Source organism: Anomaloglossus baeobatrachus, chromosome 6 (assembly GCF_048569485.1).
Source record: "Anomaloglossus baeobatrachus isolate aAnoBae1 chromosome 6, aAnoBae1.hap1, whole genome shotgun sequence".
Classification (NCBI taxonomy): Eukaryota; Metazoa; Chordata; class Amphibia; order Anura; family Aromobatidae; genus Anomaloglossus; species Anomaloglossus baeobatrachus.
In genome coordinates, this window is record NC_134358.1 from 493,178,774 (window position 1) to 493,250,862 (window position 72,089).

At 46.2% G+C, this 72,089-nt stretch overlaps 1 protein-coding gene across 1 annotated transcript; it reads right to left on the reverse strand.

Moving 5' to 3' along the window:
- Positions 1-32,877: 32,877 nt before the first annotated feature.
- EXOG (exo/endonuclease G) lies at positions 32,878-52,478 on the reverse strand. Its single transcript, XM_075316735.1, has 6 exons — positions 52,332-52,478; positions 48,804-48,953; positions 46,078-46,217; positions 45,432-45,508; positions 37,364-37,478; positions 32,878-34,918 (listed from the first exon to the last, which is right to left on the reverse strand). Exons 1-6 carry the CDS (start codon positions 52,459-52,461, stop codon positions 34,460-34,462), a joined length of 1,071 nt encoding a protein of 356 aa, XP_075172850.1. The 5' UTR covers positions 52,462-52,478; the 3' UTR covers positions 32,878-34,459.
- Positions 52,479-72,089: the final 19,611 nt, after the last annotated feature.

Consider the following 72,089-nt stretch of genomic DNA (forward strand, 5'->3'; position numbering starts at 1 on the left):
GCGGATCACGTGACTAACCATGTGATGATGTTTGTAGTATGTGACGTGGTCCTACTCCATTTCCATGAATACAATCTGCATAACGTTAACCTTAACATATTTCTGTATATGTTGAATTAGGGCTATACACGCCCATAAAACGTGCAACAGGCGGCTTAGAGACACCTATGGAGTCTATTTGGATGACTTGGGGGCGTGCCCTAAAACCTCATATCATAGCGATGTCCCGAATGAAGCAACGACGCGGCGGATCATGTGTTTGATCATGTGATGTTGTTTGCATCGCGTGGTGTGGTCCAAGCCTCGTTTTCGTGAATACAACCCGGAAGTGCGATGCACATGCCGGGCAATGGAGACTGAATGATATAGAGATGCCAGGACATGTGGAATCCAGGTGTAATAATCCTTCCAAAAAGGCGGTGAGTGTTTAACATCTTATGTGATTGCGATCGCACCTGATCGGAAGCTGGTTGGATTGGCTGTGCGGGCCCCGACCATATTTTAGAGGTCATAACTGGTGGGGCTAGCGGTTTGCAGCATTTGGTGTATGGACCTTGCAGGCCCCACACCATTATCGGCTCTTTTATATCTAACCCATGCTTGGTCCCCTGAGGAGTCACTACTTGTGACGAAATGCGTCGGGAGGCATGTGGGGCTTCTTCGTACAAGGACATAGGTTCAGATGTGGACCGTCCTTGTAAGGATGGGAGTCAAGGGGGTTCAGGGTGAGTTGTACCAAACCTGGAATCCAAGCCCCTTCTTGGCCCCGCCAACAAGAGATGCTGTATAAAGTACTGGAAGACCTTCTAACCGGGTGAGATCCTTCCATTATAATTGCTTTATTTGTGTGTTGAATACAGCTTAAAGGGGACTAAGTGTCCTTAAATCTGAGGTATCCTTAGTTAATTGCTAGACAAATACATCCCCTATTTGTATCTGTCGTGTTGTAGCTTTGACTCTGGTTTATTGGTAGTGGGACCACTGTCCATACTAATTACTGAGCTACATTGCCACTGACAGTGTAGATCTATTTTGCCTTCAACACACTGTTTGGCTATCCCTCTTTGTGCCTTGCCTAAGGGACCTATTTATGGTTCAGGGCAATGTGTGATTGGTTACCTGCAGGGTTAATCCTACTGGTATTTTAATATTGCCTAAATTTTAACGAATGGTATTAAAGGTTAAGTTTTAAATATATTTCTTCACTGGTGCTATTTACTAAAAATATCAGCCAGCAGCTGGCCGGAATTGCCGCATTCATTAGATGCGGCAGTCCCGGGATTCTACCCGGCTGATTCCGAATTGCCCTGGTGCGGTGGCAATCGGGGTAATAAGGAGTTAATGGCAGCCCATAGCTGCCACTAAGTCCTAGGTTAATCATGACAGGCGTCTATGAGACACCGCCATGATTAATCTGTAGTGAAAGTAAAAAAACACAAATGAAAAATCCTTTATTTGAAATAAAAGACAAAAAAACACCCTCTTTCCCCACTTTATTAACCCCCAAATACCCCTCCAGGTCCAACGTAATCCAAACGAGGTTCCACGATGCTTTCAGCTCTGCTACATCGGAAGCTGACAGCAGCAGCAGTAGAACACGGCCACTCACTGTGAACTCCACGCAGAAACTGAAGTGAATCGCGCTGTCAATGGGGACATCACTGAGGTAGTGCGGGTGTGTGTGGTGATGATTGGGGCGCTAGTGCCTGGGTGTGTGCGGTGATGATGTTGATGGCGGTGATGATAATATTGCATGCCACAATTTTCAGTTTAATCTTTCTTAAAAAAGTTTAAAATAAGCCATAAATTTCGTTCAACTTCACAATTGTGTCCCACTTGTTGTTCATTCTTCACCATAACATTAAAATTTTTATCCTTATGTTTGAAGCCTGAAATGTGGGAAAAGGCTGAAAAATTCAAGGGGGGCAGAATGCTTTTGGAAGGCACTGTATATAGTGTGCTATATTATATTTCTTTACTTCCGCTGTTATCATAGTTAAAATATACAATATGTAATAAAAAAAATTATGTAAAAAATATAAACTATTATTTTAATGAACATGTGGGTATTTTTTTAGGTCATATATAAATAAAAAAACAAAACATATTTGGTATCACTACATTTGTAAAGTCAGATCTATAAAACTCTAATATATAAAGCTGAATGTGTGTGTGTGTGTGTGTGTGTGTGTGTGTGTGTGTGTCCGGGATTGGCATCTGCACCGTCGCAGCTACAGATACAAAATTTTGCACACTCACACGTCTGGACCCCGAGAGCGTCATAGGCTGTGTTGTGAGGCGAAATTTTAACCCCGCGCGTTCCAATTTACCAATCAATTTTGCCCCTATCTACATAATGGGGAAAAAGTGAAACGAAAAATGTATCCGCACCGTCGCATTTACAATCACAAAATTTTGCACAGACACCTCATGTGACCCAGGGAACGTCGTAGACTATGTTTTGACAGGAAAATTTAACCCTGCGCTTTACAGTTACTCTCCAAAATACATGCCTTCATTAAAGTAAATGGAGTCTGGAACTACAGGTTATTAGTAGGAGGTGTAAGTGGTTGCTATAGGAACAAAAGACATTCATAGTATACGAAGCTTATATGTGAGGTAATGAGATGTCAGTGGGGAGACGGCTAGAGAGAGACAGAGAGAGACAGACAGAGAGAGAGACAGACAGGGAAAAAGACAGACAGAGACAAACGGTAAAAGAGACAGAGACAGACGGTGAAAAAGACAGACAGAGATAGACAGGGAAAGAGACAGACAGAGACAGATGGGGAAAGAGACAGACGGGGAAAGAGACAGACCTGGAAAGAGACAGACGGAGCACATTACTTGGCCAATTTAGTTAAATCTGTGTGGAATATCTGGGGTGTTGAAATATATGTTGTGAAATGCTTCTATTAGCTTAGTTTTTGCCTTTTCATAATTACATTTATATCTATTTGTTTTGTGTTTTTTGTGTGCAGAATACATTTTTGTTAATACATTCTATTTTGTTAACAGCAGTTATTAACCTGGGCGAAGCCAGGTTGTACAGCAGTATAAAATAAATTGACCCAATTGGTAAATAGCGTAAGGAGAAAAAAAAATCAAAACACCAAAATTGCGACTTTTTTGGGCAAAGAAAGAAGAGGCGATCAAATCATCAAATATATCCCAAAATAGTATTAATAAAAGTGTCAGCTGAGGGTGCAAAAAATAAACCCTCACACAGCAACATTGACCAAAAATTGTACTAACCTGGAGAATCATACTGCCAGATCAGTTTTACCGTATATTGAACATGGTAAAAAAAAAAAAGAAAAAAAGTACAGAATCACGCTTTTTTGCTATTTTACCACACTTGGAATTTTTTTCCTGCTTTCCAGTACATCACATGATAAAATGAATGGTGTATTTCAAAAGGACAAGCCGTCCAGGAATAAACAAGCCCTCTTATGTTATGTGGATGAAACAATAAAAAAGTTACTGTATTTTTCGGATTATAAGACTCACTTTTTCTCACAAAAATTTGGTAGGAAAATGAGGGGTGTGTCATATAAGCCGAAATTAGCTTACCGGGGTGATGGAGAATGGTCACAGGAGGCAGGGGCAATGCTGCGGGCAGTGCGCTGTGCTCATTGCAGTCAGTGAAGCAGGAGCCATTCTGAAAATGTCGGAGGTGCCGGCTTCAAATAATGGCGCCTGGAGTCAGCATGTGCGCAGATGGAGCTCTCGGCTCAAGATCTCATCTGCGCACGTGCCGCCTGTGGCCTATTGATCTCCCAGCAGCAGACTTAGGGAAAATGGCGCCCCGAGGAAGAGAGCTCGGCTCATCATTGAGTCGATAACTGAATCTGCGCACTTACCGACTACGGGCGCCATATCTTTGAAGCCCGCACCACCAACAATTTCTGGATATTCCTGCCTCATAGCGACTGCAGCAAGCATCCGGGACACCTGCCACACCGCCCGCAGCATCCCTACTCTACCACTGCCCTGCCTCCTGTGCCCCCAATCAATCACTGCTGCTATCCCCCCCCCCCAGTAGGACAGCACCAGATTAAAAGACGGACCCCATATTTTGTATAACCTTATTTTCCCTTTAAATTTGGGGTGCGTCTTACAATCCGATTTATCTTATAAAATGAAAAGTACGGTATGTTTCTAGGAAAAGGGGAGGAAAAAAGGAAAGCACAAATGTGGAAAATTGCCCTATCAGGAAGGGGTTAAACATTTCTTTCGAGGGTTTATGGTTCCGTAGATCATGCGGTGTTACACCAGCTCAAAGTCGTCTTCATTCTGAGGTTCATCATAGCCTTCCCGGAGGTTGTGTGCTATCAGTTTATGAGATTGGAAAACCCTTTTAAGACTTGACGAGATTGATTTTTCTGCTGAAAATATTAAAATTCCTAGATTGTAATATTTATGTTTCCCTCCAAGAATAGGAAGCAGAGTTATAAATAGGATAGGAAGGCAAATTTATAGATAGGATTTACTTCCAGTGTGACAGACGTCTATACTTAGACGACCCCCAAGTAACGATTATGGATCATTTTTTCAGAAAATGTCCCTACAACTTGCTGAATGTGAAAAAGAAAAAAGGTTTCCATGGTTACCGGGAATAGTCACAATAGGGACCTTCTTGTGAGCCATTAAGTTTCCCGGGAGATGTGCGTGTGACGTGTTGGCGAGAGGTGGACTTGCTAAGATACACGCATCAATGTAAATCATTACAGATGAGGTAAACACTCGTTTACTTCCAAAATAGATGAATTTCTGAGCTATATCTTTGTGCTGCATTGGTTTTGTATCCCTAGAAAGACCCTTACGTAAGGTAATGCTCTAGGTCAGTCATGGCGAACCTTTTACAGTGCCCAAACTGTAGTTCTAAACCCATTTTTTTTTCCGAAGTGCCAACCAATCCTATTATGTAAATAATTGATTTTAACCTTACCTTTGCAGTCTTCTCTTCTCTCCAGCAGGGGGCATCACGCTCATTCGTGCTTACCACACATTGAAGCTGAGCCCTTTCCAGACACAGCAGTTGGATTGATCTTTCTGGAAATAAATTGCAGCATATTAGACAGAGATTTTAGCCTGGAATGCAATCAGATGTCACCCTGTAATCCACATCTACATTTCAAAGTCTGAACATCTTGAAATCCCATAAAGACGTACGAGTTGCTCCCCTCCCCTTTCATTGTGTAGTCATGTCCCCCTTCCTGGCCACTTCCTGGTAAACATGTCCCCCATCCTGATATATATTTCCTACATTCTGGTATATTTGTCCACATCATGGCCCCATCCTGGTAAATGTACCCCATCCTGGTAAATGTACCCCATCATTGTAAAGGTATCCCATCCTGGCATGTTCCCCCATGCTGTTAAATGACCCCATCCTGGTAAATGTACCTCATCCAGGCATGTTCCCTTATCCTGGTAAATGTACCCCATCCTGATAAATGTCACCCTTCCTGCTAAATGTTCCCCATCCTGGCATTTTTCCTCATCCTGGCATGTTTCTCCCCCATCCTTTCATGTTTCCCCCCATTCTGGTAAATGTATCCCCCATACTGGTAAATGTACCCCTTCCTGGCATGTTTCCCTTCCTGCTAAATGTACCCCATCCTGGCATGATTTCCCCCATCCTTATAGTCATAGTCATGTTTACCCCCATCCTTGCAGCCATGTTTCCCCCATCTTTGCAGCCATGTTTCCCCCATCTTTGCAGCCATGTTTCCCGCATCTTTGCAGCCATGTTTCCCCCATCTTTGCAGCCATGTTTCCCCCATCTTTGCAGCCATGTTTCCCCCATCTTTGCAGCCATGTTTCCCGCATCTTTGCAGCCATGTTTCCCCCATCTTTGCAGCCATGTTTCCCCCATCTTTGCAGCCATGTTTCCCCCATCTTTGCACGTTTCTCTCCATCTTTGCACGTTTCTCTCCATCTTTGCAGCCATGTTTTCCCCGTGCTCTCCATGTTTTCCCCGTGCTCTATTTGCCCCGTGCTCTGTTTGTATATGCCCCATGCTCCCATGTTCCCCCCGTGCTCCCATGTTTGCCTCGTACTGGCTCTGTCCCCCGTGCTCCCCATGTTTCCCCCGTGCTGGCTGTCCCCATGCTCCCATGTTTCCCCCGTGCTGGCTCTGTCCCCGTGCGCTCCATGTTTCCCCGTGCTGTCTCTGTCCCCCGTGCTCCCATGTTTCCCCCGTGCGCTCCATGTTTCCCCCGTGCTCCCCATGTGTCCCCCATGTAGGCTCTGTCCCCCGTGCTCCATGTGTCCCCCGTGCTCCCCATGTGTCCCCCGTGCGCTCCATGTTTCCCCCGTGCTGGCTCTGTCCCCCGTGCGCTCCATGTTTCCCCCGTGCTGGCTCTGTCCCCGTGCGCTCCATGTTTCCCCCGTGCTCCCATGTTTCCCCCGTGTGCTCCATGTTTCCCCCGTGCTGGCTCTTTCCCCGTGCGCTCCATGTTTCCCCCGTGCTTCCTCTGTCCCCCGTGCTCCCCATGTTTCCCCGTGCGCTCCATGTTTCCCCCGTGCTGGCTCTGTCCCCCGTGCGCTCCATGTTTCCCCCGTGCTGGCTCTGTCCCCGTGCGCTCCATGTTTCCCCCGTGCTCCCATGTTTCCCCCGTGCGCTCCATGTTTCCCCCGTGCTGGCTCTTTCCCCGTGCGCTCCATGTTTCCCCCGTGCTTCCTCTGTCCCCCGTGCTCCCCATGTTTCCCCGTGCGCTCCATGTTTCCCCCGTGCTGGCTCTGTCCCCCGTGCGCTCCATGTTTCCCCCATCTTTGCAGCCATGTTTCCCCCATCTTTGCAGCCATGTTTCCCCCATCTTTGCAGCCATGTTTCCCCCATCTTTGCAGCCATGTTTCCCGCATCTTTGCAGCCATGTTTCCCCCATCTTTGCAGCCATGTTTCCCCCATCTTTGCAGCCATGTTTCCCCCATCTTTGCACGTTTCTCTCCATCTTTGCACGTTTCTCTCCATCTTTGCAGCCATGTTTTCCCCGTGCTCTCCATGTTTTCCCCGTGCTCTATTTGCCCCGTGCAATGTTTGTATATGCCCCATGCTCCCATGTTCCCCCCGTGCTCCCATGTTTGCCTCGTACTGGCTCTGTCCCCCGTGCTCCCCATGTTTCCCCCGTGCTGGCTCTGTCCCCATGCTCCCATGTTTCCCCCATGCTGGCTCTGTCCCCGTGCGCTCCATGTTTCCCCGTGCTGTCTCTGTCCCCCGTGCTCCCATGTTTCCCCCGTGCGCTCCATGTTTCCCCCGTGCTCCCCATGTGTCCCCCATGTAGGCTCTGTCCCCCGTGCTCCATGTGTCCCCCGTGCTCCCCATGTGTCCCCCGTGTGCTCCATGTTTCCCCCGTGCTGGCTCTGTCCCCCGTGCGCTCCATGTTTCCCCCGTGCTGGCTCTGTCCCCGTGCGCTCCATGTTTCCCCCGTGCTCCCATGTTTCCCCCGTGTGCTCCATGTTTCCCCCGTGCTGGCTCTTTCCCCGTGCGCTCCATGTTTCCCCCGTGCTTCCTCTGTCCCCCGTGCTCCCCATGTTTCCCCGTGCGCTCCATGTTTCCCCCGTGCTGGCTCTGTCCCCCGTGCGCTCCATGTTTCCCCCGTGCTGGCTCTGTCCCCGTGCGCTCCATGTTTCCCCCGTGCTCCCATGTTTCCCCCGTGCGCTCCATGTTTCCCCCGTGCTTCCTCTGTCCCCCGTGCTCCCCATGTTTCCCCGTGCGCTCCATGTTTCCCCCGTGCTGGCTCTGTCCCCCGTGCGCTCCATGTTTCCCCCGTGCTGGCTCTGTCCCCCGTGCTCCCCATGTTTCCCCGTGCGCTCCATGTTTCCCCCGTGCTGGCTCTGTCCCCCGTGCGCTCCATGTTTCCCCCGTGCTGGCTCTGTCCCCCGTGCTCCCCATGTGTCCCCCGTGCTCCCCATGTGTTCCCCGTGAGTTCCATGTGTCCCCCGTGCAGGCTCTGTCCCACCCCCACATCTTGACACAGCTGCACAGAGGCTAAAGATAAAAAAAAAAAACTCACCTTCTGGCCCCCACTCCTCCACTGCTGCGTCCTCAGTCACTTCAGTTCCCGCGCGGCCACAAGACACCGGCGCCGCCTACTGACGCTCCTCCGTCTCCTAGGCAACAGGCCTGCAGCCCAGGAGAGGAGGCGTGTCAGAGCGAGGAGAAATGTCTCCTCTGCTAAACACCAGTTTGAGCTGCTTGCTCGACCGCACCAGTAGATCAAACTGGCGCAGTGTGGCGACAGCGCGCGTGCCAGCACAAACGGCTCTGCGTGCCCTGTCTGGCACGCGTGCCATAGGTTCGCCATCACTGCTCTAGGTTTACCTGCAGTCCTATGTAAAACTTCTGATATTACAAGTTATGCCACATGACAAGCTCAGCTATGGTTTATATACAGTAGGTAGTTAAACGTAGGATGAGTGCTTATATCCACATAAATATGAGGTGAGATGAACAGCATATACTGTTTAGCACAAAATAATGGGAAAAATAGTAACACGCATAGCACGCAATCACTTCATGTTTAATGGGTGGATAATCGGTGGATCAGGGGTTATCACTGTTGCTTTGCTTTGCCTGAGGTTCAAATCCCACCAAGGACAACATCTGCAAGGAGTTTGTATGTTCTCTGTGTATTTTTGTGAGTTTCTTCCAGGTTCTTCTGTTTCCTCCCACATTCCAAAGACATACTGATACGGAATTTAGATTGTGAGCCCCAATGGGGACAGTGTTGCTGATGTATGTAAAGCGCAGTGGAATTAATAGCGCTATATAAATTAATAAATATTATATTAATATTATGTTTAGAAAATACATGACGGAGACTCGCTATAAGCTCTACCTGTTTATTTTTGTCTAGCAAGTATAAGACGTTAACACCACATTTTTTTTTAAAGAAATAAATGCACATATGATCTTGACAATTCCTTTGTAAATTAAGTAATCCCCTTTGTAAAGTACAAAAAACTAAAAAAAAATTCACCTATTACAGTATATCGGAGCCGTTCCAGCGATATCGGCACTGGGTCTACCGTGTTTCCCTGAAAATAAGACAATGTCTTAAATAATGTTTTGACGCTTATTTTTGAAATATGGCTTATTTTGCGGGAAACACAGGTTGAGGGTAAGTTTAGACTCAAAAAATGCCCCCCACCCCCACCCCGGAGAATCATACTTACCAGATCCCAGACATCTGCATCACTCCCAAGTCCTCAGCGGCCATTTCTTGCAGGTCCTTGTCTTCTGTCTGCACAGCAGTCCTCCCCTGTTTTCGGCTGACTGGCACTCACACACACATACGGGGATACCGTACTACTTCTGGCAGACAGAGGAACCTGGGACGCTATGAACATGAGGACTTGCAGTGGAGCGCATCAAGGACCTGTGATGAAATGCATTGATGTGTTCCATTGCAGTTCATCATGTTCCACAGCATCTCAGTTCTCCGGTGCAGTATGGGATGTGTGTGTGTGTGTGTGTGTGTGTGTGTGTGTGTGTAGTGTGTGTGTGTAGTGTGTGTGTGTGTGTAGTGTGTGTGTGTGTAGTGTGTGTGTGTGTGTGTGAACTCATGTACATGAGCACTGGTTCCATCACAGGTCCTCGCGTTCCTCAGCATACCGGTCTGGTGAGTATGATCGTGGGGTCTGTCTTCTTTCGTTTGATTGTATCTGCAGTATTCTTTAACTTTCTCAGCTGAATCATAATTGAACCATAGCTAGGGCTTATTTTTGGGGGAAGTGCTTATATTTAATCCTTGCTCCGCAAAGGCAGAAAATTCCTGCTAGGGCTTATTTTTGAGGTAGGGCTTATTTTCGGGGAAACATGGTACTAGGGTTCTCATAGTATTGCTATGCTATGTGAGAGGTGCAGCCAATTAGGATGCTGTGTTCTTCTCTTGGATGAATGTCGGACAGGTGAAAAAAGTGAAATCACAACAAGGTAATAGTAGCTGCTGATTAGCTGTAGGGTTCATGTGGCACGACAGTAGCAGTACAGGAGGTAAATATATGCTCTTTTTTTACAAAAGGGATTACTTCATTTAAAAAGGATATATTAACCGAAAAAGAGTTCTGCAAGTATAACCATTCAATCATTTGTCAAACACTAAAGTGGTAAACAAAATTCATCATATTTTATTACATCACATATTAATCACAGTTATGTATAGTGCTGGTACTCACAAATTTAAAAATAACCCTACCCCATATAAACATACAGAAACAAACTGACGAAGCGAGAGGCAAAACGCGCGTCGAGGTGCTGGGCGTTGTGGTTCGCCATCTGGGTCTGTACTCTGATGCATTTTTGACAACAACCAGCCTTAACAGAAGTTCTTTTTGGTCTATTCTGGCACTAGGTTGATACATATATCCCATGAGTATTACATTAGATGTTATGGATGATTTATTATTTATTGCCTCATGTTTTGAAATATGTATTAACCCTATCATTGATTCTATCCATGCTTATTGATGCTCATTTCATTATATAATTATTGGCTGCATGTTGAGAATTGTGTTCAGGCTGATCACACATATATGTTGAATTGCACTTGCACCTTAATTGCTTAGCTGTAACAGGCTATCAGGTTTTATTATAATTTTTGATACCCAGAAATATATATGGCTGTGTATTAACACTGAATCATAAATTATGGCTGTTCCACACTGCACCAGTTTGTTTCTGTATGTTTTTATGGGGTAGGGTTATTTTTAAATTTGTGAGTACCAGCACTATACATAACTGTGATTAATATGTGATGTAATAAATTATGATGAATTTTGTTTACCACATTAGTGTTTGACAAATTATTGAATGGTTATAATTGCAGAACTCTTTTTCGGTTAATATATGTTAATTATGGTGAGATCTGCTTTGGTCAACCTTAGATAGATATGGATCTCTATCCTCTTTTTTGGTTTAAAATTCATTTAAAAAGGAGTTGCCCAATGAGTAAATTTTTGGCATTTTAGCTGTTTACGAAAAAATATTCAAGAGACAGTTATTTAAATCAATATGCGCTTAAAGTATAAAGTGCAGACTCAGCTTTAATTTGAGGATATACACATCAAAATTGGAGTAAAGGTTTATTTAATTATCTCAAAAGCTCTTTAATTGGCTGCATTGGTTATTCCTTTGTTAATTCATGATCAATTAAGCAGGTAAAAGGTTTGGAGCTGACTCCAGGTTTGGCATTTGCATTTGGAATCTGTTGCTGTGAACCCACAACAGGCGGTCAAAGGAGCTCTCAATGGAAGAGGAACAGACCATTCGGCTGAAAAAAAGAAGAAATCGACTAGAGAGATAGCGGAAATATTAAGAGTGGCCAAATCAACAGTTTGATACATGATGCAAAAAATGAGCGCACTGGTCAGCTTAGAAAAAACAAGAAAGCCAGCACTAAATGTGCACTACAGCACTAAAAATTCCAAACTGTACTTATTAAAATTTGAGATTTTTGCAAAACATTTCTTGAGCTACCCGGCCACGTCACGGCAAATCTCTTTTTGGCGATCCTACTCTAAAATATTTTTATATAAAATGTGCCATACGGCCTCATATATGAAAAAGTAGAACTGTTCTTAGCAGCACTTACTTGGTGTTTTTCGATCCCGTACCCATGACTGAATCATGTCTGTGGGTGGGACAGGCCCAAGCAAATGCTGCTTGCAAAAAATCTCAAATTTTAATAATAAGTACAGTTTGGAATTTTTAGTGCAGTAGTGCACATTTAGTGCTGGCTATCTTCTTTTTTCTTCATTGAATTGGTCGGTGGCTGACCCCCACCTTGCCGTGCACCCCAATTTGGGTTGTATTCCACCTCTCTTGATTTTGGCAATTTGTGGCTGTTCACATTCAGTCATCAAGCCTGTCCACAGGCTATTTACTTCAAGCAGCATTTGTTTCGGCCTGTCCCGCCCACAGCCATGATTCAGTCTTGGGTACGGGATTGAAAAGCACCAGGTAAATGCTGATAAGAACAGTCCTACTTTTTTTTTCATATTTGAGGCCGTATGGCACATTTTAAATGAAAATAATTTAGAGTAGGACTGCCCCAAAGAGATTTGCTGTGACGTGGCGAGGTAGCTCAAGAAATTGCAATTTTTTGCCAAAAATCTAAATTCTAATGATAAATACAGTTTGGAATTTTTAGTGCTGTAGTGCACATTTAGTGCTGGCTATCTTGTTTTTCCTTCACTGATCAGTTGGGAACTCAAAAAGTTTCACAGAAGAAAATAGTGGTGGACAATTGCAGAATTTTTTCCATAGAGAGGAAAAGCCCCATCACAACATCTACTCAAGTGAAGAACACTCTCCAGTAAGTACAGTAGGCGTTTCAGTGTCTAAAGCGGGCTTTACACGCTGCGATCTCGCTAGCGGGATCGCAAGCGATCGTACCCGCCCCCGTCGGTTATGCAACACGAGCAAATCGCTGCCCGTGCCACACAACCTCGCTTAACCGCGTCACATGGACTTACCTGCTGCTCTGTGACGTCGCTCTGGCCGGCGAACCGCCTCATTTCTAAGGGGGTGGTTCGTTCGGCGTCACAGCAACGTCACATGGCAGCCGTCCAATAGAAGCAGAGGGGCGGAGATGAGCGGCCGGAGCATCCCGCCCACCTCCTTCCTTCCTCATTGCTGGTGGACGCAGGTAAGGAGATGTTTGTCGCTCCTGCGGTGTCACACATAGCGATGTGTGGTGCCGCAGGAACGACGAACAACATCGCTAATAAGCAGAAAACGATTTTTTGTTTCAGGACGACCTCTCTGCGGCAAACGATTTTGACTGCTTTTGCGATCGTTCAAGGTCGCTCATAAGTGTCACACACTGCGATATCGTTAATGAAGCCAGATGTGCGTCACAAACACCGTGACCCCGACGATAAATCATTAACGATATCATAGCGTGTAAAGCCCGCTTTAGTCTACCATAAAGAAAAGACTTCATGAGAGGAAATACAGAGGGTTCACCACAAGCTGCAAACCATTAATCAGCATTAAAAATAGAAAAGGCCAGATTAGACTTTGCCAAAAAATATCTAAATTAGCCAGCCCAGTTCTGGAAAAGCTTTGGTTGGATAGGTTAAACTATTTTCAACCTGTACCAGAATGATGGGAAGAAGAATGTATGTGTAAGGTTTGGAACGGTTCATGATCCAAAGCACACCACATCCCCTGTAAAACAAAGTGGAGGCAATGTGATCCCTGGGCATGCACGGCTTCCAATGGCCGTGGGTCATTAGTGTTTATTGAGGATAGGAATGAAGACAGAAGCAGCCGGATGAATCCTGAAGTATACAGGGTGATACTTTTTGCTGAAATTCAACCAAATACAGAAAGTTTGATTGGACAGCACTTCACAGTACAGAAGGACAATGATCCAAAACACACTGCGAAAGCAAAGCAGGAGGTTTTTAAGCCAAAGGAGTGCAATATTCTACAATGTCCGAGTCAATCACCAGATCTCAACCCTATGAAGCTGTATTTTACATGTTTTAGACAAAATGTAAAGCCCCACTCCAGTGTATTTTTTTTTTATTTCACCACTGTGCTGGAGTGGTGCTTTAAATCAAAGTCCCCTACCCCCAGTGTTATACTCAGCCTCCGGCATCTTCAGCTTTTTTCATCGTCGATCCAATTCTGCAGCGCCATCTTGTGACCGCAACTTCTCACTGCCTGGAAGTTACGTCACGCGTTGTCAATGCAAGTCTATGAGAGTCACAATAATGCTGTCATATACTTGCATAGAGTTGTGACCTCCGGCTGAATATATGAAACACTGGAGCAGCCGGCAAGTCACAAAGTGCAGAAGACCAATGGGAACAGCGTGGATAACAGATGAAGACGCTGGAAGGTGAGTATAAGACAGGAGGCATAGATTTAAAGCACCACTCCAGCGGTGAAATAAAAAATATGTTGGAGTGGTGCTTCAAAGGCAGAAAAACCCACAAACAAGCAACAACAGAAGTCAGCTGCAGTAAAGGCCGGCAAAGCATCACAAAGGAGGCAACTTAGCATTTAGTGACATCCAAGGCTTCCAGACTTCAAGCAGTCATTGGCTGCAAAGTATGAAACCTTTACATTTTATTTAGGGTAAAATAAATCTGTCAAATTGCTTTGAGTGCCTGAAATGAGGAGACTTTGTAGAAAAATGGTTAGCATTCCTAAAGGTTTCACAGGATATTTTTGTTCAACCCCTTTCCAACCTTGGACGTACTGGTACATCCTATCTTAACATTACTTAATGACCAGGAACGTACCAGTAGGTCCAAGCAATCGCGGGGTCACAGGCCTCACAGTAAAGAACAGTGCCTGCGCTGTACCTGGCTGTTTAACCCCTAATTGCTGCAATCAATACCGATCGCGGCAGTTAGGAGGTTGGGAGAGGGATCATGCTCCCTCTCCCCTCCAATCAGGACCCCTGTGATGTAATCGGGAGGGCTTGATCGTTGTCATGGTGACCCAAAGTCACAGAGGCTTTCTCAGTGCAGCTCTGACAGCTATGATGTTCTGCAGTGATCGAACACTGCAGAACATTGCAGCTGCGATCAGAGTACTGTGGGGTGATCTTCCATATAGAGGCTAAGTGAAAAAGTAAAAAAAAAAGTTAAAAAACTGAAACTATTTTTTTTAGAAAAATCAGAAAATAAAGAACAAAAAATAAAACAAATATTCCAGTAAATAGTTATAGTTGTGTAAAAAAAATTGAACAAAAAAAGAAAAGTACACATATTTAGTATCCCCATGTCCATAACAACCTGAGTTATGAAACGGTCACACCAGTTAACAGCTTCAGTGACCACTGTAGAAAAAATAAAAAACGTAGCAAAAATTATCTTTTCATCATACAGCTGACAAAAAAGTGTAATAAAACGCGATCAAATAGTCATATATAAATAAAATTGGTACTGCTCTCACAAAAGACAAGCCATGATACAGCTCCATCAGCCAAAAAAATAAAAAAGTTATGGCTCTCAGAATACAGCAATGCAAAAACTGTCTTTTTTCTATAAAATAGTTTTTATGGTGAAAAATGACAAAACATAAAAAAATCCTATATAAATATGGTATCGCTGTAATCGTACTGACCTGAAGAATGAAAAAGTCTTATCTTTTACATCACAGTGAGCAGCATAAAAAAACAAAAAAAAACTATCCCTGAGTTGCTGTTTCTTCTTGATTCACCTCACAAAAAGTGGAATAAAAAGCGATCAAATTATGTGGCCAAAAAAAGGTACCAATAAAAACTCCAACTCATCCCACAAAAAACAATCCCTCACATGACTCTGTCATCAGAGAAATAAAAAAAAAACTATAGCGTTCAAAATCTGGTGATATAAATAACTTATTTTGTAAAAAGCATTTTTAGTATGATAGTAGCCAAGCCTAAAAAAATAAATATATAATATATATAATATATAAATCTGGTATCTCTGTAATTGTACTGACCAGAGGAATAAAGCCTTCTAATCACTTATACCGAATGGTGAACGGCATAAAAAAAAAATAGATAAAGCCAACTGCTATTGATTCGTTCATTCTGCCTCTAAAAGATAGCAGTATGGCGTGTTTCATTTATCCTGAGCTCTATGCGGAGTGCTTGCACCGTGATTAGGTGTAAGGCCATGTTCCCACGCGACGCTCGTACCTGCGGATATATTCGCAGGTACGGCCGCATGTTTCCTGCAGCTGCCCGCCGGCAGCCGCAGCTATTTTTAGCTGCGAGTTTCCAGCGGAATAGCTGCGGGTAACATGCGGAGTTTCACGCGATTTACCTGCGGACGTCCCGGCCTCTATCTCCATAGCGGAGGGCCGGGATCTCCGCAAGTAAATCCGCATGAATAATTGACATGCAGTTAGGTGCGGCTGAGGGATCTCCGCAGGAGATTCCGCAGCCGCACTTTCCGCAGCGTGGACACAGACACTCCCCATGTCCCATAGGGTAACATGGGGAGTGCCTGTACATGCTAGAACCTTCGGATTTATCTGGAAAATCCAGAAAAATACGCAGATTTTCCGCGGCAAACTCCGCAGCAAAAAGCTCCCGTGGGCACATGGCCTAAGGGTGCGTGCCCACAATTGGGAATAGAAGTGTTTTTTCGCTGCATCCAAACTGCTACGTTGTGCAGTACAATCACAGTGAATAGATTTATAGAAATCTCATGCCCACTGTCCTTCCTTGCTCCGCAGTGTAAACTGACATGCGGCGCGGCTTCTTGTCCTGTCAATTAATGCTGCAGAGACGCAAGTGTACCACCCCGGGGCTCGGCCGGCTGCCGAGTCGCTCGGATCCGTGCTCGTCGGTGGGTGACTCGAGCTCTTCATGGACCCGGGGGTCACATCGCTCTGGAAGGGGGTTGGCACTACACATAGGGACTTCGGTGGGGAGGTCCACGGTCAGAGCCGCAGTTGTTTGTAGGGGATTTAAGTTCGTGACGCCACCCACGGGTTGTGGTGAATGGATGTACACCACCGCTGCCATTGACTAGGCGGTGTTGCGCAGCTTGGTGTTGACCCCCTCCGTGGGTAGGGGGATGATGGTTTCGGGGGCGGTGCTGAGGCGAGGGGATGGATGCGTGCTGGGGTGTCGGTGCGGTGCGCGGCCCAAAGGCACTGTTGTACTCACTATGACAAACACGCTGGAGTCTCTGGTAAACCAAACAAGATGGTGAACGGTGCCCGCAGCTGGCTGCAGTTTTCCCCTTATCAGGTTGGTGGTTTCCGCCTTTCTCCTGCACCCCACTTATGTAGAAATCATGACTCCTATGCCTGAGCAACGGTAGTCCGCTCCCCGGTTTGATATGTGTCAGGAGAGCCCTCTTTGCCCACAGATGCTGGCCCCTCAGGTATCTATGGATGGGCGGTGGCGTTACCCTAATGGTTGGGCTGTTGTTTTCAGTCAAGACTCGACTAGACCAGACTAGACTAGACTACTGTTTTTCCCGTCTCGGGGCCTGTCAACTCCTCGGTGGGCGGAGCCTACCACCTGGCTCCGCCCCCTGGTGTGAACATCAAACCCGGAGGGAGGTGACAAGGGTTTCTGTAGTTTGGCTGCTGTTACCTTACTAAGGGGAGGGTGTGTGTGTGTGTGTATGGGACTACCTGTGACAACCTGGCTAGTCTAGGGCGTCACACAAGTGTACACAGCTGGGAAAACAGAGTGGAAGTCCAGAGCACCCCAAACACTGATATTGGGCACAAGCAGCTGCGATCTCCTGCAGAGAACACATGCGTCTTCACAAGGGAAGACACACGTCTTCCAGAACACAGTGTGTGCAGTTCGTGGGCACATAAACTAAATCTCTGAAATACGTGATTCAGACACAATTCATTCCCAATGGAAAATTCAATGTAATGAAGCAGAGGGAGTCACTTTGACCTCACACGTGGCCTGTGGTCCAGCAGTGTCCATCTTTTTATGCTTTTTTTAACCATGCACAAAAGTTCAGTCATCAACAGTTTTATTCACCTTTGAAAAGACAAATACCACTGAACAGAGGACAAACGGAGTCCGGAGTAGCTCTGCTGCCTCATTAGTGAATGTATCGATCGTGGGTTTCACCTGAATCATGTATTTCGGAGATGGAAACCCCGATGTAAGCACTCAGCATAGAGTACAAGATAAGTGTGAACTGATCCAAAATGTTCTGTACCAAAATCGTCACCAAATAGCATTCAACTAAACCCACAAAAACACAAGTCCCCACTCAGGTCCATCATCGGCTAATGGAAATATAGAGGGCTTCCACGTTACTGGTAAACCAAAGGCTCTTGAAAAATGCTATGGCTCCCCTCCCCAAAAATAAAGAAATCCAGCAAAATATGTGCTCCCAAATCCAAATGCCCCCCGCTCTTCTGAACCCCACAATGTGCCTAAACCACAGTAAGCATCCACCTGTTTGACATTATTGTAGATGGATGAGACCTGAAATTTTTTGTATGACCCTGAAAACAAAGAGAAATCAAAAGAGTGGAGGCACAGTGGTTCTCCTCGTCCAAAGAAGTTCAGTGTGTAAAAATCAGCCACTATGGTGATGGTGTCTGTGTTCTGAGATAAGGAGAGCGTGCTGCTAGTGGACTACCTTCAAAAGGGTTCCACCATCAATGCAAGGTATTACATTGAACTTTTGGACCAATTGAAGGCAGCTCTAAAAGCCAAAAGGCGCGGCAAGCTGTCCAAATGAATCTGGTTCCTGCAAGACAACACCTCCCATCACAATGCACAAGCAACCACAGCAAAACTGGCAGAGCTGGGCTTCCAGCTGCTTGACCACCCACCTTATTCACCAAATCTAGCTCCCTCCAACTATCATCTATTTCCGAACCTATAGAAACACTTCAAGGGTACCAACTTTCACACCATTTTTTATGCTATGGCTGCTACGGATGCCTGGTTTGACGCACAACCCAAATCCTTCTTTTTGTTAGGCTTAGGCCCCTTTCACATTGAGTTTCAGTGGCTCCATCGGGGCATCCGTCCGAAATCCCGCCCCTCCCCCCACAAAACGGGTTTCAGACCTATGTGCCGACAGGGCCATTGAGTATAATGGAGCAGACAGAGCAAGCATATGCTCTGTCTTGCACCATTTTAGGATCTATACGCTTTCTGCAGGCGGATGCTCAGATGTAGAAGACTACGTTCGGGTGTCCACCTGCAAAAAGAGTATACACCCGAAAATGGTGCAAGAGAGAGCATACGCTTGCTCTGTCTGCTCCATTATACTCAATGGCCCTGTCGGCACATATGTCCGAAACACGTTTTGTGGGGGGAGGGGCGGGATTTTGGACGAATGCCCCGATGGAGCCACTGAAACGTAATGTGAAAGGGGCCTTACAGAACTTGGAATACCGATGTAAGAACAGTGGAGAGTATGTGGAATAAATGCAAAGTTTCATCATCCTATCTCGTTTCTTTCTGGGTAAAGCCAAAGACCTATCAGCAGACCCTCGTACTATTATACAAACTCTAAGTAACACTGACATACAATTTCTAACTAATACTGCTATAGATTACAAAATATACACTGTGTGCAGAATTATTAGGCAAGTTGTATTTTTGAGGATTTTTTTTATTATTGATCAACAACTATGTTCTCAATCAACCCAAAAGACTCATAAATATCAAAGCTTAATATTTTTGGAAGTTGGAGTGGAATTTGTTTTAGATTTGGCTATCTTAGGAGGATATCTGTTTGTGCAGATAACTATTACTGTGTAGAATTATTAGGCAACTTAATAAAAAACAAATATATTCCCATCTCACTTGTTTATTTTCACAAGGTAAACCAATATAACTGCCCAAAATTTAGAAATAAACATTTCTGACATGCAAAAACATAACCCAAAAATATTAGTGACCAACATAGCCACCTTTTTTGATGATGACACTCAACAGTCTACCATCCATAGATTCTGTCAGTTGATCTGTTTACGATCAACATTACGTGCAGCAGCCACCACAGCCTCCCAGACACTGTTCCGAGAGGTGTACTGTTTTCCCTCCCTGTAGATCTTACATTTTATGAGGGACCACAGGTTCTCTATGGGGTTCAGATCATGTGAACAAGGAGGCCATGTCATTATCTTTTCATCTTTTAGATCTTTCCTGGCCAGCCACGCTGTGGAGTAGTTGGAAGCATGTGATGGAGCATTGTACTGCATGAAAATCATGTTTTTCTTGAACGATACCGACTTCTCCTGTACCACTGCTTGAAGAAGTTGTCTTCCAGAAACTGGCAGTAGGTCTGGGAATTGAACTTCACTCCATCCTCAACTCGAAAAGGTCCCACAAGTTCATCTTTGATGATACCAGCCCATACTTGTACCCCACCTCCACCTTGCTGGCATCTGAGTCGGAGTGGGCTCTCTGCCCTTTACCGATTCAGCCTCTGGCCCCTACATCTGGCCCATCAATAGAGTCACTCTCATTTCATCACTCCAAAAAACCTTTGAAAAATCAGTCTTAAGATATTTCTTGGCCCAGTCTTGATGTTTTTTCTTATGTTTCTTGTTCAAAGGTGGTCGTTTTTCAGCCTTCCTTACATTGGCCATGTCCCTGAGTATGGCACACCTGCTTTTTGATACTCCAGTAACGTTGCAGCTCTGAAATATGGCCAAACCTGTGGCAAATGGCATCTTGGCAGCTTCACGCTTGATTTTCCTCAATTCATGGGCAGTTATTTTGCGCCATTTTTGCCCAACACGCTTCTTGCGACCCTGTTGGCTATTTCCCATGAAATGCTTGATTGTTCGATGATCACGCTTCAAAAATTTGGCAATTTCAATGCTGCTGGATCCCTCTGCAAGACATCTCACAATTTTGGACTTTTCAGAGCCTGTCAAATCTCTCTTCTGACCCATTTTGCCAAAGGAAAGGAAGTTGCCTAATAATTAAGCACACTTTATATAGGGTGTTGATGTCATTACACCACACCCCTCCTCATTACAGAGATGCACATCACCTTATTTACTTAATTGGTAGTTGGCTCTCAGCCTATACAGCTTGGAGTAGGACAACATGTATAAAAAGTATCATGTGATCAAAATACTCATTTGCGTAATAATTCTGCACACAGTGTAGACAGAAACACATGCACTTATTTACTTCACATATGAACACACAGAAGTACATTGCTGCATTTTATGGCAATCCAGTTTTTGCAGGTGAAATACATTTCAAAGAAATGCCCAAACAATACAAAAATATGCCAATTTGCAGCACAAACATGAATTCTTATGTCAAAATGCAGACTAAAAAAAAAAGGTAATGTGTTGTTAAAAAAAAACTGTTGTATAAATCATTTTTTGTGATACATGTGTAAGGTAGGCCCGCTTCTCGAATGCTCCGGTCAGCCCCCCTTCCGGTGGAAGTCAAAGCCATATGCTATGAGAACAAAATGCACGAAAGAAAAACAAATGGGCATTCAACGGTTGTGACAGAACTGTAATAAATCTGCTGAATGAAACAGAATTTACATACAGAAATGTGCCGCCCCCGCAACAGCCGACGGGCTGCTTGGATCCAGGTCCGCAGTGGCTCGAGGGGGTCTCCGGACCCAAGACGGGGTCGCGTGGCCTCTCAAAAATAAAAAGGGGGTTTTGAAGGGGTGGATTGGATAATGTTCGTGACACCACAAAAATAGAATACCACCGCTGCTGCGTTTAGGAGAGAGGGAGAGCGCCCGGGAGCGATGGGATGGCAGCTGGTGATGTTAACCCCTCTGGCAGCAGGGCAAGGTGTCCCGAGGCTCGGTGATGGCAGGTTGGGGACCCGTTGGAAGCAAAGGGGCACAACGTACTCACACAGTCCAGAGATGCTGACGCTGACACCAGGTAAACCAAAGTCTTGAACGCCCTGCAGCTTTTAGTTTGAACACGCTGGGTCCATGCCCTTTTGGCGTTGCTGGTTGGTCTGAAGCCTTGTCCCTTGGCACTGTGTTTACACTTGGTGGATCCCTTTCCCCTAAAACTACTCGGGTCCCGCTCACCTGCGTGGCTAGCAGAGTGAGCTTGCTCTCAGGGTTCACGCTTGGTATTTTCTGGACGGTTTTGGGAAGTCCTATCCCTCTCGTTGTGCTAGTACCCCGATTTTGGAGCGGGTGGAGAGCGGTTCATGAAGATTCCGTCCTCATCGGGTGAATTACTGGGCTGCATAAATCTACTTCCCAGCCTAGAGTCCGCGCACCCCGTCGTGCCCTGGCCCCTGCCTGGTTGTAGCAAAAGGCCGCCAAACTGTCCTCCTTAACAGAGAATAGTAGAGATAGGTGATAATGCCGCGCCACAGATCACTTCTGGAACAGTAAGATTAACGTATCTTTATTGGCATAGGTCTACGCGTTTCAGGAGCACCGCTCCCTTCCTCAGGACCGTGAAGAACCAAGAGACAGAGGTTGTCTCTTGGTTCTTCACGGTCCTGAGGAAGGGAGCGGTGCTCCTGAAACGCGTAGACCTATGCCAATAAAGATACGTTAATCTTACTGTTCCAGAAGTGATCTGTGGCGCGGCATTATCACCTATCTCTACTATTCTCTGTTATCTGCCGTCGGGTGGCTGCTGCCTGGATTAATGATTCACATGCTGTCAAAGGGGTTGTGACTTGCACAACTCCATCTGGTGAGTATTCACTCCCCCTCCTTCACCCCATATTATTGGGGTAATACCCTATTTGCGCTTCTTTTTCCACAGTTCTATACAGAAACTGTCCTCCTTGGCAGTACTGTGCCCCTTGCCACTACCCCCTGCGATCAGGGTTCCAGCTCCTTCCAGGCTAGGCCAACGTCTGTCACCTGGGACAGGTACAGGAGCCCAGCTCCGCAGCGTGACCTTTCCTGTCTCTGCTCACTGACACTCTGACTACAACTGACACTTCTGGCCCTACTTCTACCATCCCTCCATCTGGGCAGCCCTATTCCCCTCAGGCTGCCCAATGGGTGTCTGGTGGGTGTGGTGCAGTGTTCCTCAGGATTTGTGTATACCTGTTCTTAGCAACAACAAAGGGACAGGACCCGTAACCAAGGAGGAGCAGAAGGGCAGATTGCACGGCACCCTTGTGACAACCTGATCGGCCATGGCGTCACAGAAAGCCAAACAAAAAACAACACTAACACTGAATAGAGTAGAACATGGTAACACTGGGCTAAAGGAAAGCATGAAACTAGTATTGATAAATCATGACTCTGCATTGTCCAGGACATGATAATGGACTTTAGTCTGGGACTGATCTAATAAAACATATAAAGATGACTGCATGAAGTAGATAATCACATTTTCCAATCATTTATGATATGGAGTTGTACGTCAGGTCTATAGCACCTGGGGAGATGGCAATCATTACCTCCGCAGTCAGTGTGTAGGCGTACATTGAAATTTTGAACACTCCTTTCATTTCGTAGATTGAAAATAGAATTGCTGATGAAGTAAGTTTTCTGACTAATAAACAGAGATGGACAAATGTAATCAACTGGAATTTAAGTCTACTTTAATTTAAAAAAAAACAAACCAAAATCTGCATTTTGAGGAATACAATTTTTCTTTGTAATTTATTGGTCATCAGCTGTGGTAGCCATCTTGCTAAACTTTAAAGGTCCCCTAAAGGGTTAAAAAAAGCAAGGACCTCCTTGGTCTGCATATGGACAGAAGTTCTGTCCTAGAGTGAACACCGGGCTGGAGATGTGCGCGACAGAGGAGTGAAGAACCGGACATTGGGCAGGGAGCAGTGGGGGTGACAGGAGAGGCAAGGTAAGTATGAGGGGTTTTTTTTCTATCTTAGGTTTATGCTCTGAGGTCTGGAGACTTATAATAGGGAACATTGAATTCATGGAGAATAACTTAATTGCAAATCGAAATTTCCAGTAAAATCAGTGTGATTTGGCAAATTCTCATTTTGCCAGATCTGCTCATCTATACTAATAATGTATCGAGCCATAAAATAAAGAGTATTTAAGATTCTTGCTAGGAAACACCAATGACGTAGTCTGAAAAAGCCTGGATCTCAATCAGATGGAAATTTATGTAGCAAATCCTCAAAAATTGGACCATCCTACAAAGCTGATCTGTTACCAATTTTAAAGAAAGAACCAACTTGATATAGCATTTTGTAAATGAGTTTAGCCCATGCCTCAAAGAAATCAGGCTGTGAAAGAATCCCATGGAGGAGTTAAACTGGAACAAATACTCATTTTTATTTTTTTTTATAGTTCCATATATTTTTTCCATCGTTATTCAATAAAATAATTTTACTTTAAGGCAGGTTTAGTAAAGCCAGAAAGTTCACCTATTAAAGGGGCTGTCCACTACTTCACTACTTGGACAACCCCTTCTCAATCCATATGGTTTCCCCTCATAAAATAACTGATGAGCGGACCTGTGGAAGTTCAGGTTCTGCTGGTCCAGCTGAACTTTTTTTAAAGTTCGGTTTTGGGCCCGGACTTGACTTGAACTTCATTTGAAGTCACTATTTGGGAAGTTCAAGTCTCTGCCCAGATGCAGGTAGCTATAAACAGATCACTTCTGGGGAAGGGTGGGCGAAGTTGGTGCACATTACATCTGATCACGCTGTTGTTACCCCCAGTGTGTGCCATTCAAACACCGCAAGCGGCTCACCTATGGCCGAGCACCGAGCACACCCGAGCACAGTGATGCTCGTGCAAGTGGTTTGCATACATAAAGCACTTGAACTCCAAACCCAAACTTTGTTTTCTTGGAAAAGTTTGAGTTTGTACTGAACACCAAACTTCAGGCTTGCTCATTTCTAATAATAACAAAACATACTCACTTGAGATGCCAGTGCCATTTCCTTAATCCTTCACAACAATCCCACACAATCCCCGAGAGAAGCAGTGACCAAACCACTGGACGATGGCAGTAATGCAAGCGAGTATAAATGTTAATATTTTGCAAGGGGAAAACATGGATTGAGAAGGGGTTGTCTGAGTAGTAAACAACCCCTTTAAATGGTGCATTGGTGTCATATCTGTGTGATTTGGTCAAGTTTGTGTCAGGAGACCCACAGGCAGCCCATGCATTATGGTTTGTACTTGGAAGGTGAACATGGATATATGACACCGACCTGAGTGTGGTGACTTCATACTTATGGCCAGAGGCTGTAGAAAAGCTGAAGTTACTTCTAGCAATATTGGCACATCTATCATTGGGCTGGTCTAAGAGATAAACAAATGGATGTTTTTGAAAACTTCAATAAAAATATTTGATTTAAGAGATGAGCAGATCTATCAACAAAGGTTAGAGTTCAAGTTGAATTTTCTTAAAATCCCCGCTTCACACAAATTCGAATGCTTTGAGATTCAATTTGAGGTTTGCAAAAAATAAAAAACTTGCCCGACACCATCTCCAGCACTGCTGAAGCATCAAAGCGTGCACCAATGTCTTTTTACCCGGTCGCGAGGCCTTCCTCGTCTTGTCCGGCATCTATGACATCTAGCAGATTATCATACCTCGTGCAGTGATGGTCACTACCCGGGTCATCACAGATCAATAGATTCCAGGGGAGCACAGTATGTACAGCAGAAGAGTTGATTTGAATATTTTTGGAAAATTCAGGAAAGCCACTCAAAGTTCAAAGTTCACCATGTCTAGTTAGTTAGCTCTGCTTTAATGAAGTGATTGGACCTTGGCTGCGATACCAAACCAAACTTGAGGAGGCGGTTTTTAAAAACATCAAAGATATATTTCAATTAAAAAAAGAAGTATATGTTCTGTACATATTGAACGGACGGTAGAAGGGTTTCCTCTGATTTCTCTGCAGTTCTATAGTCTGACACTAGTTGAATTTTTTTTTATCATCACCATTGCCCGTGTTTCCACCCGTTTTTTTTTAGTCTGAACTCCTCTTTATACCCTTTAAACCATCCAGTCTCTGCATTATGAACCTGCTCTCTTGACTCTGACCCATGACTTGTCGCTTGTCCTTAATTTCCCACCTGTGCCCCTGACCTTTCGCCTGACTAATCTGAGTACTGTACATCTATGTGTCCTCAATCTCCTACAGCTGTCAACCAAAAGGCTGCTCAGAGGGCTGCCGCCTGCCGGGTTCACACCTTGTGGTGTAAAGATTAGGATCATCACATTTGCTTATGCTTTTGTTGCTGTCAATTTCCCTGTTTAATTCAATGGTGGAAAAAAACAGAAGTGGCAAGCTTTCAACGGTTTAATAAAAATATAGTGAGCCTTAAAAATGAAGGACGAGAACTAGATCCACTCGTAGCGATACATTTGATACATTCACATTGAATTTGATAACAAATCCTGGGTAATTATTGTCCTTATAATAATAATTAATAATTTTTATTCATTTATATAGCGCTATTAATTCCATAGCACTTTACATACATTGGCAATCAGATGGTAGCTATGATATCTCACCATTAAAAATATACAGTATATTTGGGACAAGATAAGGTAGTACAAGCACAGAAATATTGCTAAAGTCTAAAAAATATCGCAATATATTGTCCCAAATAAGTTATTGAGAGGTATGTGCACACCGTCTTAGTCATCTAAAAGCCTTGTGTCTTTGCATTAATGAGGTTACCTACTACTTGGACAACCTCTTCTCAATCACTATGTTTCACCTTTAAAATAATAAGCGCTATACTATCATTCCAGCGATTTCGGACCCTGCTATCTCAGGGTGAGCAGTGTCACGTGAGCCCTGCAGCCAATCAGTGGCTGCAACAATCTCCCCTCCATTGGACAAACCAAACATCTGGATGGAGTGAGAACTGCTGCTGAGGTCTGTGGACGAGCCAGTGCCAATATCACTGGAATGGAGCCGGCCAGCATCAGAGGAGGGTATAGAGGGGTGAACATAGTGATTGAGAACTGGATGTCAGAGTCGCAGACAAACCCTTTAATATTCTCAGAAATCAAACTATGTTTAGCTATAGAATACAGCGATTTCCTAGTACAATGACAATATTTCCTAACAATAGAGTAAATTGACACTTTCTACAGAAGTTAGTATTTCAGGCGGTGCATCATTCCAGATTTGTCAAGCATATGTCCATTGTTACACCTGCATCCAAAATGAAAAATGACGCTATGCTGCTAAAAGTTTTGTATTCTTCTGATTCATGTACACAGCTCTGATGTAGCCCTACAATAGTAGGGACTGCCAGTCGGGCTTTGTTATGTAATCTGAAAGAAGTAGGGGTAGAGAGCCTGGTTTCAGGGAGCAAGGAAGGAGGACGAGTGATAAAAGGAAAAGAGGAGGCGCTGGACCGAGACCAGTGACCCACCCATCGGACTGAACCACCCCACCGGTGAGCATAATAAAAGCTATTTATAATGATTTAATGATCGGCCTGGGCTCTTATCACAGTACATAAAGTATTCTAGAATGCTATATATAAGAGCTCACTTGTCCTGGCTGCAGCTTATAAGGGACAAATCTGGTGACAGGTTCCCTTTAAAGTCAAAGGTTTCATCATTATCATCATGACAGATTCTTTACTGTAAAGGACCTGTCACACACAGAGATAAATCTGCGGCAGATCTGTGGTTGCAGTGAAATTGTGGACAATCAGTGCCAGGTTTGTGGCTGTGTACAAATGGAACAATATGTCCATGATTTCACTGCAACCACAGATCTGCCAAAGATTTACCTCTGTGTGTGACGGGGCCTTTAGTGCACTGAAACAAGATGTTGTAATGGTTGATTCACTAAACAAGTTGAACAAGGTGATTGATCCAGGGAACCAGTATGATTGCCGTATAAGTAGAGATGAGTGGACCTCAACTTTAAAGTTTACACATTGGTGCTAGAGTTCAGGTGCTTTGCGTATGCTGACTACTTGGGTACACTGGGTGCTCAGCCCAGTGCGAGATGTTTGCAGTGTTGAAAGGCTCATACTCAGAGTAATAACAGCGTGATCGGATGTAGTGTGCACCCAGCAAAAAAAAAAACGCCGCCTTACTTCCTACAGAAGTGATCTGTATATGGCTTGCTGTACATGGGTGGAGAGCCGAACTGCCCAGTCAGTGACTTTCAATGAGTCTGGAACAGAACTTTAAAGTCCGATGGAACCCGCAGACCCTGAACCTCCACAGGTCCACTTATTTCTACGTACATGGAGTCGGAAAGGAATTTTCAATAAGAATCTCCCTCATGAGGTTTTTGCCTTCCTTTCTTCCAACATCTTAGGTTATAGGTTGAACTTGATGGATTTGTTTTGTTTTATATAACCATAAGACTATGAAACTTTGTATCTGTAAATATTATATACATTCAAGTAATCCAGATAAATAACTCACGACACCCTATCCGGCCTCTGATGACCCATAGAAATTGTATATTCGGGAACCCAATATCTGCCATGTTTGGGACGCAGTGATTTCTATAGTAAAATTCAATCAGTAACTTCACCAATTGTCTGGAAGAGATGAAAGAACAGAGAGATGGCTAAATGCGAATGTTCTGAAGTGTTTGTTTCTCCTATGCTTTGCTCTTGGAGTGTTTACTTACCAGTAAGGATGTTCATTTCATACAGTTCCTAGTTAACAATTAATGGCTGGTTATTGATTACTCATTTCTTCTTTATCATTTCTTGCAAATCTGAAAAAGAAAATCTGAGTAGCAGGATGGTAAAATGCAAAGCGCACTCCAGCCCGCCATCCGCAAGACTAGACTGCCATCTGCTGGTGGTCAAGCTTACCTGCACCAAAGTAACTTTTTTTTCTGCTTTCTTACTCATTTTTTTCAAAAATACACAACGAATGTTAAGAATAATCGTCCCAGGTTTCAAATAAGTCAGCTATTATCAACTCCAGCAATGGCAGGATATAATCATTGAGGGGCGCTGAACCGCACAGCTCTGTTCAATGTGTAATGACGCTGACAGGTATTACAGATCAGCTCGGGAGTAAGGATAAGTGACAAATATTATATGCCCAGCCAACCCTATTATATTGTATTGTATCTATTATTGCTACCTCCTAGGGTAGTTGACTTTATAGCTTGACTACACCAACTGTAAAGAAGCCTTTCCTTGTATATGGATGTGTGAATCACCTTCCTCCACTTGTAGTGAATGTACCCTGACCCAGCTTGAAATCTATCAGTATAGACGTATGTTCTATAGAAAAAGGGATTAACCCTTCACACCCCTATGCACTACATGAAAACCTTACAAACATCAACAATTCCTTCGACCTTTGTGCATTTTTGGTATTAGTGAACCCATCTTCTCACTTCTTTGGCAGGTTTGGCAAAACTCACGTGCATTGTATAGATCTAGGTTTTAAGTATGGATCCACCATCACATTTCAGCTCAGTCTTTTACGTTTGGGTGCTGCAATCTCTAGTTATGTCTCCCTCTAGTGGTGGCAACATACAAATACTAGTGTACAGTAAAATAGAAGTTTGGGATTTTCTGATCTACATCTGATTTATTGTACATAGACTGGGGGAAAAAAAAAAAGTAAAAAAAGAATTGGATCCATATAATTAAGTTCTACCCAGAAATCCCTTTCACAAAAACAGCAGAATCAGCAAACACTCCAAACCTCAATCTGGATAATGGAACTTTAATTATTTCCCATTAATACCTGGATGGAAAGCAGCAGTCACATTCATAACCAATCTAAGCATATTTCTGAACTTTGTTAACGCAAACTTTTATTCCCTCACCCACCCCCTTCAAAAGTAAAAATAAAATAAAATAAAAAAATAACTTAAATAAGTACAAGGCACAACTGCAAAGTATGAGAGGCCACAGCTGCCTATATACATGGCAGGATCTGTTAAGGCATTGTGTAAAGTGAGCTTTTGGCATAATTATAATTTATTTGTTATTTTGCCACGGCTCTTTAAAAAGAATGGTTTAACTTGTAAGTTTCAGGGTTCGCTCATACAAGTATATAAAATCAGGCAAGTGCTATCCAATTCCAATTTATCGGATAGCACTCGGACTAATGATATTCAATGGGGCAGTACTGATGACTGGTCTTTTTCACTCATAGAATCTCTCTGTTAAAAAAAATTGCAGCATCTTGCGATTTCACTCCAAAATCAGATGAGCGTGAGAAAAAAAAAAGAATTTTTTTTTTATATACTATAATGTGTGTGTATAATATATATATATATATATTATTTTTTTTAAGTTATTCAACAGATATTAACCAATTACAGGTCCATTTACCGTTTCCTATGCTACGGAAGTGTAATGTATCCGTAAAAATGGGATCCTACACTGTGACTCTGTATGGCACTATATATACAGTATATACCGTATTTTTCGGACTATAAGACGCACCGGACTGTAAGACGCACCCTGGTTTTAGGAGGAGGAAAATAAAACTTTAAGCAAAAAAATGTGGTCATGACACACTGTTATGGGGCGAGGATCTGCTGCTGACACTGTTATGGGGGTAATGTCCCCAGATTCTCTACTAAGGTACCCCATCCTGGTAATGATCCTCCTGCCTTGTATATGATCCTGCTATAAACCCCCATCCTGCTCATATACCCCCATCCTGCTCATATACCCCTATCCTGCTCATATACCAGCATCCTGCTCATATTCCCCCATCCTGTTCATATACCCCCATCCTATTGATATACCCCCCATGCATCCTGCTCATATTCTCCATCCATCCTGCTCATATACTCCCATCCTGTTCATATACCCCCATCCTGTTCATACAGTTAGGTCCAGAAATATTTGGACAGTGACACAATTTTCGCGAGTTGGGCTCTGCATGCCACCACATTGGATTTGAAATGAAACCTCTACAACAGAATTCAAGTGCAGATTGTAACGTTTAATTTGAAGGTTTGAACAAAAATATCTGATAGAAATTGTAGGAATTGTACACATTTCTTTACAGACACTCCACATTTTAGGAGGTCAAAAGTAATTGGACAAATAAACCAAACCCAAACAAAATATTTTTATTTTCAATATTTTGTTGCGAATCCTTTGGAGGCAATCACTGCCTTAAGTCTGGAACCCATGGACATCACCAAACGCTGGGTTTCCTCCTTCTTAATGCTTTGCCAGGCCTTTACAGCCGCAGCCTTCAGGTCTTGCTTGTTTGTGGGTCTTTCCGTCTTAAGTCTGGATTTGAGCAAGTGAAATGCATGCTCAATTGGGTTAAGATCTGGTGATTGACTTGGCCATTGCAGAATGTTTCACTTTTTTGCACTCATGAACTCCTGGGTAGCTTTGGCTGTATGCTTGGGGTCATTGTCCATCTGTACTATGAAGCGTCGTCCGATCAACTTTGCGGCATTTGGCTGAATCTGGGCTGAAAGTATATCCCGGTACACTTCAGAATTCATCCGGCTACTCTTGTCTGCTATGTCATCAATAAACACAAGTGACCCAGTGCCATTGAAAGCCATGCATGCCCATGCCATCACGTTGCCTCCACCATGTTTTACAGAGGATGTGGTGTGCCTTGGATCATGTGCCGTTCCCTTTCTTCTCCAAACTTTTTTCTTCCCATCATTCTGGTACAGGTTGATCTTTGTCTCATCTGTCCATAGAATACTTTTCCAGAACTGAGCTGGCTTCATGAGGTGTTTTTCAGCAAATTTAACTCTGGCCTGTCTATTTTTGGAATTGATGAATGGTTTGCATCTAGATGTGAACCCTTTGTATTTACTTTCATGGAGTCTTCTCTTTACTGTTGACTTAGAGACAGATACACCTACTTCACTGAGAGTGTTCTGGACTTCAGTTGATGTTGTGAACGGGTTCTTCTTCACCAAAGAAAGTATGCGGCGATCATCCACCACTGTTGTCATCCGTGGACGCCCAGGCCTTTTTGAGTTCCCAAGCTCACCAGTCAATTCCTTTTTTCTCAGAATGTACCCGACTGTTGATTTTGCTACTCCAAGCATGTCTGCTATCTCTCTGATGGATTTTTTCTTTTTTTTCAGCCTCAGGATGTTCTGCTTCACCTCAATTGAGAGTTCCTTAGACCGCATGTTGTCTGGTCACAGCAACAGCTTCCAAATGCAAAACCACACACCTGTAATCAACCCCAGACCTTTTAACTACTTCATTGATTACAGGTTAACGAGGGAGACGCCTTCAGAGTTAATTGCAGCCCTTAGAGTCACTTGTCCAATTACTTTTGGTCCCTTGAAAAAGAGGAGGCTATGCATTACAGAGCTATGATTCCTAAACCCTTTCTCCGATTTGGATGTGAAAACTCTCATATTGCAGCTGGGAGTGTGCACTTTCAGCCCATATTATATATATAATTGTATTTCTGAACATGTTTTTGTAAACAGCTAAAATAACAAAACTTGTGTCACTGTCCAAATATTTCTGGCCCTGACTGTATACCCCCCATCCATCCTGCTCATATTCCCCCATCCTGCTATATGCCCCCATCGTGCTCATATACCATCCTAGTATATGGCCTATAGCACAGAGAAAAAAAATAAACATTTATACTCACCTTTTCCTCACTCCCTGCAGCACCGATCATCTTCCTCTCTGCACCACTGACCTGTGTGTGTGGAGCCGTTCCCCTGCAGCATTGCGATGTCTTCCTGTCTGTGCCGATCAGCTGACCGGCACAGACAGGAAGACATCGCGTGCTGCAGGGGGACGGCTCCACACACGGGGACGGGTGAGTACACTGATTCACTGCACCCCGCGCTGGTAATGACGCGCGGGGGGCAGTGAATACAGCCGCACATGATCACTCCAGGCTGTAATTGCCAGGGGCGATCATGCGGACTGGCTCTTTACTATGCCTGCGTCCCCGCTCGTCGTCCCCGCTCGTCCTCCCGCCCACCTGGCAGCACCGGCTTCTGCGCTGAGAAATGGGCGGGAGGATGGGCGTGCATATGTAATGAGCGGGCCCACGTGGTCACAGCAGGCTGCTACAGCCTGCTCGTGCCCCCGATGACCCGCTCCACCGCAGCACCCTCATTCCCGGCCACAGCCCTATAGTCAGACCATAAGACGCACCCCCAACTTTCCCCCAACATTTGTGGAAAAAAAGTGCGTCTTATGGTCCGAAAAATATGGTATATAATGCCATACAGAGCCACAGTATAGGATCCCATTTTTACGGATACATTACACTTCCCTAGCATAGGAAATGGTAAATGGTCCTGTAATTGATTAATATCTGCTGAATAAAAAATAAAAAAAAAAAGCACCCAGGTGACAGGTAAGTAAAAAAAAAAAAAATAAAAAAAAATAAAAAATAATACTCGGCCCACTTTTCTGGATAATAAAAAAAAAAAAACAAAATCGGACCTATTTTTTTTATACGCTCATGACCACATTCTTACAGTCAAAAACTGAAAAGTTGGATGTTTTCATCACTTGTATAATTTTTATGATGTATATTCTTCTATTTTTCCATCACATTTTGTCTGATGAGTCCTGTTATACTGAAGCGGAGGTTAGGATATAAATACTCAGAAAATAAAATCAGACTTTACTAATTCCTGGACAGTATATGATGTGCCCCTACAGAAGTCAAGAAACCTTTGCAGTGACATCAAAAGTCACACATCCATGATCCATGTTTCCTGATGCACAGGATGGCCGTGGGTCTCCAGACCTAAATTCAAGGTCCTTATATTTTACAACGAGAATATTGAGTTCAGGTCCGAAGACAGCGGAAGTTCCGTGCATCGTGGTCTGTACTCACATTGTGTGAGAGCTGATATTTCACAATCCTTTATTTCCAAGGCATATGGTAATATTAGACATAAACTGTAGAAATAATTGTTTTGGGTTTAACATTTTGAAATTGCGCAGAAACGATAGAGATCTATAGATCTTTGTTTACATTTTGTTTTATCAGTATCAATAACATATGCCAAGGTAAAGGTCTTGACACTGGCACATACGTTAAGTATAAGCACAAGGTTCCCATTATCATAAAGGAGACTAAAGAAACAAAAATTAAAAAAATGAAATGCCCAAAAGCAAGGGCAATATACACTTTCTTCTATATTCCATGTACCACATAGGGGTTTATTTATCCCAAATGTCTCTACATTGAAATGTGTAACAGACTACATTCTTTTGCACAGAAAGAAAAAAAAGCAAAGAAAACTCAAAGAAAATGACAGTACACTCTTGTGTCCTCCATTATTTGAAGAAGGTCCTATGGATAAGGCAAAAGAATTTAGGCAGGTATATATGTAAGTAAAAGCCAAATACAAGACTAATAGATGCTAAATATGGGGTAAACCGAACGTTAAATATAGATGTATTGGAGCTCAATGGGATTTTTCAGAAACCATCTGATAACCCTTGATGAGTTGGTAACACTGCCTGGTATCAGTAGTAGTGATGGGCAGTCTGGCTGTTTTTGGTGATCCAGCTGTCATGGCTCCGTTCACCAAAAAGAGCCAGATTCTTATTAAATATGTGTTCACCCCAGGTGAACACCTATTTAAGATGGTTAGCACAATCGAAACCCCGCCCACACATTGACAAAGCCCCGCCCACCTGTAAGGGACCAATTAAAATGTAGAATGCGCAGGGGAGTGTTCAAGTGGGCGGGGTTTTGTGCGCTGATCACCGGAATTTTACACCCAGCGAGAGCCATTAAGAGAACTTAGTGGCTCTCACTGGTGTGTTGGCTCCAGTCGTTCACAGCAGGAGCCGCCTCCTTGTTGGATTGTTTGCGATCAACACATAACTAAATCGATAGTAAAGCCATCACTGAACCTGCGGCAAAATTCCTCCCATCTTCACGAGCCCGGTAGTGGGCGATGAAAGTCTTCTTATTCCTGCTCATATACCGGCCTTATGTACAGCTTCACTGCATACCGACAAATCTGACCTGCTTTATATGCTTTATTCGCCTCATCCTTATTTTTAGAGTACCTTACAAAAGTCTTAATGTAAAGGGTTTCTCCTGATTAAAGGTCACTTTTACGGATTCCTGAGCAAAACAAACAGAACTTGGTTCCTTTTGATTAGGCGACTTGTAACATGCAGATAAGACAAATTACCCTTTCCGTCCTTCTCGTACAGTAACGGTCTCGCTGGACTCCAGTTCCTTCTTCTTCTGTTCATAAAGTTCCAATAGATAACTGTCCGGCTTTATGTTGGCCTCACTCAATTCTAACATAATCTTCTCCACTTTCTGGAGGTTTCTTGCATTCTTCATTGTCCGTCCTGCAATGTATAGCTTGAATTCTTCTAGTTCTATCAGTTTACAGGTGTCCACCTCACAAAGATTCTTCACTTCTTTCAATTTGTCCACTTGAGGGAAGAAAACGAGACCAGACCACTTCTCAAGTGTCTCCAGAGGGACCTGATATTCAGGCAACTGATGCTGAAAGCTGATGGGGACGTTGGGAACAATAAACGCTCCTTCAGCTAGAGTCTCATCGGATCGCTTCCTCCTGGCAAGGATCACCTTATAAAGATGTGTGGGCACAGCTACATCGTCCTTACCAATAACCTGGAATACAGGATGATCAAGAACATCTTTATTATACCAAAGAGATAATAGTGCAACATCAAAGCTTATATTTCAAGGGCTTATAAAGTGTAGAAAATACAATCAAGTAGCCAAAACTGAGAAAAGCTGTGTGTATATCTCTAGAACTCTCCACCCAGCTTGCCCATACTTGCAGTCCACTTAAAGGTAACTGTGTAATGCCTAATTCCCACTGATTGGGATCATTTGCTAGAAAATGTGATAGCAAATAAGTAGATCCCATTATATACAAATTATATTCTTACCCCTAGAAATTACCCCAAGGTGTCATCCATAAGGTGTATGCATTCAGATTAACCAGTCTGTCCACCCCCTGATATCAGGTGTAATCCGCCTCCGTACACCCGAATGTATGAAAGCAAGTGGGGGTTGGTGTTTGTCTCTCTGCTCCTTCTTTCCTACCTGTCAAACTCAATCCAGGCCAACAGAGAGGAAAGCTTTAATTTCCAATATGACAAGTCATTAGACAGAAGTGAGAGTAAAGTGGGGGTGGGTAAAGGTAGTTCCAATCTCTATGGTGCTGACGGAATGATAATTAAGTCGACAAACCCATTTAAAAAGAGTGGATATCAAATCAGTTAATTGCTGGGGTGTAATGAGCCTGGCACTGGTTATAAGCTTATGTACCGCCCCAGCAGCAGATCGAACCACTCGGATCCGGGGGTAATGTCCGTTCGTGGCTCGAGGGTCTCCGGACCCGGGGGCTTAGGGGCCACACTCTAAAGTAAAAGGGGGATATTTACAGGGGAGTTATAGTTTGTGACGCCATCCATGGTGCGCGGTAACTGGAAGTACCGCCGATGCCGTTGGGAGTACCCGGGGTGATGGAGTGGGGCATCAAGATGTCATTGCCCTCCACGGGTAGGGGTAGGTCCCGGGACTCTGGATGGTGCTACTGAGTGCCGTGAAGGGGAAATCACTCAGGTACTCACTCAGCCAATAAACAGACGCTGACAACCGGGTAAACCAAGTCTCTGGGTGCCGCTGCCTCTCAAACGGGAGCTCGTCCGGGTCCCGTCCCCTGCAGTGTTGCTGGTGGTCTGTAACCTGCCTCCTGACACTAAATTTTAAAGTGTCCGTTGTGGTCCGGTAGCTTGGAGCTATCCGGGCCCCGCTCCCCACTGTGGCTAAGTGGAGGAGCCTGCTCTCAGGGCTCACGCTTGGGATTTCAGTGGGACGCTTGTTTGGAAAGCCCTATCCCCCTCGTTGCGCTAGTGCCCCGATTCTGGAGCTAGTGGGATCAGTCCATAAAGGCTCCGCTCTCCTCAGGTTAATTGCCGGGTTGCATACAGCTTCTCCCCAACCTAGGCTCCATGCACCCCGCCGTGCCTTCGGCCCCAGACCGGCGATTAGGCTCAGGCTGCTGACTGTCCACTAGACCGGTCCTGGCACCTAACCTCAATCCCCTGTAAACGGGGTTCCAACTCCTTTAGGTCCAAACCATCGCCTGCGACCTAGGATTCTCCTCCTCTGGGAGCTCCAACTCACAGCTTCCTCTCACTTCGCTCATTTGGAGCCAACAACTCACTGGGGAGCTCCTTCTCCCAGCTCCTCTCTCACAGGGAGCTACTACTGTTCTGCCTGTCAGCTCTGCTCTGCACTTCCTCCCTCGCTGACTTCCCCCTTCCCACCACTCTGTCTGACCCCTAGGTGAACTGCCCTATTCCAGCTTAAGCAGCCAACTTGTATGCCTGATAAGTGTAGTGCAAGGTGTCACTAGGATTTGTGAATGCTGATGGAGGCAACACTGCAGGATAGAGACCCAGAACCATGGGGAGTTGAATACTGCATGGGTAGGACAGTGTGTGCAGTACCCTGTGACGACCTGAATAGTACAGGGGTGTCACACTTATATTAAGGGGACACTTCTAATAAAATGGATACTCCAAGAGTGGAAAGAGTGGAATTACCTGTATATTTAGGAATAAAAGTTGTTGATTATAGAAAAACACGTAGGTGAAAAAAATGCCAAGATTCCCATCCCAGAAGCATCCATGATGCCAGTGCTTATACCACAGCACACCAGTCACTATATGGAGATGCTGCGGTGTTTTCCAGTCACCGCCACACAAAGCCATTTGCTGCAAATTATGCTCATTGCGCCTCATTTAAATTCTGAATTTATAATTTATCAAATTATAATCTCACCCTGCTTACTGAGAAAATAGGTAACTCCTAATGAGAATGTGCAGTGTCTTTTGCCCTCAACTAAGAAATTAAGTGGATCGCAAGCTGCTGATAAGAGGAACTTCATTTCACAACTGAACGCTTCTACACACAATCAGGCAGGAGCAAAAAGCAAAGTTCAGCCAGACTGAAGGATACTTATTGTTTTCTGGAATTCAGCGGCTGACCGGTCATCTCTGAAGTGACTTCATGAACACCTGATGGTAAACAATGGCTCACCTGATAAGTGACACTTTTCTTGCCATCTTCATTCTGTATGGGCAACGGTAGCGGGCCGCTCACAATCCAGATATCGTCGAATCGCTGTGTCAGGTCCCGACAATACATTTCAAACCTGGATAAAGATTTCATACGATGAGAGAAATGAACTAATGTTACTCCATTGTAAGACAGAACTCAGTAAATTACAAATGCAATGGCCTGGATGATGACTACTTGCTGAGAACATGTCCACCTCCAGTCGCCCTCGCTCTTAAGTAGTGATGGGTGAACCCCTAGTGCCCGTGCACGGACTCCGAACACTGACTTCTCAGGGAAGTCCGTGTTACTGTTCAGGTTCAGCCACTTGGATAAAAAATTAAAAAGGAAGCCAAATGGAGATTAAAGCAGGACAGTTATACTTATAGAGTCTCCCACATGGCTGCTACACTGCTTCCATGTCCGATAATTAACTCTCATGCATATTTACGGCTTCTTGCGCCCACCCCGTGACAGCGTAGGTGATTGGTTGCAGTCACACTGTCAGCGCCTGTGATTGGTTGTGGAGTGTAAAAATAAATAATTGGAAAAAATGTCATAGGGTCCCCATATATTGATATCCATTGCAGATTAAGCAGAGGGCTACAGGCTGCAGGCCCAAACTGTGTGCATTACTTTGGCTGTGCATTACAAATTCAAGGGACCCCATGCGGCTTTTTGAAAATTATTTAAATACTTTAAAAAAAAAAAAAAAACAGCGTGCAATTCCCCCCTTTATTTTGATACTCAACCAAGATTTAAGTATACAGCTGGGGGCTGGTAGTGTTAGGCTGGGGACGCCCATGGTTATTGGGTCCCTCCAGCCTAAAAATTGCATCCTGCAGAATCCCATATTGTAGCATCCATTTGATGTGTCAATTCTGGTGCTTTACCTGGCTCACCCCAATTGCCCTGGTGTGGTAGCTTTCGGGGTAATATAAGAGGTTAATGACAGCTGTGAACTGTATAAAAAAAAAAAAAAAAAATCCACAGCTATCATCAAGCCCAAGGTTAGTAATGAGGAGGGGTCTATGAGAAAAATCCTTAATTTACAAAACAAAACAAAACACCCTCTTTCTCCAATTTATTAACCCCCAAAACACCCGTGCAGGTCAGACGTAATCCACACAAGGTCCTGCAAGAATCCCAGCTCTGCTACATCTGAGGTTGTAGTGCGTAGTCACATTCGAAAACGTCACCGAGCCCACTGACAGAGCTGCAGCTATGACCTTACGGCGTTCACCTGAAGTCACAGCTGGAGATTCCCATGGTACCCCAACGGTGACCTCAGGTGAACTGACCTTTGGTGAACTCAGTGACTTCACCTAAGTTAAAGTCTTTGAACTCAATGCCAGCTTAGGCAATGTGTGCACACTGAGTAATTGGTTGCAGACATTTCTGCACCAAATCTGCATTTCCTGGCAAAAAAACACCAATACCACATGCATTTTCATGCCGTTTTGGTACATTTTTCTGCCAGGAGATGCAGATTTGATGCAGACATTTCTGCATCTCCCGGCAGAAAACACACCGGAAATGCGTCTTGTTTTTGAGAGATTTTTTTGTCAAGCGATGCAGATTTGGTGCAGAAATGTCTACAACCAAATGCTCAATATGTGCACACTGAACTTAATACCGGATTACTGGATTATGCTATGTGCACATGTTGAATATCAGTATGAGCCGGGTAAATCGTATGGATGTGATAATTCTAGGGCGGCTATGGGCTGCTATTTTTAGGCTGGGTGGGCCCAATAGCCATGGGCCTCCTCCATACCAGCCCACAGCTGTCCACTTTATCTTGCCTGAGTATCAAAGTTGAGGGGAAAAAAGAAAAAAATATATATTGCACGCCATTTTAATAAAGCTGCATGTGGTCCCTCGTATTTTAAAACACAGCAAGGTAACACACACAGCTGAGGGCTTTAGCCTGTAGATGTCTGCTTTATCTGCACATGGTATAAATATATGGAGGATACGAAGCCATTTTTTCAATTATTTATTTTTACACTCCACAACCAATTACAGATGTCAGCACGCAACCAATCACAGACGCTGTCACAGAGGGTGGGCGGGGAAAGCAGTGAATATGCATGAAGAGTTAATGAGTGGACGTGGGTGCAGTGTAACAGCTATGCGTGAGACTCAGTAACTATAACTGTCCTGCTCCAATCCCCATTTTGCTTAATTTTGCAGTTCCCTAGCCCTTACTAATTCCATTTTACAGCACACAAGTTCGGGTCCCTTAGACTTATATAGGGTTCGGAGTCCAGACTCAAGTTCAGGTTCAAGTTTGGTCCCGAACCGGATTTTTTCTTTTAAAGTCTGGCTGGGTCTGCTGAACATCTGCGGGTTCACCTCTCTACTCTTAAGTCATTATTTGCCAATAGTTCTATGTATCTGAGTCTGTAAGGACAGATACATTTCTCCTAGACTTCTCAATGGGAAATCGGTGTTCTGTGGTGATCCAGAAACAGGGATATGTATCCACACAAAAAGATTTGCCATCCATGATGATTAATAATATTTAGGCAATGGGGTATTTCCATCTCATAAATGACATGTCACTTTAAGATTGTAGCTGTCTGACCTATGGGACCTTCACGGATCCTGAATATGTTGTACTCTCTGCACAGTGACTACACAGCATTATTCAGAAGGGTTGATAATACCACTTTAATAATCTAGTTGAAAAAACCCTACTCTAGACTTTCTCAGGAGGCCACGTGCACAGTATTTTGTGAGTTTTTACCTCATGATTTGTAAGCCAAACCCCAGCGTGGGTAAAAAATACAGACGTGGTGCCTGTGTTTATATTATACTTTTCCTCTGATTGTTCCACTTCTGGTTTTGGCTACAAATACTGAGGTAAAAACCTACCAAATACTCAAGGTGCATGTGGCCTTAAGGGTGCTTTACACGCGATATCGATAACGAGATATCGTTGGGTTCACGTAGTTAGTGACGCACATCCGGCGTCGTTAGCGATATCGTTGCGTGTGACACCTAGGAGCGACGATCACTGTTCGCAAAAGCGTCAAAAATCGTTGATCGTTGTCACGTCGTCCATTTTCATAATATCGTTGGTTGTTCATGCCGCAGGTTGTTCGTCGTTCCTGCGGCAGCACACATCGGTATGTGTGACACCGCAGGAACGAGGAACAACCTCGTACCTGCGGCCGCCCGCAATGAGGAAGGAAGGAGGTGGGCAGGATGTTCGTCCTGCTCATATCCGCCCCTCCGCTTTTATTGGGTGGCCGCTTAGTGATGTCGCTGTGACGCCGAACGAACTGCCCCCTTAGAAAGGAAGTGGTTCGCCGGCAACAGCGACGTCGCTAGGCAGGCAAGTATAGTGTGACGGGTGTTAGCAATGTCGTGCGCCACGGGCAGCGATTTGCCCGTGACGCACAACCGACGGGGGCGGGTGCTTTCACTAGCGATATCGCTGCGTGTAAAGCCCCCTTTAGTCTCTCCACCAACAGACCATAAACTGACACTTTTTTCTATTACAGTGAAGAAAACAGACTACAGTTTGTAGTCCATCACTAAAGAGACATGGAGAAGCCTCCTCCAGAATTTTTTCCATGGCTTTCTGCCCTAATGCTTATACATGATACAGGTGCCCTTTAATGGGTCTAACCCATACATACAGCATGTCATGGGTTGGGGCAATTTCCACATGGAAATCACTTTAAGGCCCTGTGCGCACTTGCCGTTTTTTGCCGCGGATTTACTGCGGTTTTGCTGCATGTTTCGCTGCATATTATGTTCGTAACATCTCTGCAGTGATTCACCAGCAAAACCTATGGGAAAAAAAATGCGGATTTTGACAGCTGCATGTTTTGCTGCGGGATTCCCGCAGCAAAAACAATTGCATGTCACTTCTTTTCCGTACGTCGCTGCGGCACTTCACTCCATTGACTGCAATGTAATCGTGAAATCCCGCAGTGAATAACGCAGGTAGCAAATTCTGTGCTGTTCATTGCGTTTTCCTGTGTTATTCCCTCCGGTATTTCGCAGTTTCGGGACATAATGTTCATCGCTGCCTGCAGTTTGCAGGGAAGTGATGTCATTATGCTTGGAAGAGGAAGCAGATCAGAGAGTAAACACACATATCAGACACAGACATAAAACACACACACACATCGCACTCACACACAGACCTATAGAATACACATACAAATCAAACTGACATATAGGAAAAAAAACAAAACATGTTGGCTCCGCCGTATTTTTATCGTCCAGCCGAGGTAAGCACACAGCGGCGGCCCGGTATTCTCAGGCTGGGGAGGGTGAGGGTCAGGGTTAATGTCCCCCCCCTCCCGCAGCCGAGAATATCAGCCCGCATCTGCCCCGGGACTGTTGCATCAATTATGCGGCAGTACCGGAGTGTCCCCAGCTCTTCCTGTTGCCGTGATGCAGTGGCAATCAGGGTAATATAAGGAGTTAATGGCGGCGGATCGCCGCCACTAAGTCCAGGCTTGATCATGGCATCGTCTATGTGACAGCTGACATGATTAACCCGTAAGTAAAGTGAAAAAAAAACACACACACCGAAAAATCCTTTATTTTAAACACAAAAAAGCCCCTGTTTCACCCCTTTATTAACCCCTCCCAAACACACAGCTCCGGCGTAATCCACATCCTGCGATGCTTGCATCCAACCGTGACTGACACACTACTGAATGCAGCCTTGCAACGAGACAGCAGAGGTAACCACAGGACATTTCCCACGGCCGGTAATGTGAACAACATATTTCCGCTCGGGCTAAATGCAGTGTGTGCTCACAGGGACTCTATCTATCCCTCTATCTATTCTTCTGTCTATTTATCTATCTACTATCTATCTCAGAAGGAAATTATTTTGCTCCAAAATATTGATGAAAGTTAACAATATAAACATGCCCTTAGGTTTACAATTTGTATTCTTTTTTTCTTGGGTTCATATTTTGGAAGCTTTGGGACCAATTGTTAATTTCAACCCCCAATGATTGTCTTAAACCCAATTATTATTTTAACTGGAGGTTACACTGCACCCTACCCCTGAGTCTACTATAAAGGTCTGCCCATCGTGATCCTCATCTGTTACCACAAAGGGCAACACTGGCTCTAGAGAAAACATAATATCCTTTATCCCCTGTGATGACGTGATGCTCAGGAGAAGAGCAAATTTCATCAAAGGGACTAACAGAAAAGGATTGTCCAAAGCAAGAAAATTAGGCTAAATTGTACAGACCCAAACACCAGTGTAAACTGCAAACCTGCAGCCGAAATCAGGGGTCACTCTAGGATTTTCTGTTCAAAGAGTATTGGATTTTTCAGAATGAAAAAGCAGCTGTCTGAACATGGCAGAGAAAATCAGCACAAATAAAGCAAGTCCTTCCATACAGTCCAAGCATCAGATAAAGCAGCTGAAAGCTGTAAATCACTTTCTATGGAAAATATCACTACTGCCCAATAGAGCTGCTCATCCTGGCACAAGTAAAGAGAACATAGCACCATGTTCCCCCATACTGTCATGGGTGTATCACGAGTCACAGAACAGTCATGTGGTTTCTGACAATAGAAGGTCACATCGTTTGGCTGCGCAAAATGCTCCCTGACTTTCTATTGTTCCTGCTGTTAGTATTCAGTGTAATGGGTAGCTTTCCTGCTGGATTTTATCTCTCCCCCTTTAGGACCCAATAGGAGCTCACCTTCCACCCAGCTGGTGGTTATCAGTATTCTCTTGGTGTGTAAATACTCCCTTCTTCCCTGGACTGGTGCTGGTAATATTATTTAGTTCCCTCTAGCTCTTGTTGCAAACAGGTGGCTTGCTCTCATCTGTGGTATCGTTGCTAAACTTCTACCTGAGTCATCTGTGGATAAGTAGTTTGTGCATTTTCCCCCGTGTGTCCTCCCTGTGTCTTCCTTTAGCTTTTAGTGGGGTTGCCGAAGAGCTCATCCCACCCGTTCCCATGGATACTTAGGGTCAGGTATCCGGCTCAGCGCATAGGAGTGGAATCTATCTAGGGTGGTGAGGGATCCCAGGGACCAGCAGTAGGATTGGTTAGGGGGTCACCTTCTCCCCCTTCCCGAGACGCAGGGGTCCTCTTCCCTTACCTTTCGCCGCTTGCTTGGTACTTCCCCGTACACATACTGCAGAAAGGTCCTACAAGGCAGCCATGTCTTGTCACATGTTTGTCTTGGAAATTGCATGTTCAATATGGTTTGAAGTCAGAAAAGACCACTGTATGTTGAAGACCATTTACCTACGATTACCTTGTCGTTGGTTTTCGGGCTCATTTGCAGTGATCAATACATTTGCTAAACATCTCTACTACTTTCAAATATTCATAGCAGTTTTGCAATACCATTTTTCATGCATTTGATTTTTTCCAGATAGCTAAATGTATTTTTTATTGTTCATAGTATCCCTATAGCAATAATGCTTTACCATTTTCATGTTTATATTTTTATAGTGGTTAGTGTGCAGCTTATTATCCTTATAGTCATGTATTTTTAGGCTAGCACCTAATTCACACATATACATATAGGTGTCCCAGTCAGTCTTTTTTCTAACAATCAAGTTATGAACACACATGAACACTACAGACCATCAACAGACTGATCGGCTGCAGCGCTCATGTGGCGTAATAATGTCACATAACCACTGGAAGACATAGTGCAAAAAGTCACAGGAATGACACACATCCAGGAGGTGAATTTTTTTTTTTTTTTTTTACTGGTCAACCCCCTTCAGCTCCAGAGCGTTTTCCGTTTTTTGCATTTTAGTTTTTTGCTCCCCTTCTTCTGAGGGCAGTAACCTTTTTTATTTTTCCGTCAATCTTGCCATATGAGGGCTTGTTTTTTGCGAGACGAGTTGTACTTTTAAAAGAAACCATAGGTTTTACCATATAGTATACTGGAAAACAGCAAAAAAATTCCAAGTGTAGAAAAACTGCAAAAAAAGTGTGATCGCACAATAGTTTTTGGGATGTTTTATTCACAGTGTTCACTGTATGGTAAAACTGATGTGTCGCTGTGATGCCTGAGGTCAGTGCGAGTTCGTAGACACCAAACATGTGATTTACTTTTATCTAAAGGGTTAAAAAAATTCACAAGTTTGTCCAATAAAAGTGGCGCACGTTTTGCGCCATTTTCCGAAACCCGTAGTGTTCTCATTTTTTGGGATCTATGGCTCAGTGACAGCTTATTTTTTGCTTCTCGAGGTGGCGTTTCTAATGGTGCCATTTTTGCACAGATGCTACGTTTTGATCGCCTGTTACTGCATTTTGCGCAAAACTTGCGGCAACCAAAAAACGTAATTTTGGCGTTTGAAATTTTTTTGCCGCTATGCCGTTTACTGATCAGATTAATTGATTTTATATTTTGATAGATCGGTCATTTCTGAATATGGCGGTACCAAATATGTGTATATATTATTTTTTTTTAACCCTTTAATTTTCAATGGGGCGAAAGGGGGGTGATTTGAACTTTTAGGTTTTTTGTTTTTTTTTAATTTTACTATTTTACTTTTTTTTTTTATTTTACTAGTCCCCCTAGGGGGCTATAGCGATCAACAATCCGATCGCTCTGCCCTATCTGCAGATCTCAGCTACAGATCTAAGATCTGCAGATATGGTGCTTTACTCTCAGTGCTGGCACTTTGCCGGCATTGAGAGGAAGTGACTCATGTTAACTACAGGTGTCATCACATGACCCTGTGCTACCATGGCAACCACCGAAAGTCACGTGATCACGCACGTGACTTCCGGTGGGGGCGGCAGTAAGTAAATGTAATGGCTGCGCGCATATACATCTCGTAACAAGCGATTCCACTCGTAACATGCAGGCACACATGTCAGCTGTTGAAAACAGCTGATATGTGCGCGGATTGCCGCAACCTGCCCACGGCAGGGGGCGGGGCTTAACTTCACATGATCCATGATGGATAGATCCGTCATTGGTTGTGAAGGAATTATTGTAACCTGTGGCCATTTTAACTGTGTAATTAGGGGCAGGACTATATCTGCATTTCAAATTGTAAAGCAAATTCCCATTGACTTACCGATTCCAGAAGCCGGCGTTGTTTTCATAGTTTTGGGGCACAATGTTTGACAGATAAAATGTTTCAGCCATGGCCTCCTGTAGACATAAAGACATTACTATAAATGGCTGAAACATTAAGGGCCCAATTCATCAAGCTTTTAGTATTCTAGTGTATAAAAAACAAAAAAAAAACTGAAAAAATAAAAATAAAATCTCATCATTTTGGAGAAGCTGTGCTTAAAGCATGCGAATTTTTCCGCTCTCACGCCATTTTCACCAAGCTACGACAAAGTGGGAGGAGCTAGGGCAGGATGGGGCGTGGCAACCGCTGCTCCTCAAATTCATGACGAGAGCTACAAGAAATTTGTCTCTAGCAGGGACTGGAGGAGGATTTGTGGCGAGGCTCCTGATTCATGAAGAGGCGTGCATCTGACTCCAGCCCAACACCTCATTAAGACCAACTCTGGTCCTGATGTATCAGGCAATTAATCTTTATCCCACAAGTGAAAGTAATGCCCTTTATATATTCCATTTTATATGCAAGTTCAAACATTAAAGAAAAAAAAATATTTTTAATTTTTTTTTATTTTTAAGAGAATTTCTACTTCAGACAAACAAACAATAAAAGAAAACCCATAAAAAAAAACAAAAAAACACAGACTTACTGTAGAATGTTTAGTGTTCCCCGCTGGTGCCATGTGACCCCGGGACCACCCACTACGTAAATAGTCGTCATTGCTGGCACTAAATAATTGTGGAATGTTTGGATCTGGTATAAATCGGCAGTGTTTCCGGTCAGCAACACCTGAAGAAAAAGATAAAAAACATCCTAAACCCTAAAAATACAAAATAAATTGGTGTGTTGTGCTTTATTAGGGGATATCCAAGCCTGCACTGAGCCTCCCTGCTGTTCACACGAGAAGGGCCCTTTAAGAAACAAACAATGTCCTGTCTGTGGATGCCCTTAAAAGAAAACAGCGAGCAGCCACATAATAAAAGATTATTTTACTAATTAAATATTAAAAGGAATTTATCAGCAGATTTTTGCTATGATGTTGGGGCAGAGACTCTGATTCCGGCATTATATCACTGACTGGACTGCTTGGTGCAGTTTTGAAAACCATTCCTGGTTCCCAGCTGTAGATGCAGCAACGCTGTAAATGCTTAGTTGTGTATAACCTTATCCACACCCCTGATTGACAGCTTCCTGTGCACACTGTACATGGTCGGGAAGCTGCTAATCAGTAGTGGGGGGGGGGGGTACACAGATTAGCTTGACTTCCTTGCATGTGATACCTAGTCCTGCAGGGATAATCTCCTGCTGATAAAACACTGATTGAATTGAAACCAAAGCAAGCTGGTGAGCAAGTGACACTTTCCTGGAATCAGGGTCTCTGCCCCTACATTCTGCTGTTCTTAGATTAAATTGCAAAAACCTGTTCACCGATTCTCTATAAATAAAATGTCCAGGAGTTTCTCTAATGGCAGGCTACACAACACAACTTTGTAGCAAAAATCAGGTTTGAACTTCTGGATCGTGGGATCTGGACATGCAGCGCGGGATCCCACAACCCCCCGCAGCCCCCCTTACAGTGAAAGTGCAAGACCTCAGGCTTTAATCTAAACCAGCGCTGCCGTGTGGTATTCAAAAATCACCATAAAAAAACTAAATACATCAAAAACATATGAATGTAACAGCCACTAAAAGTAGTAACAAATGCACGATTTATGATCTGATAAGTCATGCTCATGCCATATTGCTAGACGTCTGTGCACCCGACCTTTCCGGAGAACAAAAGGGGTGCAGTGCTAATTAAAGGGTTTGTCCCACATTTTGCCTTCAGGAGTGCACAGCACCTAGCAAGCAGGTGTAGCGCCCCTGAACCCTTTAGGGAACGACAAGGTACTGCATCCTGTCACGGATGCAGGGCCTACACCCATGGACCTGGAAGCTAAATGCCGGTAACAATCAACACACACACAACATCCCCAGTTCCCTCACCCAGACAGGGATGACTGACTAGTTGGGGACCAAATGGATGGCCACCTAGGGGGAGCCGATCCAGTCCACTAGCCAACAACCCGGCGGGAGGAGAAGAGACAGAAATTGAGTAGCGTAGAGTGGAAGGAGACAGACGTGTCACAAGACGGGGTTGTATAACGGTGGCCTGACTGGTACAGGAGTGTGGTTGCCAGGGAGGGTACGACGAAGTACCCCTGGAACCAAGGCACCGATGGGGCACAGGGCCCTAGGTTAGGTGAACGTTTTAAACTGCCTAGCAAATACCTGCACAGTGAGGGGACCATCCAGGACCGCGCTGACCCAAGAATCCGGGAGCACTAGCAGTAACGATTGAGCCAGGGACTGGAACCAAATACCGACCATACAGGGATCACACTGCCTGGCCCACCGTACGGATGAGAGCCTGACAACTGACAGGAGGGGACTCCCAAGATACTCCAAGCCACGGGGTTCCACAAAATGACAGAGAGGTGCAGGGGAAAGAAACCACCTGGTTACCACACCGGCACTGGGACTACAGGGACCAGAGGTCTGAACCAGCCATCCAGCGTCACCATCTGCTGTGAGTAAAAACCGGAGTTGGACTGCATTCCCATAGTGTGGTCTCCGTTCTTCCCACACCGCACCCAATCATCTACACCCTGGGGCTCAGCCCTACTTGTGGAGGGCTCAACATCCCAGCTGCCATCACCACCAGCCCCAGTGGACATAAACTGTGCAGCGGCAGCTCCATCTACCTAGCCGCAACCCGCCAATGGAGTCACGATATAAACTCTTTCATCTCCCCTGTATATAAACCCTTTTTAAAAGCATCCTCAGGGTCAAGGAACCGGGCATCGGCCATCACACACCCGTGACAAAGCATAGCCCTGACATAGCCCTGGGCGACACACAGGAAGTTGGGAAATAGGGCAGGATTGTGCCTGATTGACCCTTCAGGCCAGCAGCTTGTTTGCATCCTGAACCGTACACTCTCTGATGGTGCTATATGAGGCAGCTTTGACGTTGTGATCTGCCCAGCAGTTACACGTACATCATAGAGCTTGTAAGCGCAGCATCCTTTGCCTAGGAGACTGACCACCACTGATAGACTGCTAATATAGACAACAATAAAATTAAAAATCCCTTGGTTCTTGAAAACAGAAAGGATATTTAAGAAGTACATTGTAAAGTCTCTTGTTTTAACACTTTACAATTTTAACCGCTTTTGATGAGGAGACGTCCCTTTAAGTTTTTCTATCAAAACATTGCATGGAAGACCATGAAGAGAATGACTGCTACAACCCCTTCATTCGCCACCCTCAACATTTATAAAGCTATTTGCATATACTAGGGATAATGGAATACCCCTTTAAGTCTTTTACTCACCAACTATTTTCTCCTTGGTAAGATGCTCAATGACCCAACGTGGCGTCTTCTTTGCTTGATCATAAGACAAAGCATGACTGATATACTGTCTGACCTCCTCTCCACTCTGCGGGAATCCAAACTCCTCCAACGGAGGCTTCTGTACCGGTTCTGGAGACAAAAAATAAGAAATATTAACAATATAATAAGTTCAGTGACCACTGGGTAATAGATCTCTAATAGATCTGTAAGGGTTAATAAACCACAGTGATATTTCTGATATAGTAGTTTGATTTATAATTGATTGATGTGTAACAAAAAAAGCTGTTATCATATACTAGGTGGAACAGATACCAAGGACCAATACAAACCTATGGGTCTGTGAAAAACACGTACAGCACACGGATGCACAGGTTTAACATTGAAATGTATAGAAGAAGCTTTGTAATGTATTTATTTAATCATCTGTGAAAAACACTGATGGTAAAAACAAGCACGGTGGCCAAAACCATATAGTGGTTTAACAAGACAGGTTCCACTCAGAACAGGCCTCACCATGGCCGACCAAAGAAGCTGAGTGCACGCGCTCAGCGCCATCTCCAGAGGTTGTCTTTTCAAAATAGATATATGAGTGCTGCAGAGGATACAGGGGTGGGGGTCAGCCTATCATTGCTCAGACCATATGCCTCATACTGCATCAAATAGGTCTGCATCGCTGTTATCTCAGAAGGAAGTCGCTTCAAAAGATGATGCACAAGAAAGCCCACAAACAGTTTGCTGAAGACAAGCCGACTAAGGACATGGATTACTGGAACCATGTCCTGTGGTCTGATGAGACCAAGATAAACTTATTTGGTTCAGATGGTGTCGTGTGAGGTGACAACTAGGTGAGGAGTACAAAGACAAGTGTGTCCTACCTACAGTCAAACAAGGTGGTAGGAGTGTTATAGTTGGGGCTGCATGAGTGCTGCCGACTGTGTGAAGCTACGTGTCATTGTGGGAACCATGTATGCCAACATGTACTGTAACATACTGAAGCAGAGCATGATTGCCCTTCCTTTAGAAACTGGGCAGCAGGGCAGTATTCCAACATAACGACCCCAAACCTTCAAGACGACCACTGTCTTGCTAAAGAAACTGAGGGTAAAGGTGCTGGACTGGCCAAGCGTCTCCAGAGCTAAACCCTATTGAGCATCCGTGGGGCCTCCTCAAACAGAAGGTGGAGGAGAGTAAGGTCTCCAACATCCACCAGCTCCATGATGTCATCATTAATGAGTAGAAGAGGATCCAGCAGCTCCTGTGAAGCTCTAGTGACCTCCATGCCAAAGAGAGTTAAGGCAGTGCTTGAAAATAATGCTGGCCACATAAAATATTCACAATTTGTGCACGATTTAGCCATTTTGCTTTAGGCATGTACTCAATTTTCTTGTCAGAAATTTAGACATTAACCCCTTCACCAATGGGTGATTTCCATTTCTTCGTGCCCTTCTTCCAAGAGACATAACTTTTTTATTTTTCCGTTAATATGGTCACGAGGGCTTGTTTTTTGTGGGACGACCTGTACTTTTGAATGACACCATTCATTCTGCTCAATATTGTACCGTAACAAAGGGGAAATGTTCCAAGTGTGAAATTGCAAAAATATTGGGGGCGTTTGACTTATTTACCATGTTTGTTCACTATACGGCAAAACTAACCTTACAGTAGGATTCCCCAGCTACGTACGAGTTTGTGGATATCAAACATGTATAGTTTTACTTTTATCTAAGTGTTAAAAAAAAAATTTAGAAGTTTGTAATAAAAAAAAAAAAAAAGAATTGCGCATTTGTCGGCATTTTCCCCGAGATCCGTAACATTCTAATTTTTTGGGATCTGCAGCTGTGTGATGCTTATTTTGTGCACGTTGAGCTGACATTTTTACTATACCACTTTTTTGGTAGATGTAATGTTTTGATCGCCTGTTATTACATTTTAATGCAATGTTGCGGTGACCAAAAAACCCCCTTAATTTTGGAGTTTTGATTCTCTTTCTCACTATGCCGTGTACCGACAAGATTAATTGATTTTATATTTTGATATATCGGGCATTTCTGAACGCGTAGATACCAAATTATGTACAATACAGACCAAAAGTTTGGACACACCTTCTCATTCAAAGAGTTTTCTTTATTTTCATGACTCTGAAAATTGTAGATTCACATTGAAGGCATCAAAACTATGAATTAACACACGTGGAATGGAATACTTAAAACAAGTGTTAAACAACTGCCCTGCCGGTATTTAAAGAAAGTGAGTCATGACAAGGGTCATCAGCTGACCTTGCACTGTCATAACAGCCCCTTGGTGCCCCGTGATCGCATCATGGGGCTGACGATGACAGTGGGGAGCAGCGTGATCCCTACCGGAGCGCGTTAAACTCTGACAGCGCGTTTAAGGGGTTAACAGGGCGCAGGTGAATCTCTGTGTCTTAGCCCTTTGTTGGTTGAGCCCCAATGCATCTGAGACCCCGACCGAGCTCCTCGTTCGTCTGAGACCCCGGCCGGCCAAGCCCCTCGTGCGTCCGAGACCCCGGCCGGCTGAGCCCAGTGTGTGTTGGAGACCCCAGTCGGCCGAGCCCCTCGTGCGTCCGAGACCCCAGCCGGCTATGCCCTGTGTGTCCGAGACCCCGGCCGGCCGAGCCCCTCGTGCGTCCGCGAGACCCTGGCCGGCCGAGCCCCTCGTGCGTCCGCGAGACCCCGGCCGGCCGAGCCCCTCGTGCGTCCGCGAGACCCCGGCTGGCCGAGCCCCTCGTGCGTCCGAGACCCCAGTCGGCCGAGCCCCTCGTGCGTCCGAGACCCCAGCCGGCTGAGCCCAGTGTGTGTTTGAGACCCCAGCTGGCTGAGCACCCCTCCGTGTGTATGAGTTCCTGCATATCTCAGTCCCACTTGTGTCTGAGACCCTGATGGCTGAGCCCCATGTGTTTCAGACCCCAGCCGACTGAGCCACCCCACTTCGTGTGTATGAGCCCCTGCATATCTGAGTCCCCCTTCTGTGTGAGACCCCGGCTGGCCAAGCCTCTCGTGCGTCTAATTATTGAATGTTCTCAGTGAGAGTGCGTCTGAGACCCCGGCCGTCCGAGCCCCGTGTGTGTGTTTGAGACCCCAGCCGGCTGAGCCGCCCCCTTTGTGTGTATGAGCCCCTGCATATTTGGGTCCGGAGCCTCATGTGTGTCTGAGCCCCCAGCAGCTGAGATCCCACCCAGTGTGTCTGAGCCCCTGCATATCGGAGTCCCCCGTGTGGCTGAGACCCCCGTGTGGCTGAGACCCCGGTGTGGCTGAGACCCCCGTGTGGCTGAGACCCCGGTGTGTCTGAGAAAGGCAGGGGACACCGGCCCACGAGACTTCGCCTTGATACATTGTTGCTGCAATTTGTTCTAGACGTGTTAACCCATCAGTGCCCGTTAAGATCTCAGGATGCCATATGGAACGCACACAGCGCATGGACCGGATGCAGCGGCGGCCATACACAGAGTAAAGGCTCTCGTTCTCCGCCAGGGGGCGGGCTTCTCACCTGGTTCGGCTCTTTTTCGTTCATAGAAATAGAGCGCGGCTAAGCAGGAGGATGTGCTCAGTGCAGTCCCCAGCACGAAACCCCCAAAAAAGCGGCGGTTTATAAATCGCTGGGAGATGTGCCCGGACATCTTCAAAAAGCGGGAAGAAAACATGAATCGCAGCGCCACCTGCTGGCCGCGAGCAGCACAGCGCCTGATTTACAACACAAGCCGTGCTGCCAGCGACATCTGGCGGACACAAGTGTTCATTCCAAGGGAGGACATTTCTTGCAGAATGTCTGCGGGCGCCACCTGCTGGCTCTGGATTGTCGTGCAGCTGTGATGGTGACCGGGCAGTGTGTGATGTGTTGGGTATGATCTGGCTCTGGGTCTCAAGCTTTTCACTGCATTATCAGCCCGGAAATGTTATACTGCAAACTGTGAAGCGTTTATTTATAAAGGGCAGGAGTTAGGTACAGGTTAAAGGCTATGTTCACACACTGCGTTTTTACCTGCTGTTTTTTTGCATTTTTGCTGCAGAAATTTCTTGAGAAAATGGTTGTAATCTTTCTGCAGACATTCCCCAGCCAAACCTATGGCAAAAAAAATAGCTGTGCACACACTGCGTTTTTTTCTTAAGAAAATCTACCGAAAGAATTTTCTTAAGAAAAAGAGCATGTCACTTATTTTCTACAGCTAACTGCGTTATTCCCTCCATTGACTGTAATGTAATCATCAGGACTATTTTTTCAATGTCTTTTGTGTATGATCGGATGGCACATACAAGCACTTCCGTATGCATCCGATCCTACAAAAAACACATCAGATGCCATATGTCCGCTCTGTTATTATGGAACATGTCCTATTCTGTTCCGTGATAACAGACCGTGACTCATTACAAGTCAATGGGCCCGCAAAATCCCCGGAAGCCGCACGGAAGCACTTGCGTGTGACTTCCGGGTGCCCGTGCAGTCTGTGTCCCGCTCTCTGCCAGCCCCACAGCTGCCCGCACTGCAGTGTGTCAGTGTCTGCCCGCACTGCAGTATCAGCAGCTTCTCACACTGCAGTGCGGGCAGCCGAGGGGATGACGTCAGCGCTGTCACTGCCTTCTATGCCCGCCGCGTTTTCACACCACGTCTCGCGGGCGGCCCGAGACTGTCACTAGCGGTGATGTCATGGGCTCTAGCGAATCTTCCCTGTGAATGCGGCGGGCATAGAAGTCAGTGACAGCGCTTACGTCAGGAGTGCAGGCAGGGCCGCCATCAGGGCATTACTACTGTGCCTAGTGTAGGGGGCCCCGTGAAGAGAGGGGGCCCGGCCAGGCTCAGAGTAAATACTTCTTTTTAGCCTCAGGCAGGATGGGCCCCTCCTCTTCACTGGGCCCCAGTCACAGGAGCAGCAGAGGGGCCCCGCAGTGTCGCTTCATTACCAGACATGACTAATTTGCATGCGAAGGGGCGGAGCATGCAAATTAGCCATGTGATGTAGTGGAGGCAGGGTCATTGGAGCAGAGCAGGGACGTGCAGCAGGAGGTGAGGTCATCACTCTGAGACCTCATTACACTCCTGCAACAGCAACTGAGGTGGCGAGGACGCGGCAGCAAGCTGGACAGGTAAGCGCTGTGAGCCGAAGAGTTGCTGATCTCTGCACGGGGCCCACTGATCTCTGCCCAGGAAACGGAGCGGTGTTGATCTCTGCCCAGGGCCTGCGCTGATCTCTGCCCGGGGAAGGGGGGGACGCTGATCCCTGCTCGGGGCCCACTGATCTCTGCCCGGGGGGGAAGCGGCGCTGATCTTTGCCTGGGGCCCACTGATCTTTGCTGAAGGGGGGGGCGCTGATCTCTGCCCGTGGCCGCCCGCCGACCCCAGCCCCTGGTTTGCTTCAGCTAGATCAGGGGTGGGGGACCTCTGGCCTGTGGTCTCCTGGCCTTTCTGCTGTGAGCCTCTTGGCCTCTCTGCTGTGAGCCTCTTGGCCTCTCTACTGTGAGCCTCCCTCTGCTGTGAGCCTCCTGGCCTCTCTGCTTTTTTGGCCCCCCTCTGCTGTGAGCCTCTTGCCTCTCTGCTGTGAGCCTCTTGCCTCTCTGCTGTGAGCCTCCTGCCTCTCTGCTGTGAGCCTCCTGCTTCCCTTCTGTGAGCCTCCTGCCTCCCTTCTGTGAGCCTCCTGCCTCCCTTCTGTGAGCCTCCTGCCTCCCTGCTGTGAGCCTCCTGCCTCTCTGCTGTGAGCCTCCTGCCTCTCTGCTGTGAGCCTCCTGCCTCTCTGCTGTGAGCCTCCTGCCTCTCTGCTGTGAGCCTCCTGCCTCTCTGCTGTGAGCCTCCTGCCTCTCTGCTGTGAGCCTCCTGCCTCTCTGCTGTGAGCCTCCTGCCTCCCTTCTGTGAGCCTCCTGCCTCCCTTCTGTGAGCCTCCTGCCTCCCTGCTGTGAGCCTCCTGCCTCCCTGCTGTGAGCCTCCTGCCTCCCTGCTGTGAGCCTCCTGCCTCCCTGCTGTGAGTCTCCTGCCTCCCTGCTGTGAGTCTCCTGCCTCTCTTCTGTGAGCCTCCTGCCTCCCTTCTGTGAGCCTCCTGCCTCCCTTCTGTGAGCCTCCTGCCTCCCTTCTGTGAGCCTCCTGCCTCCCTGCTGTGAGCCTCCTGCCTCTCTGCTGTGAGCCTCCTGCCTCTCTGCTGTGAGCCTCCTGCCTGCCTTCTGTGAGCCTCCTGCCTCCCTTCTGTGAGCCTCCTGCCTCCCTGCTGTGAGCCTCCTGCCTCCCTGCTGTGAGCCTCCTGCCTCCCTGCTGTGAGCCTCCTGCCTCCCTGCTGTGAGCCTCCTGCCTCCCTGCTGTGAGCCTCCTGCCTCCCTGCTGTGAGCCTCCTGCCTCTCTGCTGTGAGCCTCCTGCCACCCTCGCAGTGCTGTGTGCCACCCTCGCAGTGCTGTGTGCCACCCTCGCAGTGCTGTGTGCCACCCTCGCAGTGCTGTGTGCCACCCTCGCAGTGCTGTGTGCCACCCTCGCAGTGCTGTGTGACTGTAGGAGGTTTGATGGGTGGGGGCGGAGCTGGGGTGGAGCCTGGGCGGAGTCCCAAGGGGCCCTGAAAATTTTGCCAGTATGGGGCCCTGAAATTCCTAGTGGCGGCCCTGAGTGCAGGAGATCGTCACAGCAGGTAATGATCTCATCTAACCTCCTGACAGCAGCGCTCGTCATCCCCTGCAGTGACGTGGGCTGACCTCATGATATTAGCTCAGGTCACTGCACTACTCTCCCAGCCAATGGGGAACATTCTGTTCTTCATTGACTGTGACAGTGACTATAGTACGGATCGTCGTGAGACACCCTTATTGGATTACGCCGGACCTGGATTTGATTGTTCTTGTCAATAAATTGGTGAAAGAGGGAATGTTTTGGGCAGTGTTTTTTCAAATAAAATTTTTTTTGTTGTCTATTTTTTTTTTTATTACTGACTGGGTTGGTGATGTCAGGTATCTGATAGACACGTGACATCACTAACCCCAGGGCTTGATGCCAGGTGAAATTACACCTCTGGCATCAACCCCATATATTACCCCGTTTGCCACCGCACCAGGGCAATGGGATGAGTTGGGGCGAAGCGCAAGGATTGGCACATCCAATGGATGCGCCACTTCTGGGGCGGCTGTGGCCTGCTATTTTTAGGCAGGGAAGTGTCCAATAACGGTGGACCTCCCTATTCTCAAAAATACCAGACCACAGCTGTCCGCTTTACCTTGGCTGGTGATCCAATTTGAGGGGGACCCCACGTTTTTTGTTTTAAATTATTTATTTAATTTAAAATAACAGCGTGGAGTGCCCTTTGTTTTGAATTACAAGCCAAGGTGAAGCTGCCAGCTGTGGTCTGCAGGCTGCAGCCGTCTGCTTTACACTAGCTGGCTACAAAAAATAGGGGGGACTCCATGTCGTTTTTTTTTTTAAATTATTTATTTTTTGGCTAAATACAAGGCTAAGCACTAGAGATGAGCCACCCCCCTAGAGTTCGAGTTCGGATCAGTTTGTCAAATGGAGGCTCCGTTCGGCGAACGTTCATCGAGCCCCTTCGAACCCCATTGAAAGCAATGGCAGGCAAACACAAACACATAAAAACACATTATACATGTGCAAATACAGTTAATAAACATTGCCATTATACTTACAGGACCCCGCGACGCGTCCTGCACTCTGTCTCCCACCGCTTTTCCTTCCGATAATCGCTGCGTCCTCCCGGTAACCAGCACTGATGATAGGACCTTCCGTGACGTCAAAATAGCATGTGACCAGTCACTTGTGTATTATCTCATTGGCTACAGACTGGTCACATGGCAAGACGTCATGCTAGGTCCTGTCAGTGCATCTCTGCGGTACGCGGTGCTCATTTGTGCTTCTCCGCGTACTGGCGAGATGCTCTGGCACATGGTCAGCTTCCCCGTTCCTGCATGTCAGCGCTCTTTACAGAGTCAGCCCACATGCAAGGACTGGCTGCCACAGTTGGTGAATTGCGGCACCGGGAATCACGTGATCGGAGCATCGTTGCTATAGTATCCGCCTGTCAGATTACTTTAGCAACGGTGGCAGTGGTGACGTCACCGCTTACAGCCCGCAGCCTCTGCTCACTCTCACTGAGTGATTAGACTGCATGGGGAGGATGAGCGTCTTCCTCCCATGTGCTGTCTGATGTAGCAGAGCTGCATGGGTTGAAGGAGAAAGAAGACAGAAGAGCAGGATTGTGGAGGGATGAGAGGGAGTAATAAACATGGAGTCTCTAAGTATGGCTGTGTATTTGTTTCTATTAAAGTATTTTTTTTCTGTTTGGTGTCTTTTTTTTAACCCTTTATTGGAGATTCTTAATGGCCGGATCAAACATGCCGGACATTAAGAATCTCTGGCTTAATACAAGCTAGTAAAACAAAGCTAGTATTAACCCATTATTACCCAGTAAGCCACCCGGCTTCAGGGCTGCTGGAAGAGTTGGATACAGCGCCAGATGATGGCGCTTCTTTGAAAGCGCCATTTTCTGGGGCGGTTGCGGACTGCAATTCGCAGCAGAGGGGCCCAGAAAGCTCGGGCCAACCTGTGCTGCGTATTCCAATCCCCAGCTGCCTAGTTGTACCTGGCTGGACACAAAAATGGGGTGAAGCCCATGTCATTTTTTGGGGGGGCAAAAAACTCCTGCATACAGTCTTGGATGGAGTATGCTGAGCCTTGTAGTTCTGCAGCAGCTGTCTGCTCTCCTGCATACACTAGTGAATTGAACATGCTGAGCCTTGTAGTTCTGCAGCTGCTATCTGCTCTCCTCCATACAGACAGGCACCAGACAGCAGCTGCAGAACTACAAGGCTCAGCATACGCCATCCAGGACTGTATGCAGGAGTTTTTTGCTCCCCAAAAAAATTATGTGGACTTCGCCATGTTTTTGTATGCTAGCCAGGTACAGCAGGCAGCTATGGGCTGCTCCCAACCCCCAGCTGCCTATTTGAATCCGGCTGGGAACCAAAATTATAGGGAAGCCATTTTTTTTTTTAATTATTTCATGAATTTCATGAAATAATTAAGAAAAAAAAAAAATGATGTGGGCTTATCCCAATGTTTGTATCCAGCCATGTACATTTAGGCAGCTGGGGATTGGAATCCGCAGCGCAGGGTGCCCAAGCTTTCTGGGCACTCCTGCTGTGAATTTCAGTCCGCAGCCGCCCCAGAAAATGGCGCTTTCATAGAAGCGCCATCTTCTGGCGCTGTATCCAACTCTTCCAGCTGCCCTGGTGACGGGTGGCTCGCTGGGTAATAATGGGGTTATGGATAGCTGTATATTATCAACTGGCCCTAAGCCCGAAATTCATGGTGTCACGCCAATATTAGACATGGCCACCATGAATTTCTAGTACAGATAAAAAAATCACAACACACAGAAAAATATTTTTATTAGAAATAAAACACAACACAATTAGTGACTCCATCTTTATTGAAATAAAGAAGCCCCCTACGCAGTAATCCTGGGTCAAGGGTCCCGCGCCGTCCAATCCGGATCCAATATCCTCTGATTGGTTTGCTGGAAGGCAAAGCGATCAGATGATGTGTCAGGTTCAAGGGCCTGAATCACATGACACAGCAGCTGATTGTATAAACTGCTTTTATACAATCAGCTGATGCATCAGTGCAAAAAAGAAAAAACAAACTACACACTTCTGTGCAGACTCCTGTCCGACAGCAGCAGCTGATAGTTTAGCCGGCCAGGCGGTAAAAAGCCGGCCTCACCGCTCGACTTTTAGTGTCAGCTGATTTCGTCAGGTGACCGCATCAGCTGATCATCGCCATGTCTGAGAGAGAGAGAAGAGAGAGAGAAGAGAGAAGAGAGAGAAAAGAGAGAGAAAAGAGAAGAGAGAGAGGGAGAGAGAAAAGAGAAGAGAGGCAGATAGAAAAGAGAGAGAGAAGAGAGTAGAGAGAGAGGGGAGAGAGGAGAGAGAGAAGAGAGAAGAGGAGAGAAGAGAGAGAGAGGAGAGAGAAGAGAGGAGAGAGATGAGAGAAGGGAGAGGGAGAAAGAGAAAAAGAGAGAGAGAACGAGAGAGGAAGAGAGGAGAGAGCAATGCAGCCTCATTCCGTGAACTGCTCCGATTTTAGAGGTGTAGCCCGCGGCTCACAGCTGATGTCCGGCTCCTCCCCTTAGTGCATAATTAAATTAAATTATAATTATAGGGGGGGCGTGGCTTGCTGATGGCCGAGTGAGCTGCACTTGCTGGGAGCTCTGTCCTGAACTTCCCCCATTAGCCTCTATTAGAGCACATTAACATCTCCCTTCTCATGGGCAGATCCAGGAAAGTCACCAGACACCGAGGTGAGATAAAGGAGACAGTGAGCAGCATGGATCGTTTCCTCAGCCAGAGTACCTCAGCAGCCATCAGGAACACTAGATCAATGATGGCGTCTGCCTCCCTCATGGAAAACTCACAGCCCCGGGAAAGTCAAACACAGACACAGCAGGACCCGGGGAAATCACAGCAGGACTTCTCCAGCGAGGAGGACAATGAGGGAGATCTGCCTAATCTACATGAGATAAGTAAATCTATCAAGGCTTTGCCTACAAAAATAGATTTGGACAGATTTGCTAGCAGGCTTGAGAATACTTATAAGAAAGAGCTGCAGGCACTGAAATCTGAATTCATATACAGGGTAGAGGAGGTGGAGAAGTCCCAGGAAGCCATCACTGCTGAGTTGTCCCTACAAAGTAAAATATTACTTAGCCACTCAGCAAAGATTGATGAGCTCACTTCAGGGCAAGAGGACTTAGAGAACCGCAATCGGCGAAATAATGTCCGTATCCGTGGCATCCCTGAAAGTATTGGCACGCCTGAACTGGAGGCCATGGCACAGAAGCTCTTTGCTCAAATTCTGGGAGAACAAAGCTCTGGGCCGATTGAGTTAGACCGCATACATAGGGCCCTGGGTCCCAAATCCCCTCCAGATTCACGTCCAAGGGACATAATATGTAGAGTCCACTTTTATAAGGTAAAGGACTCCATCATGTCTGCGGTGCAGCAGGCAGGATCCATCAACTACCAGGGGTCCCAGGTCCAGATATTACCGGATCTGACTAGACGCACTCTGCAGCTCCGAAGAGCATTAAAACCCCTGCTCCAACACCTCCAGGACAGAAACATTCCATATAGATGGGGTTTCCCCTTCCAGCTGACAGCGCATAAGGATGGGAAATCAGCAATCTTTCGCAAACTCGGAGATCTGGCTAAGTTCTTGGGGACTTTCGAGCTTCCTATGGTAGCACTGCCGGATTGGCCCTCAGGCCCCCAACTCCCTGTGGAACCCCCAGTATGGCAGCCAGTCCGTCGCCATGGGAGACAAAGAGGTCCTGACAAGAGCAATCCGACAGGGTAGCGGTCCTGTGTAGCACCCCGGTTTCCTACTGGGGATAACCTTCATGGGCCCTTCCGGCATGATAGCCAATTATCCCTGGAGCCACAGGGGAGGGCCTTTCCATGAAATTGCATCAAAGGCATCGTTGCAAGTTACTGTGATTTGTTGAAAGTCTTTCTCCTGTCACCTAATATTGCTTCTTTCCAGACTAGCATTGTGTTATTTCACAGGTGTTATCAGAGGTTCTGACATTGGGTCAAGTACTACTTAAACCTCATAGGAGGAAGCAGTAAACTGTTTGTGTTATAGATCCACTTGGACCCTCCACCTGGTGGACCTGGTTGGGAGTGTCTTCCCCTAGCCTTTACTGACTGGACCCTGTGGGGCTGGACCGTCTAGAGGCGAAGATCTGGGCCTTTTGAGAAATAAGCCCGGGAGACCCATGTGATTTTCTTGTTTTTTACAATTACTAGAATCTTGTCCCTGATCTGAACACTTTGCTTACCTACCGGGAATGCTGATTGGGGTCAATGCCTAGAATAATAGCCTGTTATGATGTTTACTTTTCTTTAGATGATAAAGTTTTAGCGGGAGCATATAGTTAGTGCGCTTTATAATGATATATCATATTGTATTAGAGGCGGGGGGTAAGGAACGGACTCGCTGCCGTTCTTGGCTTCCTCTAACCCCCCTTAGTGCAAATGGCAATCCATTGCCATGGAAATTTTGCACCACTTAATACTAGGGTTCCTTACCCACCTTTTAGGTCCTTTGACCTAAACCTTGCTCTTTCTTTTCTCTGTCTTTCTTTCTTCTCTATCCTTCCCTCTCACCTGACTGGACCAGCCCCCAGATACCACATCATGCTTCCAGCTGACCTGCATTATGAATAGTGTCAAGTTTTGCTCCTTCAACGTTAAAGGTTTGAATGTCCCTGAAAAAAGAAAACAGATAGCATATTCCTGTCATAAGCAACGGGTGGCCATCTTGATGCTTCAGGAAACTCACTTTAGGTCAGATGCAATTCCTAAGTGTTCCTCGGCTTACTACCCGATTTGGCACCATAGCTCGAATCCTGATGCTAAGTCTAAGGGGGTTTCCGTGGCATTTCATAGGTCCTTCATACCAGAGGTGTTAGACTCCTGTATCGACCCCAAGGGAAGATATATTTTCTTAAAGCTTTCTTGGAAAACCAATATCTTTGTTATTGCTAACATGTACTTTCCTAACCAGGGGCAGGACAGATTCTGTGCAGACGAGAGGAAAATTCTGGAAGATTTTGCGGACTCCTCTCCGGTAATATTAGGAGGCGATTTTAATCTACCAATGAACCCGGCCCTCGATGTGTCCTCGGGTAAGTCGTCCTATCCGGCCTCAGTCATACAAAGGGTCAAAAAGCACATGCATGGTCTGAGATTGGTGGACATATGGAGGATTCTTCATCCGGACATCAAAGATTACAGCTTCTATTCCTCGGTCCATTCTGTCTATAGCAGAATTGACGCCTTCCACATTTCTCATGCCCTCCTAGACATGACAGTAGAAGCGTGTCATGATGTATTTTACCTTCTCACTGTATTTGCTGTAATACTATGTCAGGATGTGATGTCACTTTCCTTTGGTTGTACTTACTGAACACTTTGAAATGTCTTGGGATGTAAGTAACCATACCTTCCCCCCATCTCCTGTGTCTCTGGGCCCATAATGCAATTATCTCTTGTCCACACAGCCAGGGGAACTTCTCATTGTTTCGTAAGCAGTGGATAACGCCAACTACACAAACCTGTAGACATCTCGGAGCCAACCTTCTAGAATCTTCTAGTGGGCCCAACCATTGCATAGACCCCTACCCTTGAGGGGCGGGCCCACGAGCTCAAACAATTCACTCCTGTTTCTAAATGCAGTTGGGAGTTGAGTTTTTGAAGAGGAAGGGAGCGAGATCTGAATCTGCGGACAGACCTCGCCGTCCAGTGGATTGTGTGGGATTTCTGGGACTCTGAAAAGGACTATTACGTTGTGATCTGGCACTTTGGATTATCGGGAGGTGCCCCCGAATCTGTTTTATTTGGACTTGTCGTGTGCTGTTCCTGTATTCCTGTTAGTAAACCTGTTGGATCATCCTCGGCCTGTTGTCTCTCTTTGCTCTGATGTACACCCCGTCACAAACTGGTGGCAGCGGCGGGATCAGAGCAGAAGAAATGGAGGACAACAGCCAATCGACGTCTGAAACCAGAACCTCAGGATACAGGAACTGGACTGTGGCGAGTCTACAAACAAAGGCCCGTGAATTAGGTGTCGGCTACAAAGGACTCTCTAAGGAGCAACTAATTGAGGCATTGGAACACGCTTGCCTGCAAGATGGCACCGAGGAACAATTTCCACAGCAAGGGGAGCAAAGACGGGAGCCGGAGGTGAATACCCAAAAAAGTCAATGGGTTGTGTGGTACAAGGAAAAGATGGCACTGCTTGGAGATGAGGCCACCATAGAAGATAAGAGGGAGGCCATGCGTGGAGCTGAAGAGAAGGAGCGCAGGATGGAGGAGATGGCATTGCTGGATAAGCAGCTCGCTGTGGAAGCCGCGAGAGGTTCCAGACAGACTGTAACCCCAGCACCCATCATGAGGGAACTTCCCAGAGTGTCCCGCAAAGACTTCAAGCAGTTTAATGAGGCTGCTGGTGACATTGAGGGCTTCTTCCAGGACTTTGAGCATCAGTGTCGATTAATGGAAGTCCCAGAAAGGGAGCGCGTCCGGCATCTGGTTGGGCTCTTAGAGGGTGGAGCTGCTGCAGCCTATAGAGCTATGGACCCTCGGTGGAACTGTGAGTATGCGGATATTAAACAGACTATTCTAGAACATTATGCTGTAACGCCAGACACTTACAGGACTCAGTTCCGTACTCTAGCATGTGATGAGGAAGTGTCCTTCAAGATGTATGCCCACAAACTCAAACATCTGTGGCATCGTTGGTTGGAGGCAGAGGAGGCCTTAACCTTGGAGACCGTCCTCCAGGTCCTCCTAAAAGAGCAGTTTTACTTCAAGTGCCCCGCTGAGATCCGGGAATGGGTGCGTGAAAGGAGACCAGCCACTGTGGAGGAAGCTGCAGCTCTAGCTGATGAGGCTCTCACCATCAAGCCTCAGTGGAAAAAACTACTACCCAGTGAAAAAAAAAAACACCAACCCCCCAACGCTGGTGGCCCCTGGTCCTTCTGGCCCCAATGTTCACCATCACCCTAGACCGTCAACTCATGGGGACCTTCGTGTGACTGTGCCTCGCATTACTCATGCTCCACCTTTGGGAATACGACGCGGAGGAAGAATCCCAGAGCGCAGATGTTATGGATGTGGGCAGCCTGGGCACATGCAATTCCAATGTCCAGGTGTTCGTAGACAGAACAGCTACAGACCGCCTTTGCCTGTTCATTACCTACAGACACCTTCACCAGGAGAAGAGCTGGATTCTGTGCCTGATGACTTGCCAAGTGACTCAGATATCCTGGCTCCCCTACCCGGAGTCTATGGGGTGCGAGCTCCAGCCACCTGTTCTTCTGATCTTCAGGACAAACATCTACAGGAGGTCGTGCTGGATGGCCAAAAAGTTGTTGGCTTCCGTGACACTGGGGCTTTCCTCACCATAGCCGATCCCCGAGTAATTCAACCACAAGCAATTCAAAAGGGACCAGGAATTGCCATTGAACTGGCAGGAGGTACCCAGAGATATATTCCAAGAGCGAGTGTGACCCTGGATTATGGCTTTGGGGCAAAACAATGTGTGGTCGGTGTGATGAGCGGCCTCCCTGCAGACGTTCTTCTAGGAAATGATGTGGGGAATCTTCATTGCCACTTTGTCGGTGCGGTAACCAGAAGTCAAGCCAAGAGAGCAGCCCATGTGGACGTGTACAACCCATCCATGGAACTGAGGCCACCAGAACTGCCATTACAGCCGGTGAGTGATTCTTCTTGTGGGGATAATATGAATGTTACTTGGGATAAAGTTCAGTTTAGACAAGAAGTAGAGACTGACCCCACCCTTGCTAGTTTTAGAACTCGGGCTGAAATAGGGCAGCTAGGGGAAAACGGAGAAAGAATTATCAGAGAAAATGGACTTCTGTATCGGGTTGCCAATGCCGACTCCCTAGATAAGCCCTGGACTTATAGCAAACAGCTGATTGTTCCTCAGAAGTACAGAATTCCCCTATTACACCTGGCTCATGACATTCCTACGGCTGGCCATCAAGGCAAAACCCGCACCGAGAGACGATTGACTCAAACTTTTTATTGGCCGGGGATTTCCCAAGCAGTGGCGCATTTCTGCCGAACTTGTGACATATGTCAGCGTAGAGGGCGACCCGGAGATCACCCAAAGGCACCCCTGCAACCGCTCCCTATAATAGAAGAACCCTTTCAAAGAGTAGCTGTTGATATCATTGGACCTCTGGCTAAACCAAGTAAATCTGGAAAGCAGTACATTCTCACTGTTGTGGACTACGCCACCCGATATCCAGAAGCCGTGGCCTTGTCAAGTATCTCTGCAGCCAAGGTGGCCGAGGCCTTGGTTATTATTTTTACCAGAGTAGGATTCCCCAGTGAGATCTTGTCGGACCAAGGCTCCCAGTTTATGTCAGAGTTGGTCCAGTGTCTGTGGCGCACCTGTGGAGTACGAGCGATCCGAACGACCCCGTATCATCCCCAAACAAATGGACTTTGTGAACGATTCAACGGCACTCTGAAGAATATGCTGAGGGCCTTCACGGACCGAGATTCAGACTGGGAGAAGTACCTACCCCATCTCTTGTTTGCCTATCGGGAAGTTCCCCAGGAGTCCACTGGGTTCTCCCCCTTTGAACTACTCTATGGAAGAAAGGTCCGAGGACCCTTAACCCTGCTCAAGGAATACTGGGAGGGGCAAGTTGAAGATACAGGAACACCTGTTGTCCCTTATGTCCTAAAGCTGCGAGAAACCTTGGCCCAACTTGCTAGTTTTGCACAGAGTCATTTGCGTATGGCTCAAACCAGACAGAAGACATGGTATGACCGTAACGCACGCTATCGGGAGTTTGTAGAAGGACAACAAGTCTTAATGATTGTTCCCCATCGGCAGAATAAACTGCAGACCACATGGGAGGGTCCCTTCCGGGTTCTCAGAAAACTGAATGATACCAATTACCTTCTTGCTTTAGATGATCAGGGGCTAAGGCAAAACACTGTCCATGTGAATATGATTAAGGAGTACCATGACCGGAACATTCCAATGATAGCAAGCTGTCGGTTGGCTTCAGAAGATGGTCAAGAGGATGAGGACTCTCTACCTGATCTCGTGGAAGCAGCGAGAGCCCCATCCACTGTGGAACAGGTTCCCCTGGGAGATTACCTGGACTCCTTACAGAAAATCCAGATGCTGGAAGTGCTTCAACAGAGACGGGCTGCTTTCTCATCCCAACCAGGTCGAACCACCGTCACCCAACATCATGTGGACACTCAGGGCATCCGTCCCATACAACTGGCTCCTTACCGGGTACCTGAATCAGTTCGAAACACCATGCAGCACGAACTGGAGGAGATGTTACAGCTTGGGGTAATCCAGGCCTCCCATAGCCCTTGGGCCTCCCCTGTGGTGTTAGTACCCAAGAAGGATGGGAGTACTCGATTTTGTGTGGACTATCGGCGACTAAACGACCATACCGTCAGCGATCCTTACCCAATGCCTCGTATTGACGAACTTCTAGACCGACTGGCTGGGTCCCGATATGTCACTACCTTGGATCTCAGTAAGGGATACTGGCAGATCCCTCTAACGGATGAAGGGAGAGAACGGTCCGCTTTTATAACCCCCTTTGGTCTGTATGAATTTCTAAGCATGCCTTTTGGAATGAAAAATGCCCCGGCCACCTTCCAGAGAATGGTGGATCAGATCCTCCGGGGATGTGATGACTTTGCTTTTGCCTACTTGGATGATATCGCCGTCTTCAGCCACACATGGGAGCAACATCTGAATCAAGTAGCCATTATTTTGGACCTGATTCTTGCAGCCGGCCTAACTATTCGACCCGATAAATGCCAATTGGGGATGGGGGAAGTCCAGTACCTAGGACATAGAGTGGGAGGAGGGAAGCTCCGACCTGAGCCTGCCAAAATCCAGGCTATTAGAGACTGGCCTGTACCCCAAACTAAGAAACAAGTTATGGCTTTTCTGGGCACTGCCAGTTATTACCGAAAATTTGTTTCTCATTTCAGTACTGTGGCCAAGCCTCTTACCGACCTGACCAAGAAAACAATGCCCCGGCTGGTGATCTGGACTCCAGCCTGTGATGAGGCTTTTAACCGGCTGAAGGATGCTTTGATCTGCGATCCTGTCCTGGCTGCTCCAGACTACAAGAGGAGATTCATTGTGCAAACGGATGCCTCTGCTTATGGACTGGGAGCTGTCCTCAGCCAGGTGAATGCAGCTGGGGACGAGCACCCCATCGCCTATCTCAGCCGGAAACTGCTGGACCGAGAAGTGGCCTATGCAACTGTTGAGAAGGAATGTCTGGCTGTAGTGTGGGCCCTTAAGAAACTACGGCCGTATCTGTATGGACGGGAATTCACTGTGGTTACTGATCACAATCCCCTCACCTGGCTGAACAGAGTCTCTGGGGACAATGGACGCTTACTGCGATGGAGCCTGGCTCTGCAGCCCTATAACTTTACCATACAATATAGAAGGGGCAGCCAACACCAAAATGCAGATGGACTGTCCAGGCAAGAGGAGCCTTGAGTCCTGTCAGCCATGCCTGCGTGTACTTAACCAGCGACCTGTAGAGGTCCCTAGTACGTACACAAGTTGGGAGGGGAAGGAATTGTCATGATGTATTTTACCTTCTCACTGTATTTGCTGTAATACTATGTCAGGATGTGATGTCACTTTCCTTTGGTTGTACTTACTGAACACTTTGAAATGTCTTGGGATGTAAGTAACCATACCTTCCCCCCATCTCCTGTGTCTCTGGGCCCATAATGCAATTATCTCTTGTCCACACAGCCAGGGGAACTTCTCATTGTTTCGTAAGCAGTGGATAACGCCAACTACACAAACCTGTAGACATCTCGGAGCCAACCTTCTAGAATCTTCTAGTGGGCCCAACCATTGCATAGACCCCTACCCTTGAGGGGCGGGCCCACGAGCTCAAACAATTCACTCCTGTTTCTAAATGCAGTTGGGAGTTGAGTTTTTGAAGAGGAAGGGAGCGAGATCTGAATCTGCGGACAGACCTCGCCGTCCAGTGGATTGTGTGGGATTTCTGGGACTCTGAAAAGGACTATTACGTTGTGATCTGGCACTTTGGATTATCGGGAGGTGCCCCCGAATCTGTTTTATTTGGACTTGTCGTGTGCTGTTCCTGTATTCCTGTTAGTAAACCTGTTGGATCATCCTCGGCCTGTTGTCTCTCTTTGCTCTGATGTACACCCCGTCACAAAGCGACCATAGGTAATATAAAATGGTCAGACCACGCTCCCATTTACTTATCGATTCAGTTAGGGCAGGGGTCAGGAACCTTTTTGGCTAAGAGAGCCGTAAACGCCACATATTTTGAAATATAATTCCGCGAGAGCCGTACAATATGTTTAAAGGGCCATTGACAGATCAATCGCTCCAATGTTCACTTAGTACAGCAAGGAATGCTCCTCCCTGCTGTATAAAGCCACAACTGGACTGAAACAATGGTAATTAGCAGTAAAAAAAAATCAAATAAATAACTTACATTGTGAACTTGCGATGCATGACATCAGTCCAGCAGTCTGGCTTCTTCTTTTTCCTGCGCATGACTGGAAGCTGGCATTCTTCCCACCTGATGTTGAGAGAATGCCAGCTTTGAGGCATTCGCAGAAGAAAGAAGCTGGAATATTGGACATGTCACACAACGCATTGTCAGTTATGTCAATTATCTATTTTATTATTTTACAGCGAATTATTGTTTAGGTCCAGCGGTGGCTTAGTGCAGCAGAGAGGAACACTCCTTTGTGTACTAAGTGACCGCTGGAGCAATTGTATCTGTCAGTGGCCCTTGTAACGTTGCGCCCTGCAACGTGGGGGTTTCACTCGCTTGCAGCGGTGTGAGGTAGCTTCAGCAACACACGTACACAGTCTCTTCATAGAAATTCTGGCAGTTTATTTAAAAACACTCAGCATAAACTGCCCTCAAACATAAACAATAAGTCCATAATGGAAGTTTAGCAACTTCCCCACTCTCTGGCTCCTGCCAGCGTACAACTCTAGCCAAGGTTCCTTCCAGCACCCAGGGCCCTCTGCAGACCCCTGTCTGTCTCTCCTCCTGGAGAGATTCGGCCCTACAGCCCTGGCCTGGCTGCACTCACCTCAGACTCAATATCAGAGCCTTGTGATCAGCCTCCATGCAGGCTGATACACCCAAAGCTCCTGGCTCTGCTCTCGCTTGGTTCCAGTCCACACACTGGACATCTAGAGCCAGTCTCTCTAGACTGCCCTAGACACACTTCATCCAGGTTCAGAGACAGGATTGCTTTAACCCATGGAGCCACACCCACAGGTGGTAAGGAGTGTGTAATCAGCATCACACACCCTTCCATGGCTCTGCATGTAATGCAATCCTGTGGAACCACAGGTCCCAGCCAGCTTCACATTGCAGAGCACCCACGCTTCTGCAAAACATACCGGCCCTTTGTAATACAGCCGGTTGATACCTCACATACCCTCCCCCTCTGTTCAAACCCGTAGGGGAGAACACTTGCCAATGACCTGGGGCCGCGAGACAGGGCATCCCCGCTGCCATGCCCCACCAGTTGAGAGGGCCGTCCAAGAGCAGTAGTCCCTGAGGCATCGCCCGACACTGTCACCAAACCCTGTCTGGTCAACCTATGGTTAAAGGACGTCCCATTTCCAGACCGTTCTCTCCCTGACCCCCTCCCAGGGTCACCGTAGTAGAGAGACATGTCCCCAGTCAAACCTACAGTCTTGTCCGAACCTAGGCTTTCTCGAGTACCCCCAAGGCTACTGTCGGGAACTCTAAGCTCATAGCAGCCACTATCTACAGTACATCGTAGGTTACCACTCTGTCGGCGATTCCTTTTATCGCGCGTCTGAACTACTGGACCGACACGCCATCTTCCACTTCTTTCCCCTGAACAACGGGTGGAAGACGGCTGCTGTCCCCCACACAGTTGGCGAAGCTGCTCCTTAATTTTCAGGTTTTCTTGCCACAACCGCTCCATGTCACGTACATGGTGTACCCGATATTCAATAAGGCTTCGAATGTTTCCAAGACTCTCTACAGTCCCGACACAGACAAACGGAACCATACCAGCTTCCCTGGGTATCTTGCTCTCATTAGCAGCAGGGATTCTTAATCTCACCAATCCTGATTTATTCACCATGTCTTGCATGACTCGTCCGGTTTTTCCAATGACTCTCCCCACCAGAGCCCGGGGTACTTGGACAATATCTTCCGCCAGACTCTGCGCTTTCCTTTTATACTCTAGCTGTCTAGTGGCTTCTTCCTTTTGCAGTTGGACTTGCCACTTCATACGAACACATCTGAAGTGCATGTCCTTTAGAATAGCCACCCGCTGCCCAGTAATTTCCCTGGTGGACAATATCACTAACTGTTCAGCCCCTGGGGTACAGTAGACCTCACACGCTTCCACAGCTCTCTTAAATTCGTCATGCATGCACTCGGTGGCACACGCTTCTCTTAAGTCCTTAGGTATATCCACCATGCACTTGACTACAGAAGTCTCATTCATCCCTGCCACATGCTTGTCAAGTTTAGCTTCCAGAGTCAGCTCTCTTTGGGCCTTCCCTGCTTCAACATGTTTGGTCAGGATTGACACTCGCTGCTCCATCTGCTCCAAGGCTCCCTGGGACTTGGACTGGTACTCTGCCAAGCGACTTCGGAGCTCAGCCACTTCTTTCTCCAGCTCCCTTACTCGACTCTCAGTAGCCTGCCTAAGAAGTATCTCTTGTTGCAGATGGTCTTTGCTCATCTTCTTGAATGAGTCTTCACTTGCGGACCTCTCTGGTCTACGACACACTATTTCTGAGGCTTCTTCCATCTCAGCTTCAGAACGTTTGGGTTTCAGGCTCTTAGCTGAGCCAATCTTCTTGTCTGCGATCTTGGTCTTACCCACTGAGTCAGTCAGGCTCTCAGCTTCTGATGAGACCTCATGTCCAGACTTCACCTCTTCCTCAGAGGCTCTTTCCGCTTTTACAGCACCTGCTGTGTCTTGGGACTTCACTGCATTCCCTCCAACTTCCACTTGGGTCTCTGCAGTGTCACCCTCTGCCTTCTCTTGGGCATTTACAGCATCGCCTTCTACCAGGGTGTTATGCCCTTCAGCACGGTACTCTGTTCTTCTTAGAACCTTGGCACCATTTTCAACATTCATCACTTCACCACTGGGTAGCTTACCAGTCTGCTCACCATGACCTTTGTGGATTTGTACTCCACCAACACTGCCCTGGATTCCTTCTCCTATATTGTTCTGTAGGATGTCATCTCGTACAGCGCTATCATCCAACAGACCTCCAGCTTCATGCATGGAAATTATAGGAGACACTGCCATTACGTCTTTGGTCGGTTCCTCCCCTGCAATTTCACCCTGCTGGTTTCTGTCGTGACAATGTGTCAGTTCAGTCTTTGATTCCTCTTTCTTTTGCAGGATATCACTGTCTGACTCTTCCGTAGCAGGTGTTACTAGCACCATGTTTTCATTAACCAGGCATATCACTTTCTCTGCACCCTCAGACGGCCTACACTGTGCCCCCTCTCGGCGCTTATTACGTCTTCGGCGTCGGGAGGAAGTTTTGCCCTTCTCGCCCATCTGTACCACACTGTACTCGTTTGTCACCTTACTAGAGTCAGTGTCTTTACTGGAGTAATCATCACTCCCCCTGGTATCCTGGACTATCATGTCCCCACTTAACCAGATATCTGCCTCCCTTTCTGGAGCTACCCCGTTTTTAACGGTCACACTATCGGTTATTCCCTTAGTCCTTATGTCACTAAGTTGGGTCCGTCCATCATTTTCTTTGGTCACCCCTAACTTAGGACAGTCAATTTTAGGAGGTGCTATCTCCTCCTTACCACACATAACTGCACAACAAGGACCCCTTTTCACCTCCCAATGTGGTGGGGTTTCCTTTGGGCTGTTCCGGCTCTTACACAAGCAACCGTATACGTCCCCCTGCTTCCACAAGTGCACAAATAATTTAGAGTCCCAACCTATAATAATTGGGTGCAGTAAATCTGAGACTACACCAACATCATGAGAACCACTGTCCCAGGCTGTCTTAATGACCACTCTGGAGACCGGGTATTCTGTCTCATTACTGTGGGTGCAGCCGACGTGGATCTTCCTTCCAGGAATCAAGTGGACATCAGAGGTGGCCCTCACCAGAGTCATCAAGCTCCTTGAGTCTACGACTCCTGTTACAGATTCCCCATCCACTTCCACAGAACACAGACGTGGCTTCTCGTCGGATGGGTGGTCTATATTGCAAACAGGACACTTAAGACATGAACACTGTTGTCCCTGGCTACAGTCCATCTGCACCACTTCACGCTTGGATTTGGGATGCTCCGCTCTCTTTTGGGGGACCACCGCTTTCTGGGACTCCACCCCCTTATGGGCAACCACCCCTTTATGGGACTCCACCCCTTTATGGGCAACCACCCCCTTATGGGCAACTATTCCCTTCTGGGCAACCATTCCCTTCTGGGCAACCATTCCCTTCTGGGCAACCATTCCCTTCTGGGCAACCATTCCCTTCTGGGCAACCATTCCCTTCTGGGCAACCATTCCCTTCTGGGCAACCATTCCCTTCTGGGACTCCGCCCCCTTTTGCGGTTTCCATGCAATGTCCTTAGCCCCCAGTTCACACCGTTTGCCCTCGTCTCCCTGGGCACCCAGTGTCCATACTGGCCC

Coding starts and splice junctions, on each gene's coding strand:
- EXOG (XM_075316735.1), bottom strand. CDS start 52,461: ATGTCCGGGCACATCTCCCAGCGATTTATAAACCGCCGCTTTTTTGGG. Junction 45,509..46,077: donor GGAACACTAAACATTCTACA/GTAAGTCTGTGT, acceptor TTATGTCTACAG/GAGGCCATGGCTGAAACATT. Junction 37,479..45,431: donor AACGCCGGCTTCTGGAATCG/GTAAGTCAATGG, acceptor ATCTTTATCCAG/GTTTGAAATGTATTGTCGGG.